This window comes from Salvia splendens, chromosome 1, assembly GCF_004379255.2.
Source record: "Salvia splendens isolate huo1 chromosome 1, SspV2, whole genome shotgun sequence".
Taxonomy (NCBI): Eukaryota; Viridiplantae; Streptophyta; class Magnoliopsida; order Lamiales; family Lamiaceae; genus Salvia; species Salvia splendens.
In genome coordinates this window covers 32,676,615-32,748,115 of record NC_056032.1, presented here as the reverse complement: position 1 = coordinate 32,748,115, position 71,501 = coordinate 32,676,615, and the positions used below count along the sequence as shown (strand labels likewise).

Below are 71,501 nucleotides of genomic sequence, written 5' to 3'. Positions count from 1 at the left end.
AACTTTGGTTTTTGTGATCATATGGGATGTCATTGGATTCCACCACCACTTGTGATAGAGAGTGACTTGTAATCTAGTCAAACTTTGGTTTTTGTGATCACATGGGATGTCATTGGATTCCACCACCTCTTGTGATAGAGGGTGAGTTATCATCTAGTCAAACTTTGATTTTCGTGATCACATGGGATGTCATTGGATTCCACCACCACTTGTGATAGAGTGTGAGTTGTCATCTAGTCAAACTTTAATTTTCGTGATCACATGAGATGTCATTGGATTCAACTACCACTAGTGATAGAGGGTGATTTGTCATCTAGTCAAACTTTGATTTTCGTGATAACATGATATGTCATTGGATTCCTCCATGACTTGTGAGCACATTTCATCTATTCATGCTTTGATTGAAGGGCTTGTCACATAAACTGAAAGTTACATAAGCAACAGAAATTAAATGTTACATACTAACCAACGAAAATTGAAGATTACATACTAAGCAACAGAAGTTGAAAGTTACATACTAAGAAACATACACTGAAAACAGATAAACTACGATCACTTCCCAAACAATTCTGCTATTAGATCGCGTTTCAGATCTTCTTCTTGTGGAGTTAAGTCCGTCCTAGCCATCAGCGGAGTAAGGATAGCTGCCTTGATGTTTCGTTCCTGAATATCTCTAGTTGCCTTGATCTTCCGTTCTTGAATATCACATTCCCTTTCACGTGTGACTCTCATTTCACGTAGTGCTGCAGTGAAATCATTAGGAACTGTATATGCTGGTGTTGCAACTTCTTTGCCTTTTCCTTTTAGCCTTAGTCTTACCTTTATCTTTTCCAATAGGACGTTGTAATGTTGAAGAAACACTCACAGGTGTGGAGTTGATTTGAGGTCCTCCCTGTTATAGTTTAGTATACTGAAAGCATCTTTCGAATGCTTGTATATGTAATAACTCTTTTATCCATTTGTTACCATTTTATGAGAAAGAATATTTTGTTACAATGTATTTTGCTTATGTATTGCTTATGTATTTATGAGATGTTGAAATGCGTTTTCCATTTAAATACACAGTTTAAGCAAAATGAGTCTAAGGCTTCTGCATAGTAGACGAGTTGTGAGCAGTGTTCCAGTAGGTAACTTGTCGGTTCTTGCAGACGGAAAATTGTTTTACAACCTAGATAGGCTTTGACTACCTATCGTGAAAGATTGCGACGTCAGTCCGAAAGTTTCCTTACCTAAGGAAATGAACGACGTCGGTGTGGTATATCACTAAAAGGATCAAACAGTGAGATAATATCCTCAAGAGGTGTTTAGAAAAATGTTTTATTATTCAGAAAACTGTCCAGTTGGAATTTATTCCATGAATAATAAATAATGTTTCTAAACTAGACCACTCTTGGAAAAAGAAATTAATTAATAATAGTCAGATAGCAGACTTGATATTAATTAATGGATATTTATATCTTTAACACGGGAAATGATTTAATTAAAGAGGAAGTCCCGGAATACTCGTAATTTCGGTTTGGACGGGCAGTCAATATTATATCTATAGTGGATGATAATAATATTTAAGTTTGGGCTTGAATTAAATTGCTTTTAATTTAATTAGTGAAAGCCTGAACTGTGGCCCAATCCAATCCTCCACAGATCCCTGGTCTGGCCCAAAATAATAAACTTAATATAAAAGGGAGAAGAAGAGAAGACAGATTAATTATTCTACGTAAAAATTCGATCTCTATAATCTGTAGAGAAAATTTATCATTTTTTAGGGTTCTTCTTCCGTAGAGATTTCTGTCTTCAATTCTTCTCCAGTTTTTGAGGATTTGACAAGCTTTGCCCACACAAAGGTCAAATTCGAGTTAAAAGGGAACAGATCAGAAGATCCGTGGTAGAGACGATTGAAGATGGAGTTCGAATTCAATTACTTGAATTCATACGGTAAATCGTTGTATTTAATTGCAAATATATTCAATATGATATGAGATTATATGTTTATAAACATGTTTCTAGTTTACAATTGGGTTAAAAGCATGTTTAGATGTAAATCGTACAATCAAACTAAATGATTTCCGCTGCAAAACCAACACTTCCTCCTCACTAGTCCTCGACCTTTTTGAGCTTCCACGACTTTCTTCAAGGCTGTCGTCATCTGGCTGGAGTTGCAATGAACCGGTGCTATTCAACTTCAATTTCCACTTGGGATTGTGTCGCATCACGCTCTCAAACACCTTATGGTGAGTAAACTTACTCTTACCATAGATTTGTTGAGCGGCTTTCTCAATGTCCTCATTAGATTGGCCGCTCGTAGCTCGATCCTGCGCATGCTTGTATGCACCAATCCACTAGTTCGTCTGTCGTCTGTCGTCTGTCGCTGTCTCAATGACTCCAAACTCCTTTGTTCGCCCATTGTTGGATTTTCTTTTCTTGTTTTTTCATATTGATCAAGAATATTTTCTCATAGATTCACACTAGTTCGGTTGGTGCCAACAACTGCATTTGTGCTGATGAAACACCAAACAGACATTAGTGTGATGTCTTCTTGCTCACTCCAACCAAGTGGAGCGTTTGAAGCATTCATGTTAGTTTGAAATTGGATAGAATTTGGAAAATCATCAAAGCTAGGGAAATAATCTTGGGAAGGATTGAAAGTTTGGGAAGGATTGAAATTTTGTGTTGAATAGAAATTTTGAGAATCAGATAATATGTTATTCTCGTCATCATCCATAATGAACAACAAAGAGGACTAAAAAAATAAGAAATTATACCAAAGAAAGGATTATAGGATGAGAAAAGATAAGATTTTTTGTGTGTGCAAAACTATAACAAATGTGGTCTCTATTTATAGAGGATGAAAAATTATAAATTTTGGTATAATTTTTTAATATAATATATAAAAGATATATCATTTTTTTTAAAAAATATCAACCAATGAAATTGTGCCTTGTGGCACAATATCATTGGTTGATTCATGAATTCATTTGGGAGACCATTCGGTCGCTGGTTGCCAACCAGCCGACCATGGTTGAGGAGAGAGACACACCATTATTTTAGTTCTTTTTTTTTTAAATTGTAAATGTGACATGGAGGTCGACCAAACTGACCGATAAACGTGGTCTGAGAGACTGAGAGGGCTGTGAGAGAAATGTGAGGTTTGCTGATGATGTGGCAGAAGGAATTTTTGGAATGACCGAGAGCTCTCTCTATTATGAATCCTCTTAAACAGCAATAAAGGATGTCCAAATGAAATAACATTTGTGAAAATAAATATTTATCTATTTTTACTATAATGTTTTGTGTAGGACTACTTGTATTTTAATCTATTTTACTAATTTAATCAATTATTTCTTTAATTCTTAATAAATATAGATTATCATTTTATTGCAGATTACTATCCATTAATGAAAAATTAAATAGGAATAGAGTTTAATCAAATACTCCATCCGTCCCACAAGAAAATGTATTTTTTTTCTTTTTTAATCCGTCCCACAAGAATATACACTTTTTAATTTGGAAACTCTTCTCTCTAATGAGGTGGGACCCACTCCACTAACAAGTACTTTATTTACTATTTGTCTCTACCTCTCCCTTACTTTAACAATTTTGCATTAAAACCCGTGCCGAACCCAAAATGCATATTCTTTGAGGACGGAGGGAGTATAAAAGTTAAATTAGGTTAATTTTTTTTTAACATTTTTTCTATATATAAAAAATATATATTTTTACAAAATTCAAATTTTATGTATCAGGTGGCTTGTCTTTTCTAAAATAAAACAAATAAGAATCATATTTATAACTATAATTTAATTATAATTTTAAAAATAATATGTGTATGTAATTTATGTATGACCACTTTATTTTTAATCGAGATCAAACATTGTTCTTCTAATCAACATGCATATTCGTATTACTTTGTTTTAAAAGTTATTTAATTTTATTTAATTAACAATTTATAACTAGAGCAAATAAAATAAAACATACCATACATCTGACAAGTGCGATACTAGTTTATCTGTAAAATTTGAGTTTGTCCTGCTATTAGTCCATGGACTTTGGAAATAAATAAACTATACTATCAAATAATAAAAATTAAACAAACTAATTTAAAATTAACATAACCATTAAACTATATCTTTCAATAAATTAATAATAATGCCTTACAATAAATTAATAAAAAGTGTGTGATAAGGCTCATTTCATGCATTCGTTATGAGGCGAATTTCTGTGATTTCAATGAGCTAACGCGTGTTTATAAATTAAGGTGCGTAGAAAATCTGTCGGACCCAGGAAACAAATACAAATCGACCAGGCAGATGCAACCAAAGGAATTTGAAGTGAAAAACTCCAATTCTCCAAACCGACCGATGGCAATAGCAGGTGTGAAGCAAAGAGCATCTTTTGAAGGATCTTTTTCGAAGGGCAAAAATGTCAGATCAGCAAAGAAAAGAGCCATAGGGATCCGAGCCTCAACTATAAATAGAGACAACTATCTTGAAGAGAGGCAGCTCCACTTTAGTCTTCGTTCTTAGCTCATTCCTCTCCATAGCTCACTTCACCTATAATTCTCTGCGCACTTGGAAAATGGGTTGATATTCTGGTGGCCGTGGTGGTTTCTGCCTTTGTTTAGCCGTGTAACACCGTCCCATGGGGGCGAAGATACAATCTATTTCCATTTCTGTCGTTTTTATGTTGTGAACTTTACTGTTTTTGAAGCTCGACACTAGTTACTTATGTTTTGAACTCGTTTCTACTATTATGGAAGTTTCAGTTTGTGTTTCCTTTGATTTTGATGCATTGATGTTGGTTTTTACTGATTTGGATGCGTTTAGCAATTGATCGGAGTTTGGGTTTTGAATCGGTGAATTCGAGTTGGATTTTTATGGATCTGAAGGAAGTAGGATGAGTCTGACGGTGGGGATGTACGATCTGGTTAAATTGTGTTGAATTGCGTTGAGATTGAGTTGAAGTTGGTGGATCGGAATGTCTCTGTTTTGTTTCTGCATGATTATGGCTTTCTACTGTGTGTTTTCGATTATGCTCGACCTAGTAGCTTAGAACTGGTAATTTTTTGCTTAATTGTCATGCTTAAGTTCAGAATCTGAGATTGCTCTGTTTTAATGTGTTTTGATGCTCTGTTTCGTTTAAGTTTTCGTTAGTTTTCTGAAGAAGATGAAGTCAGTTGGTAGTTAGGGATCAGATCTGCATTGTTGAGGTGTTTGCTTACTTTTTGCAGCTTTTTCTGTCACCGTTGTTAGTTAGGGAAAATGGTCCCCACTGATTTTTACATGCTTGTTTAGCCATTTTAGGAAATCCTCAACATGACCCAATAGTTGTAGTTGTTTAAATTTCTCTCGTTAACTTTAAGTTGTTTTAAGTCATGCATGCATCCTACGTTCGTTGTTTCGTAGGTCTAGTAGATAGGTTAGTTGCTTTTCATTCCGTTGAGTCTAGTAGTTAAAACTTAACCCATGAGTTGCGTGGCAGCAGCCAACCCTTGTCCGAATCCTCCGAATACTTTCTAAACTCCTCAATCTCTATGGGATCGATCCTTACTTCCATATACTAGCCAATAGTATAATGGGTTAAGGTTTTGAAATGGTTAGAGAGTGCACCCAACGACATTTCAGATAAGTTTATGATCTGCTAGACCCTGCGGTTTAGTAAATTCCCTAGATCTGTTTGATTGATATATGTTTAAACTTCAGTGGGTGTGAACTCGCGCTCAAGCAATACGAACACACTCATCTCTACTCAAACCTCGCTTCAGTGTGTATTAAGCATACATCGATAGTTAAAATATCGGGACACCCTTCGCAATATCAAACTGGCCAACAATTCTTTTCTTTGTTGCATGTATAGAATAAGGTGGTCACACTTACTGAAGTTGGCCGCTCAAATTAAAAACAAGTGTTTCACGATTTTTATATGTGGAATTATTATTGCGTGTTTATTTTAGCCACGACTTTGAATATCTGTAATTTTCATATGCATATACTTTTACGCTTGATTAAGCATTACACGACGTTCAATTTGCAAGATTATATTTTAGGATATTATATTTGGTTCATGAGATTCAATTTCATAATTTGAAGCATAGATGAGTTATCCACTCTACCTAACACACTATAAATAGATAATTTTTTGATAATTAGTTATAATCATCCCTTCAATTATAATAATTTCACAACTTAATTCCAGATAAATTATCATATAATAGTTAGTTATTATAATGAATGACACTTAAAGTACAATTGTTGGTCGACATCCTTTATTGTTTAGATTAAAATTTCACCGTTGTTGTGAATTTCTCTAAAAAGAAAAAATCAAGCACAAAATTTTATTAGTAGAAAATCGTGCATCATTCATAGCACTCCAAAATCGTGCACAATACATAAAAAATTTATTAAATACATTTAATTTAGTAAAATGTATAGCCAAACATATGAGAGAAATGTTTGGCAAGAACTCCAAAACAGTCCAAGTATTCAAAATAACAACTACTTTAATTTTTTTAACATTAAAAGTCTCACTCCACGTGACTCATATTTCGTAATGTATAAGCAAAGTTGATTTTTTATGGATGCTTTGATTCATTAATAATTTTGGACCATTTTCATGATACTGACTATCTGTCTTTTTTGTAATTACCGAGTACGTAGAGTTTGTTACGCTACTAATATTTAATTTATACGCCTTCGTCCCCAAACAATATGCATTTTGGAATGAGCACGGGTTTAATGTAAAATTGATAAAGTAAAATAGTTGTAGAAAAAGTAATTAAAATATTGTTAGTGGAGAATGAGTTTCACCTCATTAAAGAGAAAAGACTCTCCAAAATTAGAAAGTGCATATTCTTGTGGGTCAGACTAAAAAGAAAAGAATGCATATTCTTGTGAGTCAGACTAATAAGAAAAGAATGCATATTCTTGTGGGACGGATGGAGTACTAATAATTCTGATGTTACTAAGTACTACTACTATTTAGTACTTTCTTCATTCCATTTAAGATGTCCACCTTTTTGTTCAGTTTGTACTATTCAAGATGTTCAATTTCTATATTTGGAAATAAATCTCCCTCACTCCTCTCTACTCATTTAAATATTCAACTAGTATCTTTTTTTTCACTTTATTTATTTCACTTAACAACTTCTCCTAAAATCTCGTGTCGCACTAACACTCAAGAATGTGAACATCTTGAGTGGGACGAATGGAGTGCTAATATTATCATTCTAAACTTATCATACAACTAGGATTCAATTTTTCAATTAAGAGTTATACTCCCTCTGTCCCACAAGAATATGCATTATTTCCTTTTTAGTCCGTCTTATAAGAATATACACTTTCTAATTTTAGAAACTGTTTTTCTCTCCAATGAGGTGGGACCCATTCTCCACTAACAATACTTTAATTTCTTTTTCTCTTTACTTATCTCTTATCTTACCAATTTTGCATTAAAACGTATGCCGAACTCAAAGTGTATATTCTTTTAGGACGGAGGGAGTAATAATTAAAAATTACTACTACTATTTTAAATTGAAATATAGCAATATTGACTATAAAATAAAACTAATTATACTGTCACCGATCATTTTTACTATATACAACTAGCTATACATAATAACCGACCCTAAAATAACAAACCAATTAAACTAAATACACATTAAATTGCATTATAATTTACTCAATTATTACACCAGCTAGAAGGAAGAAGACAAGGCAATGTAAAGAAAAGGTTAGCAAAGAAAAGTAAAATGTCAATTCTTGGAAACAAGGTTGATTAATTCTTTAATTAAATCTGCGACGACCAACAATTTCACATCGCATTGAATCATTCGTCGAAAATACAACATTCATTCTGTCCACATCGTACTACTTCATTTCCACCATCTCTATAAATGCTGCTTCACATTAACAATTACTTCTAAATCAACAAAAATGGAAGATTCAGTGAGAAGGGGTTTCATGGCAGCTATTGCAGTTTCCGGAGGCGTAGTCTTCCTAGCAGTGCATGCTCACAATCGACTTCTTTCTGATTTCATCAACAAAATCGAATTTCAGACCAAAACCTCCACTGGTACGAATTCTTCCTCTTTCACACTTTTTTTTTCTTTTTTTTTTAATAAAAAATATTCCTTTCGCTCGTTGATATTAGGGAGGTCGAAGGATGGGGTGAGAAAGAAGGTGAGGTTCGCGGAGTCAAAAGACGAAAAGTATTATGTGAAGAAGGAGCGGCGGGAGGCAACTTGCCGGAATAATGGTGAAATTTTAGAGGGTATGCCTCAAAACCGGCAAGTTTTGTACAAAGGAATTATGCAAAATAGGAATCGTATGTTTTGATGATGAAAAGTGGCTAATCGCTTGTCAATTACTACTCTGATCAACGTTTAATTTCTATTCTAATTTCTACGTATGTAAGTATGTTGTTCGTGTTGTGCACGTATATATACATATGTGATGATACAAACCACAAATTGTCTGCAATTGATGATTTGGATTGGAAGTTCTATTGATAAAGAGTTCAATTTTAGATTAAAAAAAATATTCCAAATTCTTGAACTTGAAATTGTTTTATTAATGCTGGTGCTGTTCCTAAAGTCAAGCCACGCATGATCGGAGACTTGGAATGAGTTGACTGGGTAAAATTCCAATTAGCATGTGTAGGCATGTTAAACCGTACGTATAATTTCTATTCTAATTTCTACGTATGTAAGTATAATATTATAAAATTATGCATTTAAATATTTACTTTAGGTTCAGTTGCATCTTCGTATTGAATTGATAAAAGATTTTGGTTGCTCTAAAAATTATTAATCCACTTGACTGCCAAATTAATCAAATATAGACTAAAGTCTCATTTTGGTCCTTAACATATTGTAATTTTTTGATTTTGGTCTAAAATATTATCTTTTGAATTATTCGGTCCCTCACATTTGAAATCGGATCACATTTAGTCCGAAATGGACGGAACTGTTAAAATTTAACAGTCAACGTGGATTTATCGGATTTTGATCCGATTAATCATTTTTAATTAATTCAAAAAAAATTATTATTATTATAAATAAAAAAACTTTTATATTATAAATAAAAAATACCCCCCACCTCCTCCCCCTCCAGCATCTCCACCATCTCCGCCGCCCTCCCCGCCTCATCGCCCCCACCACCGTCTCATCCCTCAGCCTCAACCCCTCACATCATCACCCCCTCCGTTGAGAATGTACGTCACCAGTGTAAAACCTATATACTCTGAAACCATGCCTAAGGCCTTGCCGGTAATGCCCTCTATACCGGCTGCCCCGAGCCCACGTCTCAACGCCATAGCCATCATACTTGCCATCAACCCAATCACCTTCATACCTCCCACTCATGTAATAGTAATAAACCCCACTGCCACTACATTTCCCCTTATGAAACTCGCCCTCATAGACATCCCCATTGGTGTATGCTTGAACATAACACCCGGAAATGGCCTTCTTATCCGCCTTCTGCCACGAACCAACCGACCAAAGCATCGGAAAATGAGGCCGGCTCACCCGGCCCTTGGCATTTATCTTAATCGGCAAGGACTTGGTAAGGAACAACCTAATCGTGGGGAGCCTCGGGATTGCTATTGTGGCGGAGGTGGGGGCGGAAATGGCGGCGCAGGAGGCGAAGGTGGTGGTGGAAATAGGTTAAGAATTTCTGAGCAGGTGGGTCCACGCCGTATCTGTGGAGGGCGTTGGAGAGAGTCGGAGTCTTGGTGAGGGAACGGGAGAATTATTGCCGGAGATAGGGTCTCTTGAAGGGGGTGGGCTTGGGGGTAAAAGGGTCATTCTGCTCCAGCTGCTGCTGATTCTCATCGTTGATGAGGATTTGGAGGGCGGGAGTGGGCCCAAGCGAGGACGAAGGCGGCAGATTGGTTTGAGAGAAATGTGGGTGTTTCTGGGTGAGGGAGGAAGGGGGGAGGGGAGGGGAGGAGTGGGGTTGAAATCGGAAGAGATGCCGCTGCATTCTCAACGGGGGGGGGGTGATGATGTAAGGAGGGGGTGAGGCTGAGGAATGAGACGATGACGACGGTGACGACGGTGGTGGGGGCGATGAGGGGGAATCGGGAGACGGGGAGGGCGGCGAAGATGGTGGAGATGGTGGAGGGGGGAGAAGGTGGGGGGGGGGGGGTTATATTTTTTATTTATAATATAAAAGTTTTTTTTATTTATAATAATAATTATTATATTTGAATTAATTAAAAATGATTAATCGGGTCAAAATCCGATAAATCCACATTGACTGTTAAATTTTAACAGTCCCGTCCATTTCAGACTAAATGTGATCCGATTTCAAATGTGAGGGACCGAATACTTCAAAAGATAATGTTTTGGACCAAAATAAAAAATCGCAATATGTTAAGGACCAAAATGAGACTTTATTCTCAAATATATAATAGTATAGTAGTGTGTAGTAGTTAAACCTCCTTAACTCTGATGGCTCATTCGAGATTTCCATGTGGCTAAGTTTGAACATGACCAGCATCCCCATCCATGCTCTTGCCAAAGAGCATGTATGTGGGTCCGGACTCACTTTTATTAATTTTTTACTCCCTACTCTTTGGCAAGAGCACAACACCCACATCCATGCTCTTCCGCAAGAGCATGCTCAAGGGTCCCACCATTCTATTATTTAATTTAAATACTTCAATTACTAAAAATATTTTCACAATATTAAATGCATTAATAATACGCGAAATACTATTACAAATTACTAAAAAATTAAAAGTTACATAACTAAAATCCTAAAACTTAAAAATTACATAATTAAAATCCTAAAAATAAAAAAAATCCTAAAAATTGAGATTGAGAGAGTTGTTTGGTATAGTATCATTTTTGTGTGTTTGAAATGAGAGTATTTATAGATGAAAGTATGAATTTTGGTGTAAAAATAATGAAAAAATTAATTAAAAGTGTGGAAAAAATGGATATATTTTATTAGGAAGTGAGAAAATATTTTTTTATTAAATCTGAATTCTTCAGATTTTTTCAAATTTTTTAAAAAAAATAATAAAAAATGATAAACCAACGGCCAAGCCGAGCATGCCACGTCAGCTGCTCGTGCTCTTGCCGTTGGCACGAACGTGCTCTTTGCATCGAGCAGGGCCGTGCCGTTGGCAAGAGCACAGCGACGAGCAGGGGTCTGCTTTTGTCGACGGCACGGACGTCGTCCTTGCTGCGCATGCTCTTGGCCTAAATTTTGAATGAAACTCAAAAGAAACATTTTTATGTACATTCAAAATACATCATATTTTGTTTTCCAACTAATACTAATTGTTTATACACTTCTCTTTTGCATTAAAAAAAGGGATTTACCGAACACTATATAATTGTTGAGCAATGTACAAGTATTCACCGAGCACAAAAAACAAGTACTGTTGATATTAATATAACAAAATCAAATATGATAAGTATAATAAAAAAAACCCATGTTGTTTCGGATATATAGGAGTTTTTTAATTAACAAGCAAAATATAATGTTGTGGTTTCGTAAAACAACAATGCCATATTATAATTATAAAATTTACTATAAAATTGATCATAAGTCAATAAAATTGGGATCGTGTGTGTTTTTGAGGTAATCTAACTTTTAATAGAGAGAAAGTATTTATTTTGTTAATATGTACGTACTACATAGTTGCTAAGTTAGATTTAACCTGTTAGGAAACTTGGCCCAATATGAAAATAAAAAATGAAGGCCCAATATGGCAAATAAAAAATGAAGGCCCAATGCATTAATTGAGTGCCCTATACGAAGAATTAAACACTAGATTAATGTGAATCAACGAGGCATTTCAATCGTAAGAAAATAGAATACCACTTTCAAATGATCCATTACCATAACAATAAAACGTACACGGTCGTCTAGTGTATAAAACAGTGATAAAGTATTTGTTTCTTACACACACCTCTACGGTTTTGAACATGTGGCTTTGTTGCTTGCCGTTAACCATGAAACAAATATTTCAATCAGTGAACCAAAAATCAAGTATTGTGATTCCGAAAAGATTTAAGCCACATAAAAAATCTAATAAATTGTTTAGAGCGTCCACAATAGTGCTCTTGCCAGCGAGCACGGTTGTGGGCCCAGTGCCACTATTCATGCCTGCTCTCTGGCAAGAGCACAACACCCACAGCTGTGCTCTTCCGCAAGGACGAACACAATTCAATTTAAAATTCAATTAAACAAAAACATTTCCATAATATTAAAATTCATTAAAAAACCACAATAAATATTATAAATTACAAATAAAATAAAAAAGGCATAATTAAAATCCTAAAAATTAAAAATTACATAATTAAAATACTAAAAATTAAAAATTACATAATTAAACTCCTAAAAATTAAAAATTACATAATTAAAAATTACATAATTAAACATCCGGCGGTACTAACCCCAATTATTTTTGGAGACCCAATATCATGGTCTCGTGCGTTTGAAGTTGCGTGGGGGTCATAGTTTACCTATCGGCCATATTGAGTTGGCCTAAGAGCATCCACAACGAGTTGTTCGGGGGTGGAGGTGACGCATAGGGAGTGGGTTCGGGAGTGGGGGCAGATGGAGTCGCGGCGCGACGGCGGTCGGCCGCCGCCTTCTTCCTTCCTTGCGGTCGGCGTCGGGAACCACTTGGTCTGGCGTCGGCTCCGGCGTGTTGGCTAGTCACTTCTTCGGAGCCGGCGTCGGATAGGGATACCGACCTTGATCGTTTGGAGGAGCCGCTAGAGGAGGATGTTACGTCTCCCATATACTTCGGGTGCGTCCGCATGTCCTGCCAAACGTTGATGTACTTGAACGACTTGCCGTTCATGGATTGGTAGGTGCTCAACGCGGCAGTGATGATGTCGACCTCGCTCCGGCCGCTCTCGGAATTCCGCATCTCCTGGAGGAAATAGCCATTGAACTTGCCAATTTCTTAGTTGGCTCGGCCGATGGAGTTGCGCACCATACGCTCGTAGCGCTCGATCGTTCCCGGCGGCCGGTTTTCATTGGTTCGTGCCAACCACCGCATCTTCGGAGATTTCCAAATACGCATTGAACAATTTATCCATCTCCACCGGAGTGTACGGCGTGCAGACACCGCGAGTAGGAGGAGGCGGAGTTTGGGAGGGGGCGGTCGGCCTACGCTCCGGTGTCCACCCGTATCGCCCTTCGGAGGCACCTTGGTCGTCGATTGGGTATGGCCGGTAGCCACCCAGAACGCCCGAATCTTGGGTTTGAGGAGAGGCAGAATATTCCGTTTCCAGACTAGGAAACGGTTGTGAACCGAACCATTCGGGGTTCCAACCGTGAGAGGGCGGGTGGTCATCGCCTTGACCGGACATTGTTATATTGTAGGGTATGAGCGAATGAAGATGAAAATGGATATGGGAGAATGAAGATGAGAATGGATATGGGAGAATGAATATGAGAATTGTGTAGTTTGATGTGAATTTTTGGGTGTGAAAGTGGGGTATTTATAGATGAAAGAATGTATTTTTGGGGGAAAAAAATAAAAAAAAATAAAAAAGTGGTAAAAAACGGTAATAAACGGATATATTTTTTTTGGGAAGTGAATTTTTTTTAATTTTTAATCGGTTTTTTAAATTAAAAACCGATTTTTAATTAAAAAATAAAAAATTCAAAGGCAACGGCATATCTCCGCGCGCCACGTGTCCTGCTCGCTGGCACGGCGCATGCCGTTGCCCATTCTTTTTCGCTTATATTTTTCTCATGTTTTTATTTTTATTTTTATTTTTGACTTTCTTTTCTGTTGTAGCTGTTTTTTTACAATTAAGTACATTTGTTTTTTGTCATCAATATATTTTATTTTGTTATTTTACTTTAATTGATAAACACAAAAAAATAGTGATGAGGTGGAAAATAGGATGAGCCGATATTACATACTATATTTCAGCTGGAGGATAAAGTGTTGACGAGTCTAGGAGAAAAATCAAAATGACAAATTTATAGGGCGGAATTATGTTTTGGTATTGTGAAGGCTCCTAGTCAGCCGCCACATTACAAATAGATCATTAATTAATAAGATTAGCTACTAAGCCGTGTTTGCTGAGTAAAAATTCCATGGTCAATCCATACCAAATGGTATGATGATGTGGTATACCTCACCACTAATTTATTGACAAATGGAAGTAAAAATGTTCCCACATGCCACATAAATTTAACTTCAATACACTATACTAACGGCTCCATTAATTAATTTATGGAAGGTAGCATAAACCTAATATTAGATATGGAATGGCTATATCCTAGAATTCGATACTCCAATATCTCTCTTATAATATAAAAATTATAAATTTGATACTCCAATATTTCTCTTATAATATCCTAGCACTGGCGTGAAATATATGTATATTAACTTCATAATATAATAGTAATATTTTCCCACAAAAAAGTAATCATACTATTGCATAACTTTCACATTATAATTGTTTGATAGTATTACTATTTTAGGATTTGATGGGTAACAATATTTGTCTTTGTTTTATATTTATATATAAAAAAATTTATAGAAATAAAATTTAGGACTATAACTTATATTTTCTTATCAGTAATAAATTATAACTAGTTTTCAATTATTAACAAGTAAAAAATTAAGAAATTTTATAAACAAGAAAATAAAAAACTAAAAATAAAATATTCTTATATGATTTCAAATAGAATAGCTTGAAGATCACCAAAAAGTATAATCGTATGAAACTTACTCGATAATTAGTAACATGTCTCTTACTTTTATAAACAAAAGAAACAAAAATATTACTCCTAGTTCAAATGTAAAGCTATCACAAAAACCTCTTCAAAAGTATTTCTTCACATTCTAGCAACGATACCTAAAATAAATTTCTCCAATCCAAAATATTTTTCTCAACTTGAGATAAAATCAAGGAGGATAGTCACTCGAAAACATGATTTGAGGTACACTTAGAACACCTTGGTAACCCTACAAAGACAAATAATTAAAAACTTGCTAATAATTGAAAACTAGTACTGAAATTTATTACTGCTAACAAAATATAAGTTATAGTCATAAATTTTATTTCTATAAATTTTTTGTATATATAAATATAAAACAAAGACAAATATTCTTACCCATCAAATCCTAAAAATAGTACTACTACTGTAAAAAATTATGACGTGAAAGTTATGTAATAGTATGATTACTCTTTTGTGGACAAAATATTGACAAACTCATAGTTTAGGATGTTTAGATAGGTGATTAACACATGTTGTTGAATCTTTTGAGATATAAAGTCTAGGTTTCATCCACTTATTTGCTATTTTAGAGTTAACGAGTTTGTCGGAGTTTTGATGCAAAAACAGGTCTAAAACGGGCAAAACGGAGCGAACGGACTGATTCCAGAGAGTTCGCCGGGCCGGGCGTTTTCCATATACAAAACGCCCGGTCGGACGTTCAAAGAAGAGAAACAGAAAGTTCGCCCTGCCGGGCATTTTCCATCCGATGAAACTCTCGGCCGGGTGTTTGAAGGCTACATCGCGATTGTCCCATAAAGCCCGGCTAGGCATTTTCCCACTTACAAATCGCCCGGCCAGGCGATACCTACTGATGCCCACTTTTGCCCCTTTCTCACTCCGGATATAAAAGGGTTTTCACTCATTTTTGAACCCTAACCTCCCACACTGCAAAATCAAGAGAGAAATCGAGAGATTCTAGAGGATTGAAGGCAAGGAGGCTTCCATCTTCAAGAGATTGAAAAAGAAGACTCTCCCCAACATCAATTCTACCATAGAGAGTTCTAGTTTTCATTTTCCATCTATGTCTTTTTCCATTTGCATTGTTTTCCTTTTTGTTTCATCTTTGAACATGAGTAGCTAGATTTTCCTTAGGGATGTGGTGAAGTTTGTATGGAATCCATGGGTTGAACCTTGATTTATGTTTATCTATCTCTTTGTGTGGTTTTGTTGGTTATTGGACTCTTATTATCCAATTGCTTAGCTACCAATTTAATATATCATGTTCTAATTATTGTCATTGAGAAATGCTTGATTAGATTGTTAAATAGCCAACAACTCCGTGCGTTTTATGTGACCGAGAGATGCATAGCTAGAGAGAGGGCTTGGGTCCGTAGAATTAGGGAGTCAGACTTGAAGTGTTGGGAGGAGACTCCAACATTAGGGTCCGATCAACGTGTTAGATGCACCCGAGAGGGGGTCTATCCAATCGTCCCGACCCTCCTAACCATGCATGAGACCCAATAGATGAGCAACATCCCTAGGTGACACCCGTGATCCATACTAACGGATCCATATCTCTACCTTTCCAAATTTGTGTGAAAAGTCATCATTTGTTTGTCTTGCCTAGTTATTTATCTTTATTGCTTATTTGTTCTTTGATCTTAGTTAAGAAAACCAAAAACCCCTTTTATTAGTCTAGATAGTGTTCAAAGTTGCATCATAGTGCTCAAACCGACTTTTAGTCTTCGTGGATCGATAATTTTAGCTTGCCACGTGCTACTTACTCCGTACACTTGTGGGTGACGCTTTTATTTGCTAAATTAGCATGAGTCAAATATTACTACTATTATTTTATGAAGTTAATATACATATATTTCATGCCAATTCCAGGGTATTATAAGAAATATTGGAGTATCAAATTTGTGATTTTTATTATAAGAGAGATATTGGAGTATCGAATTCTACGATATAGTAATTCCATATCTAATACTAGGATCATGCTACCTTCCCTAAATTAATTAATGGAGCCGTTAGTATAGTATATTGAAGTTAAATTTATGTGGGATATGAGACCATTTTACTTCCATTTGTCAATAAATTACTGGTGAGGTATGTCAGATCATCGTGTATTTGGCATGTGTTTGCTTGCCTATGAGGCTACGCTGCCTTCGCTTCTGACACACATTCCAGAAGTTTAAAAATAAAAAATTAGCAGCCATAAATATTTATTTAATTTACGACAACTCTCTCTCTACCAATCTCACCTTACGTTAAAAATGGCATTCATTTCACCCAGAAAAACATTCCCTCCCTCCTCTCTTCACCTCTGATAATTATTGCTATTCCTGTAACGTAGGCAGATTATAAAATATCAATCAGTCCCCCATACATTTGGAATAATCATAAATTTTTCCTAGAAATAGGAATAGTAAACAATCGAAGGAATACACCTTCCTACGCCGAACCGCCGTGTTACGGAACCGCGTAACACGGCCGACTACCACCGCATTCTACCCGACAATGGCACATCTTTCTCTCACCATCAAATTTATATTACCATTTCAGGTCTATTTCCCCCTTTCACTATTCAAATTGAATCAATTTTGGTTGGAATTGGTATCATAATTAGGTCAAATTTCAATTTGAATGCGCAGTTATTTGGATTTGTTTGGTGAAGGAAAGAGGAGATCAAAAGGGGGAATTCAATTGAGAAATTCGAATACTGATTCCAACAAAATGACGAGACAATTCCAGCTGCCCCCGGCGTCGTCGCGGCAGCCACTGCTTGACAGCGACTTCTCATCGCGCGGCGGAATGAAGCGGGTGAGGGCGGCGGAGATGGCAGGGGGAGCAACGGCGGATTGCGCGGCGGTGGTGTGCTGCTGCCCGTGCGGGGTTCTGAACTTGGCTGTGCTGGCGGTGTACAAGGTGCCGGCAGGGCTGTGCAGGAAGGCTCTCCGGAAGCAGCGCCAGCGCCGGCTGCTGAAGAAGGGGATTCTGCAACCGCGCGGCGGCGACGACGATGACTACTTCTTCCAGCTCCAGTCGAACGGAAGCTCCGATAGCAGCGTCTCCACCGCCTTCGATTCGTCGCCGTACGACAACGCAGAGGTGATTGAGCTCGAGAAAGAGATGCTAAATAAATTCTACGGTGCCGGTTTCTGGCGAACTCCGTCGCAGAAAAGCGAAATCTCCGGCCTCACATCGGTCGTCTCCATCTAGTAAATATAAAAAATAATTTAAATTAAACGCTTCAAACATAGGTACCTTCCATCTTCCCCAAAAAAGATGAAGAAAGTGTTTAGATGTTAGTTATTAAGATACGTGGCTTTTGCTTTTGATTGGAAGTTATTGAATCAATCTTGTAAATACTGATTTAGTATTAAGATATGTTTGTATAGTAGGTGAAGAAACTCTTTTTGTGCTTTATTAATTCTTGGTTAAGAACGTCCACAATGGCGCTCGTCCCGGCAGACACCCGGCCAGCTTATCGGAGTTCCGCGCGGGACGTCCGCCATTGTGCAGCGGTGATGCGGATACGGACGTCCGCTGCGGACACCGGAGTTCCGCAGCGTTCCCGGGACGTCCGTCGCGACGTCCTTGCGGACGCCTGCCATTGCGTTGACTCCACGGACGTCCGCGCAGACGTCACGATTATTATTTTTTTGTTTTTTAATAATTATGTATATTTTTTTTATTATTAAATTATTTAATTCCGTAAAGTGTTTAATTTAGTGAATTTGTGAATTTTTATTATTGTGGGAAGTCCGTCGGGATGTCATTGGGGATGTCCGTCACAGTGCAGTGGGATGTCCTTATGACGTGGCAGTGCAGTGGGAAGTCCTTATGACGTGACATGAGGTGATTTTGGGATGTCCGCGGGGATGTCCACCGAGACATCCGCACCACTGTGGATGCTCTAAGGGCATCCACAATATGGATCCAAATTTTAAGTCACAATCTATTTTTCTCTAACCTGTCTGCATTTTTAATCTAACACATAATACTGAAGTCCATTCATCTTCATCCTTAATTATCATATGCATGATGATACATGCACACATAACATCAGAAATACATGATTGTTACCATATATACGTCATGTCATTCACTATTGACCAATGTGATTGTAGCACACCAAATACCCTCAACGTCCTTCCGTGCAGCCTCTTGAATTGAACAAATATTACCCTCTTCTCATCAATCTGACAAGTAATCAATTTGACAAAATGCGCCACTTAGCGTAGATTCCCCTATGTTATTGTCGTCCATTGATTGTGAATACGATGCTCGGGGGCTATGCCGACACATAAATCAATGAAAATAAGTGTCCAGCTCAAGACATGGATATAATTGTAAGACCGACCACACCAAAGAAAGCATGCTATATTCAAAATCGTTGGTCATCAATAGCTTTGAGGATCGAGGTCGGGTGCTTGCCCTTGTCGCCGTTCACGTATGTGCCTATCTGCGTAGTAGGATAATTTTTCCAAGCCTAGTGATTACAATCAATTTATTCCTAAGATAACATGAAAGCCATGAGCTCTGTCGTGCATATTCATAAGCAATTAGGGATCAATAGTGGTAGGCCTTCACAAATATGTGCAGGGGAATACTTCTGCAACAAATTTTCTTCACACATTCGCGCCGAGTCATATCTGCAACATGGGGATATTCATCAAATTAATTTGTTGTATCTCCATAAGCCAACTGCCTAATTGTAGTCTTGCACTTTCAACATCAATGATAATAGAATGAAATGACGTAAGCAAATTCACCGATATTATGGCCAACACCCAAAAGATGTGGCCGCTATGTTTGCCGGCATTCTCCGAAAATCAAAGAAGCTTATCTTCAAGTGTCGTATCTAAGAGAACCAAACTCTCCATATCTAGTCAATACTCCACAAGTGGGGGAGGTGAGTCCACAATTGGATTACCACGACTGAAGATGCGGATGATGATTGCTGCTGCTATGTAAAAGTAAACTCTTAGGTTCAGAGGATTCGCTAGAGCACATGGTCTAGGAGATCATGAACTCTCAGAATTCAGTCGTTGTCACAACAATCCCGCTTCAAAACCACAACCCTCTATACTATTGGCTAGTATAGGGAAGTCGGGATCAAATCCACGAGGACGGAAGGGTTTGGAATGCATTAAGAGAATTTTGGAGGGTTTGGCTGCTGCCACGCAACAAGAGGGTTGAGTTTTTCTACTAGACCTGAGAAATTAAAACTAATCTATGATATCTACTGGACCCAGAGACCTGAAAGTGCTTCAAACATAGTCACATGCATGATTCGAAACTGAAAATTAACTTTGGAATAGTTATCAAACTACTGGGTCAGGTAAAGTAAAGTTTCTTAAAACAACGAGACAACAGAACATAAGAAAAAGTAACAGAACAGATTTCCTTAAATAGCTACTGACAAGAAAGCTGCAACTAACAAACTAAAGTGGATATGATTCTAACTACCGATTATCTTCATCTTCTTCAGTAAACAAACATGAACTGGAACAGAACAGAGCATAGAAACAGAGCAAACTTCAAATCGGACGTTAAACATGATGATTAAGTAGAAAATTAACAGATCTAGTCTACTAGGTCAAGTAAATCAATAGTAACAGAAAATTCCATGCAGATCCAAAAGTACGTACTCAAATATAAACATTAAAAAAGAAATCTACACTAGATCCATCAAATTCACACCAACAAAACTCAGATCCATAACCTCCAACTCCGATTCAAACCAACAACCAACAAATCCACTTTGATCTCTCCGGTCTCAACTTCAAATATCCAACATTTGCGAAAAGCATCCAGATCAGTAAATAAACAGTAAAGCATCAGAATCAGAGCGGAAACAGAAAATAGAAACTAGATTAAGCATCAAACTACAAATGTAGCCTCAAAACATTAGCCGAACTTCCGGCAAGGAAGTCGGCGAAAGTAAGTACGTGCAGAAAATTAAAATTGTTTCTTCGCCCGTATCAGGAAGGTGTTACACTTCCAAAGACACCGAAACTACACCACTACCCAGAAATAGATGCATGAAACGAGCCTTATCAAACTGCTCACATTTAAACCATACTTGTCCTCAAGTATGAAAGACAAGAAAAAGAAATAAGGCAAGTTTCAATGCATGTTTCCCCTTTTAACCGACCTAATAAATGTAAACTCATAGACCTAGACACAAAAAGACAACCAAGAAACAAACAGAAAACACAAGACAAAGAAAAGAAACATATAAGCGCATAAACTAGTACTTTTCCCAGCAGCTATCCCCACAAGTTTAAGGTCAATCCAAGCGTTTACAGCCTCAGATTCTTCCCCCTCCCTTATTCTATCTAGTCAAGCTGTCAGTTCTTCAAGATAGCCTCAAATTTTTACTTTCCGTTGGATTTACTCGATCGCTCATTCCTCAGCAGGGATGTTAGGATCATTCACTCTTCATTTTGCCATGCCATTGATACCTTAAGATTGATGTCACAGAATAGTTCCTTAAGGTCTTTCATTGGGTTATAATGGGGCTAGAGGATTATAGTGTATATCGGTGAGAATCCTAAGGGGCCTAAGTTCAAGAAGTACAAGTGAAAACATGATGCAGACATGTGAACTTAGGGATAAAACTTGGTAACAACCTCCCGTGTATGATTTTATCTTTCCGAACATTTTGGAGATGTTCCCTGGCTAATTAGCCTTATTTTCTCTACTATTTTTTCACTGGGCCAGATATATATATATATATATATATATATATTTTCTTGGGTCAGGTCACAACTGTTCCTGCCCATTTTCTTTTCTAATTTCTTTTCTTTTTTCTAGGCCTGATGAGATGTATATCCATTTTTTCTGCCCATATTCTAACCACTTTTTCTCGGGTCAAGTTACAACTTTCCTTGCCCGTTTATTATTTCTAATTTTTTTCTCATTTTTCCCTTGTTTCTCAATCTATCTTCTACCCCTATCATCGAGCTACTCCATCCCTGCTCCCTCGTTCATATGGCATGAAGGCTAAAGGTTCCAATAAATGGATACAGTTTAGTATAGGCCCAAAGAGTTCACTAAGGGGTGCCTTTCCAATGAGGCAGGTTCAGCAAGTTCGAAAGAATTAGGCTCCAAATGGTTATCCCTATTGCCTTTAGTCCTTACTACCTGCATTACTTTTCTCTTAACATCAATGGTAGCCACTCTATTATTTCCAATGTATTTAGTAGAAAGTGTTCTACTCTAGGCTTATAACTCACTTTTAAGAGGGCTTCATAGTTAGTCTCAAATTAAGGCATTTTCTATCGTTCTGACTTCATCCAACTGACTTTGATTTATTAAGGGAAAATGATTCACAAATTGGCATGCATTCTCTCTTCAATTACTCTCCCTAAGGGGCTTTTGCTATTTATTATACCAGTTATGCATAAACAAAGATAAAAAAAAAACTTCTACTAACTCTTAGACCTAACAGAATATTTACATGCTTGACACTGATTGCTCTCCCCCTCCCACATCATTCATGCTTGTCCCCAAGCAATCCCAATGAGGTGAAAAACAAGGCAGTTAGTGGCGACAACAAAACAGAGAAAACAAACATACAAAAAAAACTTCTCACACTTAGACCAAGAATTGGGCTAAGTGTAAGAAGGTAGAACACAAACAAAACATATATACATAACATCCTCCTCACTTTTAGGCCAAGCCATGGACTAAGTGAGCGGAGAGACACAAGAAACACAGAAAACAAAACATGCCAGGCACACAAACTTCTCACACTTAGGCCAAGCCATGGCCTAAGTGGGAAACAACAACAAGAAACAGCATAGCATGCATACTACTACACAAAACAAAAACTAAAAACTAAAAACGAAATTAAAGTTTACTTGGTTTACTAGGGGGTGGGTGGATCAATTCTGTCCCTGGTCCCCACGGGGACCAGGCCTCCGGGCTTTCTTGGGGTGTGGTGGCGGTGGTACATCATCCTTCCTTCTCTTACTCGATGTGCCGACAGAGTGAACTGGTGGATCTTGAACAGTGTTAGCAATGTGCGGCTGGGCAGAGAGGATCCGTTGTTCAACCACAGATACCATCTTTAACATGACGTCGATGGCTTGGATCATTTTCTCCGTCTGAGCTTCTATCATCCTCTGTTGCGATTCAGCAACCTCGCCTAGCTTGACCATCATTGCTTCCATCCGATTGCAGAAATGCGTTCCTTGGTCTGAAATGACCGCCCTTGGCACTCCATATCTACTGAAAATATTTGCCTTGAGGAACCTTGTGACCTCATTCGCCTTGCATGTGGCAGTCGCCTTAGCCTCTATCCACTTTGATACGTAATCCACTGCTACCAGTATGTAAGAATTACCGTAGGAAGATGGGAATGACCCCATGAAGTCCATCCCCCAAACATAGAACACCTCACAGACAATCACTGGAATCTGGGGCATCTCATCACGAGTGGAAATACCCCCGGTCTGCTGGCATCGGTTACAACTCTGGCAGTACTCATAAGCATCTTTGTTCAATGTCGGCCAATAGAATCCGCGATCTAAAACCTTCCGAGCGGTTTTCCTTGGACCAAAATGTCCTCCGCACGCTAATGCATGGCAGTGGTCCAGTACGTATCTCCTGATTACTTGGTCAGATCCCATCTTCCATAGATACGGATCATCTCAGAAATAGTACTTGGCCTCGCTTCTGATTTTCATCCTTTGGGCCCGGGAAATCTCTGGGGTACTGGGTAGCTCCCATGTCACCAAATAGTTTGCTAAGTCCGCAAACCATGGCTCTACATTCAGCTGATATTTCCCTCTGTCTGAAACTCCTGGCCCGATAATTACCATTACTTTATCCCATTGGATAGGATGCGAGGTTTCCCCTGTATAGCACAGATGCTCCTCCGGGAACGCATCTGGTATAGCTTCTTCAGTATCTCATTGGAAAATTCTGCTTAGATGATCTGCTACCTTGTTCTCAGTACCCTTCTTGTCTTTTACTTCCTAGTCAAACTCTTGAAGTAACAGTACCCATCGGATCAATCTTGGTTTGGACTCCTTCTTTGCCAGTAGATACTTTATCGCCGCGTGATCAGTGAACACTATCACCTTCGACCCAAGTAAGTATGGTCGGAACTTCTCAAAGGAGTACACGACAGCTAGCATCTCTTTCTCCGTGGTGTTGTATTTCTTTTGGGCTTGATTTAAAGTCTTCGATTCACATAGTTCTTCCATTCAATTCTTTGACCTAGGACTGCTCCGACTGCATAATCACTGGCATCACACATTACCTCGAAGGGATAATTCCAGTCCGGAGCTTTGATAATAGGGGCTGATACAAGCCTTTCTTTCAGAAGTTGGAATGCCCCTTGACATGCCTCATCAAAGTTGAAGTCTACGTCATTCTGCAGGAGGTGGGTAAGTGGTTGCGCGATTTTTGCAAATTCCTTGATAAATATAAGGTAGAATCTGTTAGGGTTTTGTATACTAGAAATCACCTTTCGAGTGATTGGATACTGTAAAACTCTCATTGTTATTTTCCAATAAATGCAACAGATTATTTTTTGTCATAATGTTGTTATGTTTTACATTTAATGGTTGTTTATTGCATATTTAAATGTATAAGCAAACGTAACAAAGTCTAAGTCTTTGTTTTAGTAGACCGGTTGTGGGCGTCGTCCAATTTAAGGTAACACGGTCAGTTCTAAACAAAGAAAAATAAGAATTTCACAACCTAGATAGCAGTAGACTACCTATCGCGAAAGGTTGCAATGTCAGTCCGATTATTTCTAAGCCTTATTGAAATAAGATGACGATGGTGTGGTATAGCACTGAATGGATCTAACAACAAGACAAGCCTTTATGCTATCTACTGAAAGACGAGGTCTTGATAATTAATTTCTTAATCAATGTACGTTAGCATTGAGCATACGATATTGAGTATCTACTACTTTGACTTACCAAAGGTGCGGGTTTTTCATCACCCAACGATCCAGGTATATTGGGTAGTGGTGATCATTATCTAGGGGTGCTAGGATTGCTATTACGTTGAATCGTGCGCGAGGAGAGTCTCGTTTGATAACATCCACAAGAGGAGCTCGAAATAAGGTTTTATTATTCGGAACCTAGCTAGTTGGAGTTTAATTACTCTATGAATAATAAATAAGAGTTTCTTGCTAAGTCCACTCTTGGAAATAAAATTAAATGCAATTTAATTAGTAAAAAGCTAATTGGGTGAGGCCTGATCTAAATTCTTCCTTAGATCCCTGATCCAAATTTTACATAGCAGACAATAATTAATTAATGGATGTTTCTATTTTAAGCGCGGGAAATAAAATTAAATGCAATTAAAGGAAACTCGGAATTAACAGATCGGACGTTAAACATGATGATTAAGTAGAAAATTAACAGATCTAATCAAATAGGTCAAGTAAATCAATAGTAACAGAAAATTCCATGCAGATCCAAAAGTACGTACTCAAATTTAAACATTAAAAATGAAATCTACACTAGATCCATCAAATTCACACCAACACAACTCAGATCCATAACCTCCAACTCCGATTCAAACCAATAACCAGCAAATCCACTCAGATCTCTCCGGTCTCAACTCCAAATATCCAACAGTTGCGAAAAGCATCCAGATCAGTAATTAAACAGTAAAGCATCAGAATCAGAGCGTAAACAGAAAATAGAAACTAGATTAAGCATCAAACTGCAAATGTAGCCTCAAAACATTAGCCGAACTTCCGACAAGGATGTCGGCGAAAGTAAGTACGTGCAGAAAATTAAAATTATTTCTTCGCCCTTATCAGGACAGTGTTACACTTCCAAGACACCAAAACTACACCACTACCCAGAATTTCCCATATGAAACCAAACGCGTGAGCTAAGTGAGTGAAGATGAAGAATGAGCTGAAACTAACTAAGGATTTTCCTATCTCCCCAAAAAACCTTTTTTCTTTGATATTTTTTCTCGTATTTATAGGCACGGCTCCAATCCCTAGGGCAATCGGTCTTTGTGGTTTGACGTTTATGCCCTCGAGGATTCTGCTCCTTTTCTTCACTTTTTGCTCCTATTTCCTCTGCCATGGTAAATAGAACACGTTCCTGGGTCCGACAGAATATTCACGCACCTGGACTTATAATTACACGTTAGCACCATGGAAAACACATAATTTAGACCCAAAATAGATGCATGAAACGAGCCTTATCAACGACCTAGCTCCACTTTGGCACGCTCCAAATCTAAGGCGATGAAGTGAAAAATGAAGGAAAAGTGTCTTAGTATTGAAATTCCACCCGCCGATTCTTTATATCATTAAGCTTATGCTAATTGCGACCTTAACCGAACTCTCAAGGTCAAGAAGCTCGATGCTCACCCGAGATACGACATTGATGTCCGATAATGTTTGATATGTGCATGAAAATGTGGTAGCTAGAAGAACTAAAGAATAGGTAATTTCAGATTTCTTAATTTTAATTATTAGAAATTTGAAGTGATGAATTTTTGAAGTTTTTAATGGAATAATTTTACTATTTACATTGTTATTTATTTTTACAAAATTAATGATGCTTAAAAAATTAAAATTAAAATGTTTAAAGTTGAAATATAGGGACATGTACGTAGTTGTAGAAATTATAATCTACACAAAAATTAAGTTAAAAAAGAGCATCCTTAACGCCGCGGGCCGGACCGCACCTGGGTCCCGGCCCGCGGCCTGGCGCGATGGAGGGGAGCGAGGAGAGGCCTAGGCCTAGCCTGGTGCCACAGTTGAGTCCCCGGGAGGGAGATGGGCTACATCATTAATATTATATTCCATTTGTCTATTAATATATATCACATTATTTAGTATGAATTTTAAAATACGAATGTAAATAAATAATAAAATACTAGTAGTACTCCGTATGATTTAAGTTTTTTTTTATAGTAGTAATAAAATAATAAGAAATGTAAATAAATAATATAATATGATTTAAGTTTTCATATTATAGTAATAATAAAATACTAATAAAATAAAATAGGTTGGAGTTGTGAATAGTGCAATTTAATAGTTGAGGCCTGGATGGGGATTGCAGGGTTATAGGAGTTGTGGCATGTGCCTGAAATTTAGGGGAATGATGACGTAGAGGGGATTTAGAGCCTGAGTTCGGGCCGTGGTTAAGGATGCTCTAATAATGTGACAAATGAAGGATACTAATTGAATTACGAAAAGCGATATAGGTTATCGATACTTACAGTGATGTGGTTGGGGTGTAACATATATACCTTATGCTAGTTTTAGTTAGGTGTGGCTCGGTACGATATACCTTACCGAAAACACTATATTGTAAGAGTATACCTTTACATTATCAAGATTTTTGGTATTTTCGATATTACGAACTTCAATACCGATACTGTACCTCAATTTCGATATGTTGTAGTGAAACTTGGTATACCATACCTTTGGTTATATCGAACATCAATGAAAATAGAAAATTTAAAATTATTAATTAGTATATTTTATGATTATAATTATACTTTATAGTATATACGAAAATTTTAGTATATACCATGTATGTGTTATATACCTTATTATCAACACATATGGTAATTACGGTAGAGATGTGATCCGTGGCTAACTTTTTTAAGTTGATCCATCTGTTAACTCATCAATATAGTGTATTAAAAATATCAACACGATGCCATTGAAATGTCAACATAAACCTAGTTGATATTTTAATACAATGTGTTGACATTGATATTTAAAATGCCAACACAATATATTAAAATGTCAACACAAATTTATGTTGACATTTTAATTTGTCGTGTTAACAATTTTAATACACTGCGTTGATTAATTAACAAGTTAGTAATTTAATAAAGTTAACATTATAACGCACACCAATTACAATATGTACCAAATTTTGTTATGCTACGATATACTACAGTATACAAAAATTCATGTCCTTATTTTGTCGAAATATTTCGATAAAATGTTACTCCTATATTGTATCAAAAATCACGTAATATATTTTTATTTAGTACTCCCTTCGTTCCCTCATAGCTGAGTCATTTTTCCATCTCGGGAAGTTCCCTCATAGTTGAGTCATTTTCATATATAGTAAATTTTTTCTCTTTCTTACTTTATTCTCTCCAACTTTATTCATTTTTTATTTTATTCTCTCTACCCTTTTTTCTTTCTTACTTTTTTATCTATTTATTTAACATACTCAATATTCCTTTCTTAAACTTCGTGCCCAAAAATTTCACCTCATACTTGAGGGAATGGAGGGAGTACAATAAGACCGATATTTCAATAATTTTTTTCCCCTTTGTTTTAGTAGTATTAGGGCATCCACTGCGCGGAGCGCCACCGTCCCGCATTCCGTCGCGGAGGGACGGAACGCTCGCGCGACGCATTGCGACACGCCGTCCCGTCCCACGCCCGTCCCGCGGCCCGTGCCACGCGCCGTGGCGACGTGGCGCGCCCCTGCGCCATGCGTGACGCCCACTCGCCGGCCAGCGTGTGGGCGTCGTCACGCTGACGCAATAAATCAATTTTTTTTAAAAAAATCGAATTTAAAAAAAATACTTTTTATTTATAAAAATTGTTTTTATATTTAAAAACAAGTTTTACAAATAAATAAATACAATAAATTCGTAATAGCCCACATATATTTGATGGACTGGCGAATTTATGAAACTCATTCTTGGTTGCTTCTCTTTTATAGAGACAACCTTGAATGTTTTATGTTCCACTTTCGATGTGGGACAAAGTCATTCTTGGTTGGTTCTCTTTTATAGAGACAACTTTGAATGTTTTATGTTCCACTTTCGATGTGGGATAAAGTCATTCTTGGTTGTTTATCTTTTATAGAGACAACCTTGAATATTTTATGTTCCACTTTCGATGTGGGACAATGTCATTCTTGGTTTCTTCTCTTTTATAGAGACAACCTTGAATGTTTTACGTTTCACTTTCGATGTGGGACAAAGTCATTCTTGGTTGGTTCTCTTTTATAGAGACAACCTTGAATATTTTATGTTTCACTTTCGATGTGAGACAAAGTCATTCTTGGTTGCTTCTCTTTTATAGAGACAACCTTGAATGTTTTATGTTTCACTTTCGATGTGAGATAAAATCATTCTTGGTTGTTCTTCGTTTATAGAGACATCCTTGAATGTTTTATGTTTCACTTTCGATGTGGGACAAAGTCATTATTGGTTGCTTCTCTTTTATTGAGACAACCTTGAATGTTTTATATTCCACTTTCGACGTGGGACAAAGTCATTCTTGGTTGCTTCTCTTTTATAGAGACAACCTTGAATGTTTTATGTTTCACTTTCGATGTGAGATAAAATCATTCTTGGTTGTTCTTCTTTTACAGAGACATCCTTGAATGTTTTATGTTTCACTTTCGATGTGGGACAAAATCATTCTTGGTTATTTCTCTTTTATAGAGACATCCAAGAATGATTTTGTCTCACATCGAAAGTGAAACATAAAACATTCAAGGATGTCCATATAAAATTATATTTTAAATTATGTCATTTTTTAAAAGATTTTAATTATGTTTTTTTTAAATTTTAAGTTTATTTTTATTTTATAATGTAATGTTATTTTAATTTTAATGAAGTGTGTTTGTTTTAATTGAATTGTGTTGGAAAAAAAAATAAAAAATGAAATTGAAAGAATAGTAATTTAAGGAACGAAATAAGAGACGGTTAAGGGACGGAGCGTTGCAGGTTCCGTCCCTTAGTTAAGGGATGAAGGAATAAAGTACAGTGGGTCTAAATAGTAATTTAAGGGACGGTTAAGGAACGGTGGGAAGACGGCGCAGTGATGCTCTTAGAAATTTAGTATCGAGGACTATGGTAGAGTTTAATATTTCCACCAAACTACCAAATGCACATCCCATTCCCCACAATCCAAAGCTAAGCAAGTCCACATTTTCAACATTTTTCCAGTAGAGAAACAAATCCCCCACCTAAATAAAGCCCTTTCTAGAGAGAGAAACAACACATAGCCCAAAATTCATCAAACGCCATGGATTGCCAGATCTATGGCGTCCTCTTCCTTCTCACCCTCGCCTCCGCATTACAGGAAAATCCCACCGCCAAGCCCTCAAACTCCACCGCCCAGATCAATTCCAACTCCGTCCTCGTCGCTCTCTTAGACTCTCACTACACTGAGCTCTCGGAGCTGGTCGAGAAGGCCCTCCTCCTTCAGACTCTCGAAGAAGCCGTCGCCAAACACAATATCACCATTTTCGCGCCCAGAAATGAGGCGCTGGAGCGGGAATTGGACCCCGAGTTCAAGCGCTTCCTTCTCGAGCCCGGAAACCTAAAATCCCTCCAAAATCTCCTGCTTTTCCACATGATCCCCGCCCGCATTGAGTCCAATCACTGGCCCGACAAGCCCCTCCACCACACCACCCTCTGCCGTGAGAAGATTCCCCTCAACGGCGACAAAACCGTGAGCACCGCTAAACTTATCAAATCCGACGACATCATCCGCCCCGACGGAGTAATCCACGGCATTGAGCGGTTACTGATCCCGAAATCCGTCCAGCAGGACTTCAATGCCCGGCGGAGCCTCCGCACCACCTCCGCCGTGCTCCCGGAGGGCGCGCCGGAGGTCGACCCGAGGACGCACCGCCTAAAAAAGCCCGCGCCGCCTGTCCCCGCCGGCGGGGCGCCTGCCCTCCCCATTTTCGACGCCATGGCCCCCGGCCCCTCCCTGGCTCCCGCCCCCGCCCCTGGCCCCGGCGGACCCCACCACCACTTCGACGGCGAGAGCCAAGTGAAGGACTTCATCCAAACCCTCCTGCATTACGGCGGTTACAACGAGTTAGCCGATATTCTGGTCAATCTCACCTCATTAGCTACTGAGATGGGCAGACTTGTTTCCGAGGGATACGTTTTGACGGTTTTAGCCCCCAACGACGAGGCTATGGCCAAGCTGACCACCGACCAGCTCAGCGAGCCTGGGGCGCCGGAGCAGATCATGTATTATCATCTGATCCCCGAATACCAAACGGAGGAAAGTATGTACAATTCAGTGAGGAGATTCGGGAAGGTTAATTACGATACGCTGAGATTGCCGCATAAAGTGGCGGCGGAGGAGGCCGACGGCTCCGTTAAATTCGGGCGGGGTGAAGGATCCGCTTATCTATTCGACCCCGATATTTACACCGACGGTAGGATTTCTGTTCAGGGAATTGACGGAGTTCTGTTTCCGGCGGAGGAAAGCACTGCCGCGCCGAAAGCTGCTCCCGCCGCTAAGATTGTGTCTAGACCGAGAAGAGGTATCTTTTGAATTTGTGTTTTTGTCTTTTTACGCCGGCGGTGGTTTAGTTTGTTAATTCGTAATTAGGGATTAATTACATGTCGAGATTAATTAAATTTGGGTTGATTATGGAATTTTGGGATTTAGGGACAATGTTTTATTAAATTTTTCTTCACGCAGACGTTGATCAGCTTTTAAAACAAGCAGAGACCCATTCTAGATTGGCTTGCAAGGTTAAGTTGTTTTATGGATTAGGTGAAGTTAATTAGTTACTTTTGTTTTAAGTTTTGATCAGTGGACGTCTCAAGGTGTTAGTTATGGCTTCACTTTCACTAATTTCTTTTACATCTGAATTAATTAATGAAATGAAAATTGCTGTTTGAGTTATGAAACTAGAATCTGTCGGTGGATGGTTAGTATCCAGTGGTATCGAGAACACGGATTGACCTCATGGGTTTTGTCAATAATAGGATTTGGTAATCAACTAATCATGATAACTGGATTTTGGGCGAGGGTGTATGATAATGTGTAGTGAGTGTCGGCCACCAGATTTTAGCCCCAATTAGTCGTCCAGCCTAGCCCAGCTGTGGGCTTAATTTTTTCATAATAATTCTTGATTGTTTGACTTGGTACTTGCAAGTATTTCATTTAGTAGACAATAAATCTTGAAATATGTTTTTTATAATGTAGAAGGATTATTAATTTGTATAATTAACAATAATATGGTGTGCAGGGAAGCTATTGGAAGTGACATGCAAAATGCTTGGAGCTGTTGGACAGGATGCTCATTTCTCTAGTTGTCATTAACTCTCACACTTGGAAAAAATGAAAAAAAGGGAAGGCGAGGAGATGGTGCAAAAAGGTAAGTGAGTGGGACTTTTTGTTTACGTGTTTTACTGTATATTCTTTAAATTATGCCAAATTAACTTAAAGTTTTTACTTTGTTTAAATAATGACAGATTATTAGACAAAAACATAAAGGGGTGAAAGACAGGACATAGTTGTGTTAATTGTTTGTTCTTCCGAGCCCCCACAGGAGCATTTTTTATTTTTATTTTTTCTTTGTCTTTTTGTCTTATTTGGGCATAAATACTGTATTTAGACTATCCAATTTCTTTTTTTTCTTTAATTGTATGCAAGTTTGCTCCACCGACATTGTATTTCAATAAATATACAGTCCTTTTGAAGAATATATATTGCTGCTGTTGTCACTTTTTTTGGGGGTTTTAGTATGATTAACCTCCAATTCAAGTCCTGTGACCTTTTATTTATCATTTTTTAATATTTTTTTCAGCCCATGCGTTTTGTCTAATCTAATTTTCGAATGAAGCTTGGTTTAACCTAACCTTAATAATTTAGTTATGAAATTTAAACTGTATTTGTCACGCCGCGGGGGCGTCAGATGGTGGCTGAAAATGAAGTTTCTTTTGAAGAGATGGAAATTCTTTTGCATTATTATTGGCACCATTATGGCTGTTTCTACATTTCATAAGTAAAAACTTATTTTGTCAATTTTGTGATTTCAAAGAGAGAGATTAATGAATAAAATTCAATTACAAAATGCAAAAATATGTCAATTCATTTGAAAAGTTGAATTGTGGCGGAAAGTTGTGTCTCTTTTTCATTACTAGTAGATTAGAATGCCTTTGAGAATAATTTTGCTAAAAAAAATTCCAAAAGGTGAAAAACAATTCAAAATATATTAAATCAAAGTTAAAGGACTTTGGATGATATTTTTAAATGTTATGGACCAAAATTGATACTAATCTATAATTTGGGGACTGAAAAAATGTTTCCTCTATTTTAAATGAAGAAAGAGAGTAAACTAATTGAATGCCCTTTAAGAGCACCCACAATGGCGTCCGTCCCGGCGGACGTCCGGCCGGCGTCCAGGAGTTTCGCGCGGGACGTCCGCCATTGTGCAGCGACGCAGATACGGACGTCCGCTGCGGACACCGGAGTTCCGCGGCGTTCCCGGGACGTCCGTCGCGACTTCCTTGCGAACGTCCGCCATTGCGTTGACTCCACGGACGTCCGCGCGGACGTCCCGATTATTTTATTATTTTTTTCAAAAATTCTATAAATACGACTCGTTGAACTTCATTTCATTCGCACCACTTATATTAACGAGTATCTCTCTCTCTCTCTAAATATTTTTCTTGCGAAGATAAATGGAGCACAACGATAGTGATTCCTCCGCCATGAGCGAGTCACAGGGACCGATCTTTCCCGTTGGCGGAAGTACCCCAATGTCCGCCACGATGTCCGGAATGGTGGGGATGATGCCCGGGTACTACAACATGTACCTGCCTTGGTATGGGATGATGCCCCAAATGCCCGGGGTGAGTGCCGGAATGACCCCAATGCCGGGGATGATGATGCCGAGGATGATGCATGGCTCGCCTGTCGCTGCAGGGGGAGTAGGCAGGGGGTCCCCCAATCACCGGTGGACAATGTCTATCGCCCCTATATGTATTTACTGTCGACGGATAACCCCCCGAGTACACCTCTCGAGACTCAGTTCACTGGCATCGAGACGTTCTCGTTTGAGGAGTTGGGGCTATCTCCTATCCGGGATTCTCCCACAGACGCACCAATGGCGATATGGAGAAAGGGGAGGACAAGGAAAGGGAGGGGCAGGGGACGGGGCTCTACCTCACCTGCGGCGGGGTACGATGGTGAGGCGGTGACCGCTGAGGTGGGGGAGGAATCCAGCGGGAAAAAGAGGACCGTTTGGAGCACAGAGGAGTGCATCACGCTTGCGAAGGCGTGGATCGGCATAGTGGAGGATCTATATATCAGGGCTAACCAGCATATCGACAGGATGTGGTGGCGCATTAGCCAAAGCTACCTCCAATTCAAACCGCCAGGGGGGAAGCCTCACAACGGAGAGCAATGCCGAAAACAGTGGGAGCGGCTGAAGAGGCAGCTCAGCCGATTCGCCGGCATTTACACAAACAATCTCCGCTCGGCAACCAGCGGCATGTCTGCCGAGGATGTGAAGCTTCTGTCTCACCATCAGTTCAAAGACGCTGCGGCGGGCTTTGGGGAATTCAAATATTGGGAGGTGTATCTTGTGGTGCAGACTTCGGCCAAGTTTACTGCGGGTGTTGAATCTGGTTGGCCGAAGCGGAAAAAGATCAATGCCTCCGGGGAGTACAATAGCAGTGCTGGTTCCCACGAACTCCTCCCGCCGAGGCAGAGTTCCCGACACCTTCATCGTCGACCAGCCGGCGTCGACCGGTGGGGCAAAAGTCAGCGGTGCGGATGGCGAGTGGAAGCGCCAGCGGGTCCGCCGAGGCCCAATCGGCAGCTCCTATCCAAAATGATCCCAAGCTCCCCTCACTCGCCCTCGTCGCGCAACATGAAACCCTGTTACGTGCAATGGTTGAATGAGGGACATTGACCGATCGCTATTACAGGTCGTCGCTGAAGGATATCATCAACAGTATGTGGCGCGATTTGAGGTTCGGAGACATGGCGGAGAGTGGCGACGAGGGGACTACCGGCGGGGACGACGAAGGTACTGGCGATGGGGAATTCGAGGAGTGAGACGAGAGTTTTATTTTTTAACTATGTAATTTTTTTAATAATTATGTATGTTTTTTTTGTACTATGTATATTTTTTTAAAATAAAGTGATTGCAATTTCTTCGTATTTGTGTCGAAATTTTAATTCCGTAAATTGTTTAATTCCGTAAATTGTTTAATTTGGTGAATTTGTGAATTTTTTTTATTGTGGGAAGTCCGTCGGGATGTCCTTGGGGATGTCTGCCAATGTACAGTGAGATGTCCTTATGACGTGGCAGTACAGTGGGAAGTCCTTATGACGTGACATGAGGTGTTTTGGGGATGTCCGCGTGGATGTCCTCCGGGATATCCGCACCACTGTGGATGCTCTAAGGACTTTAGAGTTTTTCGCCCAAAAAAAGTTCCAAACAATGAAAAAGTAGTTCAAACAATTTTAAATCGAAGTTAAAGGACCTCGATGATATTATTAAACATTACTAACCAAAATTGATACCAATCTAATGTTGAGAAACTAAAAAAAAAGTTCATAGTAAATAACCGAATTCATCTATTGTGGGACTCCTATTATGGGACGGAGGAAGTGAGTATTATATTATATAACCAAAATCATCTATTCCACCCGTTCCACAAGAATGTGCACTATTTCCTTTTTAGTCTGTCCTATAAGAATAGACATTTTCTAATTTTAGAAACCCTTTTCACTCTAATGAGAGAGACATTATTCTCCACTAAGAGCATCCGCAATAGCGGACTAAAGGTAGGACTAGCGGTTAGTCCATGGGGGTGTCCGTCACAATAGCGGACTAAAGGTAGGACGATAGGTAGGACGTCCCGAAGTAGGACGAGCTCTCGTCCACGCCCGAAACCGGATGTCCTACCTTTAGTCCGTGCTCTTGTCCGCTATTGCACGAACAAGAGCACAGACATCCCGATTTTTTTAATTTTTTTTTACTTTTTTATTTATACTCAATATTTACAACTCATTTACACTTCATTTGTAGTATATTTGATAAACACCAACAACTCAAACGAAGCAGGTCGCTCATTCCGAAGGCAAACTCGCCTAATCTGGCCCTCAAGCTAGATATGGCAAAGGCCTATGATCGAGTGCAGTGGCCTTTCCTCCTCGTGGTGTTTGAGAGGATGGGATTCCCACCGGGGTGGGTGAGTATTGTCAGCCGATGCATCTCTTCTTGTTGGCTTTCTGTGCTTGTGAATGGAGCTACGGCAGGTTTCTTCCACTCCACTAGGGGACTCCGCCGGGGAGACCCGTTATCGCCCTCGTTGTTAGTGCTGGCAGCGGACTATCTTTCGAGGAGCTTGGACAGGCTCGTGGACACGCACCCTGACATGGCCTAGAGATGTGCTAGGCGCGCCCCAGTCATATCTCATCTGTCTTATGCCGATGACATTGTCATTTTCGTCAGGGCACACAGACAGTCCGTAGAGAAGCTGGTGCAGTGTCTGGAGCACTATTCCGCCGTCTCGGGTCAGATGGTGAACAGGGGAAAGAGTCACTTCTATCTCTTTGAGAAGTTCGACGCTTGGGCGGTAGAGGTGGCACATGCGAGTGGTTTCCAGCAGGGTTTTCTCCCCTTTACCTACCTAGGAGTGCCTATTTATAAGGGGGGGCTGAAGGCCGAGTACCTGTTAGATATCCGACAGAAGATGGTGGACCGGATTCACAGCTGGTCGCATAAACATCTTTCTCTTGGAAGTCGCCTTGCTCTGATCAAGAGCACCCTTGTCACTATCCCTCTTCACATCTTCCAATCCTGAAGCCGTATGAGTATTGGATGAAGGATTTGGAGCAGATTTTGGCCAGGTTTTTTTGAGGCACGGTGGGGGAGCAGAGAAAGATTCACTGGGTTAGCTGGAGGAAGAAGATTTGCTTGCCGTTGGATGAGGGAGGCCTTGGCATCCGTCGTTTTCGTGAGCTCGTCAAGGCTTTCAGCATCAAGCTCTGGTGGAGATTCCTCGCGCAGGATTCTTTGTGGGCGCAGTTCACGATGCACAAGTACTGTTTCCATGCTGGGCATGCTTTTATTTCCCCTTACTCTGTGCATGATAGTTCTATTTGGCGTAGGCTCACTCATATTAGGGGTCAGGTGCATGGTCTTATTAGATGGTCCCTAGGCGAAGGGCGGATTAGTTTCTGGGACGACGTGTGGGTCGGGGATCACCCCCTTAGGACCTATTGTCTGCCCGGGACTGACCTTCCTGCCGCTGAGGTTTTTAGGTTCTGGCATGATCATACTTGGCATTCTGAAAAACTGCATGATTATTTGGCTTTGTATGGTGTGCCTTTGTATGTGTTGGATCTTATCAGGACTGTTCCGATTGAGGTGGGCAGGCGGGATGTGATGCGATGGAGCCTCACTGGCGATGGCGAGTTCTCGACGGCCTCAGCTTGGGAGCTCATCCGGACACGGTCCCCTAGACATTTCGGACTTCGCATGGTTTGGAATGCTGGGCTGACCCCGACTATCTCTGTCTTCATCTGGCGCCTCCTCGTCCAGAGGGTCCCCGTTGAGTGTTATGTTCAGACTCGTGGTATCTCTCTCACATCCAAGTGTCTGTGTTGTGTCTCTTCTTTTTCAGTCGAGTCTTTCCAGCATTTTTTTGTGTCGAGTCCTCTGGCGAGATCGGTTTGGGATTTCTTCGATGGCTAGTTCCCGTACATCAGCACACACATTCACACGTGCACTAACATTGCACTTAGACTAGGATTTTGGTGGAGGTCCTCTCACAGGGCTCCCACCTTGCACATCAGTTTCATTATCCCTTGCCTTGTATATTGGTTCATTTGGACGGAGAGGAATAGCTGCAAGCACCGCGACATTTCTTTTCGTTCTTCACATGTTATTTGGCAGGTTATTCGATATCTGCGGATCTTGGTGGCGGCGGGTGTGCTCCTACCCCTTCACTGGCGCGGTTGCACCCCGACTGTCGACTTCATGCCTTCGGTTCCTCCTCGCCGACGAGTTCTGAGGTCCCTGAGTGTGCTTTGGCATCCACCTGACGATCCTTGGGTGAAGCTGAACACCGATGGGGCCTTTTTCACCTCGACGAGACAAGATGGCGGTGGGGGAGTGGTTCGTGGTTCAGACGGTTCTCTCCTGGGGGCCTTTTGCACGTCACTCGTAGCTGGGCCGGCCTTCGAGGCGGAGCTCTTAGCTTTTCTTCACGGGTTGACATTGGCTATGCAGTTCTCTTCGCAGGTTTGGGTCGAGATGAATGCAGCAGCAGTGGTCGCGGTGTTCACTTCAGGACGCGGAGGAGCAGTAGATGTGAGACATCACATGGCTCGCATTCGCACTTTGCTCTCACAGTTGCAGGTTATGTTCTCTCACATCTTTAGAGAGGGCAACCGACTAGCCGATTTTCTGGCAGGTAGGGGGTACAGACCCCTGCCATCACTTTCTTTGATGCGGATTCAACGCCTCGGTATTTGAAGTCGCTCGTGAGGATGGACCAGTTGGGCTATTCGAACTTCAGATTCAGATATCGAGATGGATGACTACTACACTTGGCTCGTGGTTTTGATTTATGGTTTTTATTTTTTCCTTTGGAGATGGCCAACCCTTGGTCACCATCCTTGTATTTATTTTCTTGTTATGTTAGTTTTATCGTTTGTTAGATGGTTAGTACCCGGTCTGTGGAGATACCATTGTAGCTTTGTTAGCTCTTGTGATTTGTATCTCCTGTGCGGACCGAGTCACTTTTGGACTTGGTTGATTTATGTTTCTTTCATAATTTTTGATATTGACAGGTTGGGGGTCTGCCTTAACCCTCCACCGTGATGGTGTTTGAGGAAAAAAAAGCGAATTAATCGTATTTTTCAATTTGTTTTATTGGTTAGGGCGTCGGCTAGTCCTAGTGCTAGGCTATTATTGTGCAGTGGGATGTCCTAGTGATGTGGAAGTGTAATGGAATGTCCTAGTGACGTGGCATGAGGTATTTTTGGGATGTCCTAGTGCTAGACTATTGGGATGTCCGTCCTACCGTGGATGCTCTAAGAGCATCTGTAATGGTGGACTTCCGCGCGGATGTCAGACCGGAGTGCGCGACGTCCGCGCGGGACGTCCTCCATTGTGCAACTGTTCAACGGATACGGACGTCCGATACGGACACCGCATGTCCGCGCCTTTTTGCTGTCGTCCGTCGGGACGTCTGCCATTGCGTTGACTTCCACGGACGTCGGCGCGGAATTCCTGATTTTTGCATTAATTTTTTTAAAAAAATTCTATAAATACGTCTCGTTGCACTTCATGTCAATCGCACCACTTGTTTTAACAAGTTTCTCTCTCTCTAAACACACTTTTCTTTCGAAGAACAATGGAGCACCACGATAGCGATTCTCCCGCTTCGAGCGACTCACCGTCACCTTTTTTTCCCGTCGGCGGAACGGCGCCGATGTCTGCCGCGATGCCCCAACTGCCGGGAATGATGCCCCAACCTCAAATGCCGGCGGGGATGATGCCGGGTACTACAACATGTACCCGCAGTGGTATGGGATGATGAGCCAATGTTCTCATTTTCTCCTTATTTGAGTCGAAATTTTACTTCCGTAAATTGTTAAATTGGTTAATTTGTGAATTTTTTTTAATATGGGAAGTCCGTCGGGATGTCCGTCACTGTGCAGTGGGATGTCCGTATGACGTGGCATCCGCAGTGGGAAGTCCGTATGACGTGACAGGAAGTGTTTTTAGGATGTCCGCAGGGATGTCCGCGGGGAGATCCAATAATTTAAATTGTATGAACTTGTGTTGAAATATCAAACTACCATTTACAATGAAGAAAAAATGAAAAATACAGTCTGAATAATGACAGCCATTAGATCGCCAGATATGATGGTACTGTTTCAAGTCCGTATCTTTTCATGAGTGCCTTTCCAAGTTTAAAGTCAAAGAAATAAATATCACTATAATGGCCTCGACCCTCGACCAATAATCCTATGCGGCTATGCCACTAAATAAAGAAAGAAATCGCATGTAACAAATAAAATGAAGATATATATGTTGAAAAAGTGTATACAAATTTCCAGTATATTGAGAACAGGCCATGAACAACACATGATTATAAGCCTATTAAATATATAGAGAGAGAAGAAAAGAAGTTACAGATGGTAGATGTATATCCCTACATCTACTGTAGTCGTACAACGTATTACTTCCTTGTTCCACTATGATACATAATACACAAATTAAATAGCAACCACATCGAACAAATACACTTGACTCAAACTTACAACATACACCAACTGTATTCACAGCAAAATGGAGTTTGAAACACCTTGAAATTTAGCATGCAAAGGTGATTGATCACCTAATTCAAGCTTCGACGCTAACATCAGCAGCAGCAGCCGCCTCAGAAAATCCGTTGCACTGCAAAGAATCCCCAATTTTATCAGGTGTCTGTGCATTGCTTTGGACCCCTGTCTCCACATTTTTCGCTTTTGTACCTGTGGGAGAATTTTGAGTTTTAGGCTTGAGCAGGGAGCTTCTCGTTGGCTTCTTCGAAGCAACAGTGCCTTTATCACCATTGATCTTGGGAGACCTAGGAGAATTGCCATCATTTTCAAGGGAGTTGGCAGCCGCAGGAACAGTAGCACCTTTGTTCCTTCCAAGCTTCGGAGATATTGGACGTGTGGTCGGTATCTATGTATAGGAATGCAAGGATTTGAGTAAACTAATGATGCATGAGCAAGGCTTATCCTGATAGTGGAACTTTATTGAGGTAGAAATGTGTTATGTAATAAAACACATCTTTAAAGAAGTTATGTATCTTGAAGAAATAAGGTTCATATCCTAAATTAAAGCATGTGCATAATATCTCAGTGAATATTCATCCCACAATAAGCCTCTAAAGTTCATTCACTCTTACCTTCTTGAGTTCGTTTTTTGGAGGAGGTTCCTTGTAGAAACTTGGCATAGGCGTAGCTTTGAAGGTCAAGCTCTTTCTCAGTTGTTTTATCTCCGCCTCTCGGCTTTCCTGATATCATATAAAAGACGAGAAAAGCGAGTGACCAAACCGAAACAACCAAATTCTCAGGTTATAATATTTGACAAACAGAGAGTAGTAGTACCGTCGATTTTGCTTGCAGAGTAGTCTTTTCAACTTCCTTGGCATGTATTTTCTCTTCTATCTTCGAGTAGAACTGACGATGGCATAGATGACATCACACCAAGACATTAATGTTTTTAGTAAACTAACAAAACTAAACAACATATGATGATGCACTCGAAGCTTCTAGTTTCTACCTCTTTCCGCTTCTCAGCACGCTCTTCTAACCTGAAAGAGAAGGCCAAGACATTCATCCTCTGCTGTGTCCGAGGAGTTAGTGTTCTGTTCAAAGGTAAAAAGAAGTCGCGAACATTCAATTTAAACACAAACCAGAACAAAACATAGGACAAGACGAAGTTAGAAGAAACATTATAAAAAGTCTAAGATATATGATTAGTACGATGATGTAGTGGAACGAGCATCCTCCTCCTCCCTGTAAGGCAACATATCGTTGCTAGGCTCCGAACTCTTCTCAACCAATCTGCATCACCAACTAAACCACACTCAATGAGGCAGAAACATAGGTAAGACATTGAGCAATCAATGTGCTAAAACCGTAGGCAGCAAGAATAAGCAACAAACAACATACGAGTCACTTTCAGTCTTCATTTCATTTCCATCACCAGGAAACTGCTTCCCTGACTGAAATCAAACCATCATCAATCAAAACTAAGCACAAAACACCAAACACACATCAATGTAAGACTGAAAGAGCAAAAACCTCACCACAGATTGAGAAGCACTAGGCATCGAAGCTAAAGTTGCACGTCTACCACCAGCAACCTTTCCTGCCCTCACCACACCTTTAACACTCAATCCACCAGAAACCTTGGCATCATCATTATATTTCACACCATTTCTCCGAGGCTCTGGCTTTGCCGGATGCACCTCGGTGCTTCTCTTCATCGGATCAGAGTGACGGCCTCTGGACGGAAAGGACAGAGACTGTGACAGGCTTGGCTTCCTACTCCGGCCAAAGGCTACTGATCCTTTGGAATCAGATTGATTCTTGACCAATTCACTGTATTTTTTGGATCTCCCATTAGGATTCTTAGCGTTGGAGGTTTTAGTAGTCTTTGATACAGTTGAAGATGCTTCGAATTGGGGCGGAGATGAACTAATGCCTTCCTTGCCTTTTACCACTTCATTTTCACCACTGATCACATTCTCCTTGTTCACATCCACACTTGAGCCTTCGCTATTAGAGTTTTCAAGAACTAATCTTTTTTCATCTTCAACACAAATCCCATTTTCGGACTCCATTCCACAAAAAACGAATATTCCTAAAACAAATCAAAATAAAAAATAAATTATGAGAACGAGATAATCCCCTTTTCACTTTTTACTCAGAGTAGATCCAGTAACATACTCCTAAATTACAGAAAGAAGAGTGATGGATTGGATGATCATCGTGGATTGTTAAGATAGAAGAATGAAAGGCAGAAAAATGAGATAAGTAGGATTGATTACCTTGGAACTGGATTGCGGGAAGTGAGGAGATGAGGAATCTTCTTGTATTGTGCAATTAAAAAGGTGGAAAGGAATGTATGTTTGGAAAGGGGGAGAGATGAGTGAGTTTTGATTGGAGAATTTATGAAGAGGGGCAAAAATGGATAACTGTAGCAGAACGTGGGAGGCTGATGATTTAGGGGGGGTAACCGACGTGGCTCGACGTGATTGGCCCCACAGTGACCTGTTACCACCAACCGTCGATCGTGAGTTGTCAAAACCTGTTGGTTGGCGGAGGCGATCGAACGGCAGAGAAGGCTCCTCGGAAATGAAGGCTAGCCGTTGATGGGAGAGTCAAACCGTATAATTGTAGTTGGAGGCGCTGGCTACGGGATTTTGCGGTTGGTACGTTGTATTCAAGCCTGGCCTGGCCAGGCCTTGTGAGTACAAGTGGAATTATCATTATTTCATGATCATCATTAATTTTCTTGTCATCCTCATTGTACTTAAATACCTACTACATTTAATTCTGTGGCATTGAACTTAACTTTTAATTTAGTGATAGGATGAGATTTTAGAATGTTCGATTCGAATGAGATGGTTTTGAGGTTTGCTCGTATAAATTGGTAGGATGATAAAACACTTGTTAATTGATCAACTGTTTTCTCCAATCATTTACATCATAAACGTACATAATTGTACGTACATAATCGAACTTTTTTTTTAACATTTTAAATTCAAAATCGTTTTATAAACATTAATTGATTTAAAATAAATTTCATACTAATCATTTTGCAACACTTCGAAAAAAAAATTAAATTTTTCTTAAATATTTGTATATTTAAACAAAAAAAATATTTTCTTACTAAATATTGTATAATTAATTCAAATCAAGCTCAAAATCATGTTACGATTCGACATAAAATGTCTACATCACTTCTTTCTTATTGCTACGTCAAGGTTCCATAATTATTTTCTGATGAGCGTGTGGTTAGTTTTCTAATAAGGCCCACCTGATGGCTAATTCTATATGGTTGAACCTTGAGTATTAATTTGTTTTTTTTGGACAGATGTATTAATTAGTTTATTAGCTGTAACTAGATTATGATTTATGAATGTAATGATATATCTCCGAAACCTTATAACTTTTGTCAAAATTTCAAAACATATATAAAAGGATTCCCATCTCATACTATTAAAAAAATAAAGTCTATATATAGAAGTAAGAAATGGGTATATATTAAAATTTGTAAATTTAATCACACATTTTTATAATAGTAAGTAGATAGAATAGCATAGATGTTAGAAATCGTCGGCGGGATCCGGCGAAATATAGTAGCATACATAAAAAAAAAGTTTAGTTATCATCTATACAATACAAAAATTTTAAGATTTTTTAGGTCTTGCAAAAATAATACTTAAAATTGAAAACCCTCTGACAAAAAGAAACACTTTTAGAAATTAATGTAATAACATTATGTGTGTCTGTTATACACTCCACACAGTTTGATTAAAAATAGCAAATTCTTAATTGGAACAGTGATATTCAAGTTGTCTTAATTAGTTGTTAGGTCTCTACTTTTGGATTAATTGTCTTAATTATGCCCCACAAGTCATTTTCATAATTGAAGTAACGCTTAACCTAACTTAACTTGGTACAAATTAGTAGGTAGTAATGATTAATGTTCTCAAGGTGCTAACTCGAGTAATTAACAATTAATTTAGACGAACTCATGTGGATTATGTCTCCTGAGCTGGAGCTACATGTGCCAATTATATATAGTAATGCTTGTTATTTTTTGAAACAGTAATATACTCGTTATTAAACATAAAATTGTAGATACTCAGTTAATTACATCTAAATCGTGTAGGGTTTTAACCCGCTTTCCTTATCAGGAGTAAATAAGGGTACATTTTGAATAGAAATCTAGTACTAATATTTTTGGATTATAGAAGAATCCTAATTCACCGACGGCGAACTGGACACTCGCAATAGCGCATATTTTCCCCCCTATGCGATCGGCATAAAAATCGGCGCTATTGCAAGAACAACACCGATTACAATGCCGAGGGAAATGCACGATGCATAGGGCGTGCTGATCGCCGCCCTGTCGGCGTTAATGTAGGCGCCAATCACCAATTTTTCTGTTGATCTTGGCGATTTTTTCCCCACTTTTTTCACTCTATAAATACACTATTTTTCACCCCATTTATTCACCCATTCACTCCAATCTATTCTCATCTCATTTCTCTCTCTCTCAAAAATGAATCTCGGTCGTTTCTCAAACTCGAATGCTCCCGACGGAACTCCGAAGTTCCTCGGTGGCCCTAGTGGTCCCCACTCCGGTGGTCCCCCGATGTTGCCTACTGGCAGACCGATGACTCCCTCTCTCACCGCCGCCTTCTACAAATTTTGTCAAGACTAGGGTCTTGACCCCAATTATGGCGACGAAGTGTATCGGCCAGGTATGGAAATTCCATATTGATATGAACTTCAACACCAGCGAGTACGAGCTCTCGGACATGGAGCCTTCAAACTTCCCTCTAGAGAAGGCTCCCGCTTCCAATGCGCGCAAAAAAAGGGAAGGCAAATGGAAAGCGCAAAGCGCCATAGACGACATACACCGCAAAAGCCAGAACTACATCTCTGAGGAGTCGATGGCTCTGGCTAAGTGTTCGGTCAACATCTCTGATCGAGGATCCGATCTTCACAAACTACCAGAGGGTGAACAGATTTTGGGCCCTTATCGAGGAGATGTACAATGTCTTATAGCCGACATTGGCAAAGTGGCACTCCGCCGGCCACCTCCGCAAGTACTGGACTCAAGTGAAGACGGATATTGCCAAATTTTCCTGTGTCCACCACAACATCCAAAGGCAGTGGCCTGAGTTCGGAAGACACCCGCGACAAGGCCATGAAGACGTACTCCCAACACAATATATTTCCTGAGTAAATTCTACGACGCCTAGCTCCTTGTCATGAATTTAACCAAATTCCAAGCGCGGTACGAGACTAGCTGTAGGAAGAATATGAAGATCGACGCCCAAGGCAGGTACAAGAGCAGCGGTAGGTGCGATGCGGTGGACTTGAACTCTCATATGAAGAAGAGTTTTGACACACAAATGCCTATAGAAATTCATCTCAATGGCGTTAAAGCGGCAAGTGGAATGGGAAGACAACGACAACCAAGCCACAAGCCTCAACACTGCTGCCTTGAGACCCGACCCTCAATGGCTTGGTCCAGGCATCGTTGTAGAGGACATTTTTTGGACATTGTTGGACATTGTTGGACATTGTCAGGTCACTCTTTGTGACCTAGGATGTTGTGGACACCATTAGGTCACTATCCGTGACCCAAGATGTTGTTCGACACCATTAGGTCACTCTCCGTGACCCAGGACGAGGAAGAGAGTAAAGTCCTCTAGCAACTCATCAACAACCTTACTAGAAATTGAGATTCAATTGATCTGATTTATTTCTTTATTCTACTAGTTTTTTTTGTTTGGTAACTTTTGAAAATAAGTATGTTTTGGTATTTCCTTTAAGTTGTTTTGCTATTTTATAATTTTTGTTAACACAAAATTTTAAAAAATAAATATATGTAGTGGTGAAAATAGGGAATGATGGATTTTAAGGGCATAATTTTTTATAGCACTATTGGTGCTGGGGATGAAAGATAAAATATTGACATGGCAGGTGAAAACTCCTTTTCTCTTCAAGAATTCCTGAATTGTTCTCCTGTCGTTATGGACTACTCAAGTTAGATTGACAAACTAATCCAGCTGGACATTGTATGCCCTTTTACCTGCGAATGTCGGTGAATGAATCCATTGGAAATTTAAACTGCTTAACTTGACTTAATCCAACCTTAAGTGCGCAAATGGAGGAACTCAGGGTTTTCAAAACCCTAACCCATAATACTATAGATTAGTAAAGGGAAGTAAGGATCGATCCCACAGAGACGATGTGTTCTACATTTGTTGAGGACAAAATGGGAATGACTGCGGCCACACTCTACGGGGTTAAACTACTAGATTGAACGAACTGTGAGACCAAACTAACTAAACTAATCCACTTGTAAAACTGAGTTTAAATCAACTTGATCAACTCATATTAACATTTCCTGAAATGGCCAAATAGAATAAAAGTAAACTAGTGTCAGAGTTCTGCAAAATGTACGATAAAACGAAACTTTACTAACAAACTCATCTTCCTCACTCATCCAAATCAAATAATAGAGTAAAACAGATCTGTAGGGAATTCCATCATAACAAACCTAGCAGGAAGAAACAAACTTACTAACGCATAACTTCGAATTAAAGCAGAAAGAGACTACTGTAAACACGTAGACAAACTGATCGAGTCACGCTCATGTAGAAATCAAAACTTAACCATCAGATCTACGACTATTGAAACTAAATCAGACACGATCTCACCATTAATCAACGTAAACTTAATCAGATCTATTCTATAATTCCGTAAACACCCATATCTAAACATTATAACACATTTCATCTATGATTTCTTCGCGATCAAGCAGAATTCGTAAGTTAAAGCTCATATCTAACAGATTAAACAGTAGCAGAAACACTCAGCTAAAGCATGTAACATAAATTGGAAATCAAAAGTAAATCAGAGAATTCATGCATGGTAAACAAAACATTTCAACGTGAACCAAATTCATAACACCAAATCTACTGCATTAGGAACATCCAGAGTATGCTACGGTATAAACATAAACCCAAATGAGACAAAATAAAACTAAAAACAGAGATTGTTTCATCGTCCCTTCTCGGAACGGAATTACAGAAGTAAATTGTTAAAAGTGCAAGAACCGACACCCAACCACTGCTAAAATAAAACTGAACTAAAACCAAGTGTGTGTGTGTGACAGAAATCAAGAGTTTTGAGTGTTGGGAGTTCCCATTTCAACCCTAGGAGAGAGCGGAAGCCAAAATGAGTGTTGCCTCCTTTCTCCTTCTCTATTTTCATTTATAGGAAGGCGTGAGGTCTTGATCCCTAGGGCAACTACCCTTCGAAAAGTCTCTCTTGCCCTTGGCTTTTTGGGGATCTTTCTTGTGTTGTGCTCTATCTCCTAATCGGTGCTCCTGCCGCATGCCATATAGTCTGACTTAAACCGTTTGCGCAACAAATTAACTCCCCCTCCTTGGTCCGTTCGTCCGCCCAATTATTCCTTTCATTCTCTACATATGGCGGACTTCACACACACCTGGCTCACCATTAGAAGTTAGATTTCAAAATTGAGTGTAGTTTTATCACAGAACACATGCATGAAACGAGCCTCATCAGCAGGGGAAAAATGAAAATAGCATATACAACTATTTTTATTAGACAAAAAAGTATAGGACTGATAATTTCAATAGTTAATACTCCCTATGTTCGCCATTAGGGGTCCCGGTCACTTTTGTGCGCTCTTTTTATAAAAATGATAATAAATAGTTAAAGTGGAGAAATTGTAAAGTAAGAGAGAGAATAATGTTGAAAAGAGTCTTCTAAACATTATTCTCTCTCTTACTTTACCATTTCGCCACTTTAACTATTTATTACTCCCTCCGTCCACAAAAAATAGGGCATTTGTGAATGGCATGGATTTTAATGTAAAATTGGTAAAGTAAGAGAGAAGGGAAAAAAGTAAGAGAGAAGTAATATCAGATTTAGTACTTCACTAAAATAATATCAGATTTAAAAGGTTAAAAGTGTAAAAAGACCAAATTGCCCAAAAATGTTCATAAAGGTACATTCATATAAAAAAATGGCAAAATGACCAAATTTAAGATAAACCTTTAGTGCAGGGATGTCTGACGATATTTTTAATGTCCAGAGACTATAAGCGAAATAAACACATAGTCCAGAGACCATTTTTATAATTCACTCTATATTTAAACCATTTTTATAATTCACTCTATATTTAAAGATAAGTCGGCAACAATTACTTTACTTTACTTTACCGAAACACTAAAATTTTAACGTCGTGTGAATAAGTTTAGTAAATATTTCTCACTCATAGATAGTACTCCCTCCGTCCCGGACTACTTGCACTTATTTCCTTTCTGGGCGTCCCAAGTTATTTGCACTCTTTCCATTTTTAGTAAAAATTATCACCTACAGCCGTAATATTTGACTTTGTCTATTACTCATTCCTTAATCTCCGTGCCGAAAAAGGAAACGTTCGAGTAGTCCGGGACGGAGGGAGTAGTATACGAGGGATTCCCAATAAGTTTTGTAAATATTTCTCACTCATAGATAGAAGTATATGTGGGATTCCCAACAAATCTATTATCACAAGATTAAGAATATAATTGGATGATGTTAGAGGTTCAGCAACCAAAAATAGTAAATATGTACAAGCATAGGATTCATATTCCTCCTAATCAATTACCAATTTACCACAATTACTACATTTCACCATCATTATACACATCAGCGATGTCCTAAATTCAAATGGGAGTGGACCCATTTTCGACCATCATACAATGGGATGAAATTATTGTTGATTACGGAAATCACACTGGTATAATACTCCCTCACTCCTAGAAAAAATCACACTAATATAATACTCCCTCACTCCAAAAAAAAATATGTACAATTTCCATTTTCATTCGTCCCACAAAAATATATACACTTTCCATTTTCGCTCGTCCCATAAAAATATGTGCATTTCATTTTTAGAAAGTTATCTCAATTTATTAACTATATATATCAATTTATTTACAATTTATGCCACAATTGAACACTACTAATAATGTGGGTTCCACTATTCACTAATACTACTTTAACTACTCTTCTCTCTCTTACTTTACCAAAATTTTTTAAATTCCCGTGTCATATCAATTGCTCATATTTTTATGGGACGAAGTGAAAATTACTAAGGCGATTTGGACAAACCCCGCTGAGATTATGCATTAATTGCACATATTTGACAACTTTGTGCTGTTATAATTATCCGCATTCTTTGGTTGTATGTGATGATGGATGACTGTAATAATTTCCAATCAAGATAAGTACATGAACAAAGTAAGTACCTAACAACAATTATTGCTTTCATCATAAATTTTTGGTGTTTAGTAAATATTTATCCCCATAATCTGTGATGCCTTTTTCTTACCGCAGACAGTGGGAAGTATAGTGACGAACCTCACGGCCCATGGGTAAGGTTCTGGGCTCAGTTTCACGTCTTCGATTTCATTCGAGCTCCGTTTTTATCATTCTCAGCCTATGTGCAGAGTTTACAGAATTGTGGGTTTGAAAAAAAAAATATAATATCCACGACATCCATGGAAAAATAAAGGCTTATTAATTTGATTCACATCAGGTATGGTTTGCACTTTTTTTTTCTGAGATATTTCCCTCTGTTCACAAAAAAGCTCATTATTGATTGTCACTAGTCTAAATTAGTAAGAAAGAGAAAAGTGAATAAAGTTAAAGATTGAAAAAACAATAAAGTGCTGATAAAGATTCCCTAAAAAATGATGTACTTACTAATTTTAGTCGATGAACAAAATGAAAATTTGACTATTTTACAGGACGGATGAAATATTATTGACGGATGAATATTATTATTGATTGAAATTGGAATTTTCTCATTTATATTAGAGTTTGGGTAATCGAGTGTCAAATTGGGTATGACCGTATGAGATTTCCTAGTTTTTGAATTTTCTATAAATGAAGATGTATAATAGATTAACCGAGATATTGATCATGCCTTATTTCCTATTATTCTTGATTTTGATAATAAACAAAATGGTAGGAGTTTTATTAATAATTGCCGATAATTTCGATGATCCGGTTTTTACTTACTATTGTTATCGACGTTTATTTTTCTTATTATTGTGAAGCGACATGCATTTGGGAGCTCTAAATAATGCAAGAGCAAAAATGCATTTGGGAGCTCTAAATAATGCAAGAGCAAAAATATAGTATGTGTATAATGTTTGTAGCCTTTAATTAGGTACTACTATATCCGTCTCATAATAAGAGTCATTTTTATTGTGGGCACGGATTTTAAAAATGTAAAGAATAATGGTTGTAAAAGTTAGTAGAATATGAGACCCACTTTTTTACATTGGTTTTATAATAAAATGTGAGTGAAGTGAGTGGAATGAATGTAAGACCTACTTACTACTTATGATAAAAAATGAAGTGCGACTCTTATTATGGGACGGACTAAAATGACAAAATATGACTCTTATTTGTGGGACTGAGGGAGTATTATCTATTACTCCTATTATAATTTCCTAACGATTAATCAAAAAGAAAAAGACGCATTTCGAGGTCCATTTGCGCTTTCAAAAAATGTACTATGTGCCTAATCGCATTAGCCCAATTAAGCTATTCTTAAATTCCAACAAAGTTTACTTGAAAAGTATATGTACTAGAATTAGAAGGGCTACAGTTGCATTACAAAATTTAACAGACAAAAACAATGCTAATTTTGTAAACTGAAAGAATATGGTGTTGGACCTGTTGGGCCATCTGTATAACTTACACAAAGTAATTTTAAATTTGAAAAAAAAAAGAGAAAAAAAGGAAAATATTTCCTATCAACAAACTGGCATTGCCTCCTTGAATCCAACACCAAAATTATTCTTGAATTTTTTGTTACTGAAATCTGTGTTACCTCTATGCATCATAGCCACGAACTCATTGTAATCTATTCGGCCATCCTGCACCAAATCATCACAACATGTTACTGTCGAATTCCATATCTAACTAACTCAATAACCCAACAAATATTTGTAACAAAATGTAGCACTCACATTATCCTGGTCTGCTTCTTGAATAATTTCATCAAGCTTGAAATCTTGAATCCCAAAGTCCTCACAAGCTCGTTGAAGCTCGTCTTGCGTTATGTATCCACTCCCGTCTTTGTCAAAGTAAGAAAATGCACGAATGAGATGATCATCCTTGTCGATTTTGTTCATGTGCAACGTTGCTGCGATGAACTCTCCATAGTCTATGGCACCATTGTTATCAATATCTGCCTACAGAGTTTAAGACGTGTTAGTGTTTCGAGCTTTGAGAATCCAACTTTCCATGTGTTGTCTCATTACTTACAGCTCTCAACAGACGATGTATCTCCGATTCCTCAAGATTAGCTCCGTATCTTGTTAGGCCTACCTTGAGCTCCTCGAACGTTATGTAGCCGCTGTTGTCTGAATCTATTGTCTCGAACATTTCTCTTAGCCCTGCAATCTCTTCCTCAGAGAGATTCTCTGCAATTACCTGCATCGATACAAACACAAGCGTTACTACTGAAACAAAAGACATTAGTAGAGTAGTACTATCATTTATCTTGATAGTATGTCACATACTCTTATAGCCATTTTCTTGAGCTTGTTCATGGCGGAGAAGTGCATCATCCGGCTCAGCACCGCAGAGTGAATAGGCTCGTCTGGAGCTACCCCGCCAACCTGCACCCATGGATGTGCTGCAACAAATTCAAAACTCAATCAACATTACACTTCACATTTCTAACCAAACATGTGTACTTACATAAAACTTGATGAGCAGTTATCCTTTTTGTGGGATCCCTTACTAGCATTCTTTTCACAAGATCCTTTGCACTCTCTGAGATGTTAGGCCACGGATGTGATGAGAAGTCAATCTCACCATACAAAACCTCTTTGAATATCTCTTGTTCTGTTTCTGCACCATTTCAAACTTCAAAGCATCAGAAATCAACCAAAACTCATGAGCAAATCAAACCAAAACTCATGAGCAAATCAAAATCTCACCACCCCAAAATGGAGGCACTCCACAGAGAAGGATATAAACTATAACTCCAGCGCTCCACACGTCGGCCTCAGCACCATATCGCTTGCACAGAACTTCCGGTGCAACGTAGTAAGGGCTCCCCACCACATCACTCAACACTTGCCCTAAATTCAATCAATCAACTAACTAACCAATCCAAAACTCTACCTCCTCAAAACCAATTGAAAATCTGAGCATACCTGGCTTGAAGAAAACAGACAAACCAAAATCTATGATCTTCATAGCCGAATCCTCAGCCCCATTAACAAACAGGAAATTCTCCGGCTTCACATCTCTATGCATAACTCCCAACGAATGGCAAGCTTCCAACACACCTACGATTGTTCTAGTAAGTTCCGCAGCCTTCTTCTCCGAATAATGCCCCCTCTGGACGATCCTATCGAAAAGCTCCCCGCCTCCGCAGAGCTCCATCACGACATGGACCGCGACAGCGTCCTCATACGCTCCTTGGATGGAGACGACGTTGTCGTGGCCGGACAAGTGGTGCAGGATTTCGACCTCTCTCCTCACATCTTCTAAATCCTCTTTCTGCACCAATTTCCGCTTAGCGATGGATTTGCAGGCGAATTTGTTGCCAGTCTTCCTCTCGGTGCAGAGGAACGTGGTGCCGAACTGGCCGTGCCCGAGCTTTTCGCCTAAATCGAACCGCTGTTTGAGGTGCCCTGTTTTGGTTTTGAGAACAGAGTCCACCTCGAGGCCTATGCTCATCTTCCTCTTCACGGCGTTAGCCTTTTTATGCGGCGGCTTCGGCTTCTCCGTCACGATCATGAACACTTTTTCCTCCGTTTGTTTTACATCGATCGTCACTTTCTTCGGAGATGGAGGTGTTGTTGTTGTTGTTACAGCTTCGTCTTCGATTTTGATCGGTTTTTGACTAACGGTGGGGTTGTCTTCTCGTGATTTAGACGGCCAGAATAGGCCGTAGAGAGCGCCGTGATCGTCAATTTTTCCGTGAACGCAATTGTTTCCCATTGTGATGGAAATTGTTAAATTCAACTGATTGGATTTGATCTCACAAGCCTCATATGTAACGCTTCTTCAACTGAACAGGAACACAGGAAATGCAGCGTATATATGGAATTCGAGAATTCTAATTAAATAATAATAAAAAAAATTTGATAGTGAAAGAGTGAATGTTTCAAAGGGGGAAAAGTGGAAATTTGAGAAGGTGGCAAGATTATGAAATGAGGAGGAAAGAAAGTGTGGAATAGAGGAAAAATGGCAAGTGCTGAATTATATTTAAGTCGTCATATGTTGTAACGTAGAAAGTGTGTGAAAACCGTGGGTTTTGAATGTGTCGAAACACACACTTTTCTTGAAATAAACGCGAATGTTAAATAGAGATCTTACGGTTAGAAACAATGTTTCAACTTTCCAAATTGCACGTACGCGTTGGATTTAATTTGTGTAATTATCTACTACTATAAATTATCTGAAAATTTGTGTAATTATCTAAAATTACCAAACCACAAGACGTTACATAATTCAGACCGGATTGTCTGTGCTATTTTTCGTAATTTGGAGTTTATTTTCCTAAACTTCTACGCCTTCATTAAATATCATTTAATGTTCACTTTTGGATAAACACAAGTGATCTGATTCGCTATTATACTTTGAATTAGATATCATATGTATCAAAACAGACCTAGTTCTGTATTGAATATTTAATTAAAGCGTAAATATTACTATAATTAAGACTATTTCTAAGAAAGAATGGGCTTGACTCTGAAATAGTACACCGGTAGCTATTAGCTAAAGGATATATCTTTATACTATGATTTGTAAATATATAAAGAGAGCGCCGGCGCAGGCGCAGGCGTCAGCATTGCATGCATAATGATATCAAGGATGAGCGGCAGCCGGCTGCGGCAGTGATTCCATCGGAGTATGTTTCCACCCAGCTGTATTCTTCACAAATATTTTTTGTTTTGTTTTTTCATGTAAGTACATATGTTTTGTTCGTGTTATTTATTGCGAATAGTTAGACTCTTGGCGAATCTATATTACTCCATAATTCCTTTCGTTCGATTTAAAGATCTATTTTACCAATTTAAAACATTCATGGTTTACTTTTTTTTTCAATATGCAGACTCCACTTTTTACTATTTTTTTTTGCACTCACAAATCACTATAAAATTAATATTAAAAATTAGACCCCATATTGTACTATTTTTTTACTCATAATTCATTATAAAATTAACTAAAAAATGAGACTTATATTCTATTAACTTTTTCCTTTTACTTTTTTCATAAAAACAAAAACTTCAAATTCATACCAAGTCAAAATTGTGGCTCTTTAAATTATGGACAGAGAGAGAACGAGTACATGCCAATATTTTCTCATGATAGGAAGGTCAATGTACGTATTGGAAAATAGGATGTATAAATTTTTCTTTCTTCAAGAATTCACGTGCCTTTCTTGATTGAACACTCTAAATTGCCGTCTATTGGAGTTTTGACTAGACAAAATGTCACAATGAAATTTAGGTGATGCGTTCATGAAAGTTTGAACTTTCCATTATTTCAGATAATACATCATGCAATTAATGTAAAACATTAATAATTGCATTTATTTTATTGTGAGACGTACATAAGGGTAAACGCATAAATAGTTGTGAACTTGTGATATGCAAGTAGTACCACACTCGACCTTCCAAATAAAATTGAAAACAAACTAACGCGTAAACGCAGAAGATATGATTCCACGGCACAAGCAAAAGTGCAACTACATCATTCTTTTTCACACGTTTCTTCATTTTTGTACTCCTATTTATTAGTACTAGTGATATGTTGTTACAAATTATTATTGAGTTTATATAATATTATTGTAAATAAATAATAAATAAAAACAAAAATAAAAACAAAAACAAAAATATGAATGAATGATTTAGAAACCATAAAAAACGAATAAAAGTAAAATCTAAAAAATTGCCACTAGTTACCAACCATATCTCGTAATTAGGGATGTCAGTGCAGTCCGAAACCTATAGGCTCGCCAAAATAGCTTGTTAAATTTAGAAGGTTATGGTTGAAATTTTTTTGCCCGATAACATTATAACTTGATTAGCCCGCAACCTGAATAAGGCTATTCCGGAACCATATGAGCTTGCTCAATGGGTTGGACCTAGGTGCACTATTGTTTATTCTTTTATCTTGTATAACAATTAATTTGGCAATTCAATAATTATTTTTATAATATAAATAATTATTAAAAATAATATTCTATTTTTATTTAATACTCCCTCCGTCCCATAAAAATATGTGCATTTTCTATTTTCGTCCGTCCCACAAAAATATGTGCATTCCATTTTTGGAAAGTTATATCAATTTAATAATGTATGTCTCACTATCCACTAAAAGCATCAGCAATGGGGCGCCCTAAGGCGCGCCCTAAGCATTTTAACTATTTGAATATTTAAATAACTAAAAAAATTGGGAAAAACCTTCATTTCATTTATAAAATTAATACATTACAATACGGATTTTAAAAAAATATTCAAACTCAGTGACGGCAGTTACGGGCCCACACTTCTTCAATCATGTCGTTCATGAGCTGCGCATGGTCGTGTTGGTTGCGCATTGAGGCCTGTCTAGATAGAACCTCATTGAAGCCCGTCGGTAATCCTTGATCGGGGGGCGGGGTCGCCGTGCCGGAGGAGCTAGATGCACCTTCGTCATCGGTCCAATCGGTGATGCTCATACCTTCATGTTCGACCATCATGTTGTGCAAGATTATGCACGCATACATGACATCGACGAGGACTTCCTTGAACCAGAGACGCGCCGACTCTTTCACTATTGCCCACCGTGCTTGGAGCACACCAAATGCCCGCTCCACGTCCTTCCGCGCCGCCTCCTGCCTTTGCGCAAATAAAACTCTCTTCTCACCCATTGGGCAGCTGGTCGTCTTCAGAAAAACAGGCCACTTTGGGTATATGCCATCGGCCAAGTAGTACCCTATGTGGTATTGGCGCCTGTTGGTAGTGAACTCGATTGTCGGGCCGTTGCCGTTGCATTGCTCGACGAAGAGGGTGGATGAGTTGAGGACGTTGATGTCGTTGTTCGACCCGGCTACACCGAAGTAAGAATGTCAGATCCAGAGCCGATAGTCAGCGACGGCTTCGAGGATTATCGTCGGGTGGCTGCCCTTGTATCCACTAGTAAATTGGTCTCTCCACGCCGACGGACAATTCTTCCACTCCCAGTGCATACAGTCGACGCTCCCTAGCATCCCAGGAAAACCGTGCACCGTCTCGTGCATGCTCATTAGGGCCTGGCAATCTACAGCCGTCGGCTTTCGCAAATATGTGGCGCTGTATGTCTCCACAATTCCCCTACAAAATCTCTTCAGGCACTTGCGGCCTATTGTATCCCCGACGTGGAGGTACTCGTCGAACATGTCAGCGCTGGTGCCGTAGGCCGGCTAGCGGATTGCAATTGTGCACTTTTGCAACGACGTAAGCCCGGGTCTGCCGATGCCATCTTCTCGATACTGGAAGTATTCATCACGGGACTCCAACGTTTGGACAATGCTGAGAAAAAGGTAACGAGGCATCCTAAACCGACGGCGGAAAATAGCCGGGCCCCACCGTGGTTGGTCGGCAAAATAGTCTGCAACTAGACGTTCGTGAGCTGCGGCGTGATCGCGTCGGACAGACTTCTGACGTCGAATAGGCCTGGGGATCTGCTCCGCCGCCGCCTCCGCCTCCTCGCGTTGCATTATGGCTAAGCATTCCGCCATTGCGTTGTGCACGACTGCATTTAAGGCTCGAGTCAAGGTCGAACTACCGTCCTCCGAGGAACTCCGGTCGTCGTCGTGGTTCATTTTGGCTTGTGAGATTTGGAGGGATGTGTGAGAGATGAGAGAACTGATGCGAGAAATGTTCGTATGAAAATGGAATGACAATCGAAGTTTAAATAGACAAATTTTAAATTTAAAAAATTAAAAAAGAAAAACAAAACAACATTGCATCGTCCGCGTCTCCCACAGTGGGCGGACGATGACGCGGACGATGCCTTATCTTCCGCGCTTCGTCCGCGGACTAAGCGTCGGCCGCGGACGACGCATCGTCCGTCGTCCGCGGAGCCACAATGGCGGACGATAGCGTCAGGCGATCTATCTTCGTCCGCCCCATTGTTGATGCTCTAACACTACTTTAACTACCATTCTCCTCTTCTTTCTTACTTTATCATACCATTTCTCTTCTCTCTTACTTACCAATTTTATCTTAATTCTCGTGCCATATCTATTGCCCATATTTTTATGGGATAGATGGAGTATACGTATATACTAAAATTTTGTTAATATAAGATAATAATAGGTAAATGAATTAGAAATTCAAATACTATAAGAAACCGTTTGAATTCTAAAACACTCCATGTTTTAAAATGTTTTGAAATATTTTAAAAATCTTAAATTAGATGGTCAATGTCATGACCCATCATACACTATCCTTATATATGTTAAATCATTCAACCAGTTGGACTCAATTTATTTTGCTACTTAAGCAACTTGAAATGTATGAGACTAATGCAACAATGACAAGCAAGAATATTGTATCCTACGGAGACTAATGTGCCTGCCTAATAACCATGAACCAATCTTAACTACTATCAAGAATATTCAAAATAGGTTTTTATTCAAAATCAACTACTTAAACAAAATTAAATTAACACAAGTGAAACTTGAGCATTTACATATGATATGAAAAGGATGACATAGATGATACTAGAATTCTAGTATCCAATGCACAAATTCAAACTATAATCTAATCAATTCCCCTTATCTTTTTGGATGTCCCTAGAGTTGTAGGTTGGTAATTTAATTAGATTAAACACTCTCATGAGGTATGATTTCCGTTAATTAGATGTTGGGATCAAAGTCCCCTCCAATGCCTAACATCTAACTCCCAAATTCACTAGAAACAAAGACCACGCACAAAACCTCAACTCTCCGGAGTTCTATTGATCAATACGTGAATTAACCTATTTCTAGGTTAATTATCCCATCTCCCGATTAATTTAACTAACTCTAACACATTCAATAGGTAGCTAATTAATTGAATGAAAAAGATACAAGTTTCCGTTCAAACAACCACGAGCAAAGTAAGAAAAAATTAATGAGATAAATAATAATAAAGTCAATGCATCTTCACCAAGAATAATACAAAGATGATTTAGCTTCTTATGTTCTTAGCTAAATTAAAGTTTAAAACAATTAATTTGAGCAAAAATATAGTAAGAAATAGCAAACTAGATACTAGAAGGGATGAATAATCAGAGTGGAAACTTCAATCTTCGATTCAAAGTCTTCACTCATCAATTTCGTGTCCGAGAGCGTTCTTGAGGTGTGCAGGAGTGTGCGCTAGCAGCTCGGAGTGGAATGGAATGAACCCTATGCGTGTCTTTTCTTTATGTGTTCACAGCTGAGATTCCGCCAAAATGGGTCAATCTCTCTAAAATCTCCAAAGCTTGCGAGATCGGCCCGTTCGGGTCAATATTGGCCAAAGTGACCCGTCCGGGTGGAAGTTTGTAGACAACGTAGTGTTTCGTAAAACGACCATAACTTTCTCTACCACACTCTGATTGAAGCGTGCCAAGTACCCACTCAAAGATCTTTAGAAGATGAAGAGAATGGTTGTCAGAAAATAGCATTTGGAGATCATCTTGGTAGGCTGATTATTGTTTACATTTTGACTTTATTCATTTGTTCACTTTTCCTTGAGTAAAAATCATCATTCTAGCTCGTTTTCACATGTTATCTTGCACATTCTAAAAACATCACATAATTGTTCATAAGTACAAAATTCAAGCTATAAACTCGCAATAACCATATCAACAAGTCAATCAAAATGAAGAAATACAAGTTTATCACAACTCAAGATTCATCAAACGTCATTATTATTCGATGGCATATTTTTTACTCTATTAGCATTTAATCATGTTTGATTTTAAACATAATCCTAAAATTCTCATGATTAATTAAATATTGACATCCTATAGATATGACTAATTTTCTTGATTATACATTATAGCGATCACATATTAATTTTACTGTATACAACCCAATTAGTCTTGATTATACATATCATTTTCAGATATCATGCCACTTACCAAAATTTTATAAACTTTTTTTGTGATTTTAGTATAATTATTCCTAAGATTATATTCTATACGTTGACAATTAGAATTTCCATTTTTTCGATATTAATTTTAAGAAAGAAATATAAACTGAAAAGGTTTACGAAATGTAAATATTATTTTTATATAATTAATTTTATAATAAAGTACTATAAATAAAAAAATTTCATAAAAAGAAAGATAAACATTAAAGCATAGGAGTACCCGCTTCTCATTTTTCCTTTGCCTAGCCTTGAAAATAACGGCTCTCTTTCTCTCTCATCTCGCCGTGAATAGAGTTCTTGAATCTTGTCCTAGAAACTGGAGTACAATTCTTTCTCATCCACATTGTCAGGAAACCTCGACATCCAACGTTGTACTACTCCATTAACAATCAACAGATCTTGGTCGTTCCTCTCTCTTCCCTAGCTCAAAATTTTGATGGTTTCTTCAAAAAAGAGGAATCTTTTTCGGAAATCCCCACTTTGTTTCAACTCATCTAGTCGATGGTGGTGAAGATGATGAAATGGAGGCCATGGCCCCCTCCAATGGCGGATCCAGAAAGCCATTATCGTGGGGTCGAACTTATTACTAATAAATACTACTTTCATCTATCATCCTTTATTACGTGTTTCAATTTTCCATTTTAGAACGTTCCATATTAATTACTAATAAACCCCATATTTTTTTATTAGACCAAGGATATCCATTAGTGGACATGATGATTATTTTTCATGCTGATTCGTAGCCACTTTAAAGGGTGGAACAATTGGCTATAAATTATACTTATACTGACTAACTCCACTCGTATTTTATTTTAAAACTAATATATAATGGAAGGACTCAACATTCCACTAACATTTTCTACTCACTTTCTTCTATATTTCTTATAATTTGTGCAGGTCAAAGTGAAATATATACTTCATCCGTCCGTGAAATATTGTTCATATTTGACTCGTCCCGGGTTTAAAGAAATGTAAAGAAAAGTGAATGGAAAAAACTAATGGAATGTGGGTTCCACATAATTTTATAATAAAATGTGATTGTAATGAGTTAGTGGAAAGTATATTTCATTTACCTAAAAGGAAAAAAAACAAAGTGGACAATAATTCGCGGACGGATGTAAATGACAAAAATAGACAATATTTTACATATGGATGGAATATTAAAGGACAGTGAAAGTATAATATTAAAATATATTTATGGTAATTATTCATCTCGACTGAATATTATTAGGATTTGAAAACGAAATTTTAGATATAACCGTGGTTGACAAATTGCTAGTGTCATTTACTTTTACATTTTCTATTGGCTCATGTTAAAAATTTGGGCTCATTAGAGAATAAAGTAATGGACTAACTGTATATCCATTTATTACCAATATGGCAATACCTATAATCCCAATTCCCAATTCGCATCGTCTTCTTCAATCTTCCCAGCCTTCATTCTGCAACTCAGGTCATCATCTTCCTCCAATCTTCCTGCTCAATCGTCTTCTGAAAATGGTCGTTGGGTCAGAGCGTCTGAACCTTGGGGTAGGAGAGACCTAGAAAGACCAAATCTACCAGTTTACCTAGCCGGTGGTGGGGTCGGCCGACCCCGCTCGACCCCACCTAGATCCGCCAGTGGCCCCCTCTGATCTGCAGGAAATTTGAGGTGAGGCTCACTGTGCACAAGCTGGAGGGCTGTGATTGGGTGTGCGAGGGTGCAGGCAAGTACTGTTGGAATAATGAAATTAATTAATTGGAGAACAAGAAGGCAATAGATGAAGATATGACAAGAATAAAGAAGGAAATCAATAAAGATTATGGAAAATCAAATAAAAAGGATATTAGTATAATTAGAATATATTTTCCATGTTTAGCTAGAATTAGAGTCTATATATAGTTGTGTAACCATGGAGAGAAGAGAATTCAAGTCATTGACAATGTAGTCTTTGAAGTTCTCCCCGTCTTTTACTTTTTGCAATAGTCTTTTATTTTCATCATTGTATTTTCTAACATGGTATCAGAGCAGCTAACGATCCTTCGTTAGTTTGTTCAAAACCAAAAAAAAAAGAGAGGGTTCCTTTTAATCGGAGTTCTTAAACCCAAATATCACAAACAGTTGCACCAAATATTCTGCTTGTGGAGGAATCACCACTGTTATATTCCCACAATTTACAAAGTTCTCCACCCCATTTTTTTGTTCAAGAAATCAAGACAGAAGAAACAATTCCAAGTTCCTATCAAGTTTTGGAAGAAACGGGACTGCCAAGACGAAGAACGGCGGGCAGCAGCTGCCCGAACTAATCCGGACAGCAGCAACGGGGTGACCTCGGCGAGCTCCAGCAGCCGATGGCGGACAGCGGCGAGAAGTAAGGCTGGCGGGCGCTGGCAGAAGCGGCGAATCGATTACCCGTCGTAGAGATCGAGAGCCCAAAGATGGGCGCCTTGAAGGCTGCCGAGAAGATGGCCACAGAGAATGAAGTATCCCATTGAGAAGAGCTCACGGTGGTGGGACGGTGGACTGGAGAGGTTGCTGCCTGCTTCCTGGTGACCGGTTGAAGGAGAAAGAGCAATTAAAGATTGCAAATTGGATGGATACTACTGGTTACTGCAAAGTGATAACAGAAGTTTGGTGTCTGCTTGTACCGATACCACTCAGGGATTGGAGTTGAATAATAAGGAAGTTGTATCCAAGCTGACATGAATTGGTAAACCTAGATGGAAGAATCCCCACGGATTCGGAAACAGATAATGGTGATGAAGAGATAACACTTGCTACTGCCATGTAAAGACGGCTCGGAAGCTAATACTTGCTGCAAGACGAAATCAAGATATTGGTATGGTGTTTCAGAAATTGTCCGGTAGAGGGGGAGAGGAAGTACCCTCCGAACAATTCCTCTCTGCCTCTTCGAACATAGGAAAGAACCAGTGGGAAGAGGTTGCCGTGAAGGTAGCAGCCCGAGTCTCCAATCGAAGAAAACAGAGGAGTCATCGGTTTGTTCGGCCGAGAAGCTTGTGTCGGCTTCAAGTGGAATCCGTTACAGTGGGAGAAAATGTCACCGGAAAGCTGATACTATGGAAGTAGTCACCGAAAAGAGATCAGTTGGCTGGAGAAAAGAACATTCGTGAGAGGCTGCGGACTCATGTTATAATGGATGAAGAGTTTGGCCGAGGGGGAGATATCAGCCACTGCCAAACGATTCAATCTCCGAATCAAGGAGATAATTGCCGAGGACGAAGTCGGAGCAGCCAACGTCTGTGCAGCGAGGGGGAGAGAGCTAATGCCGCCGCCACACAGCCGTTGTGAAGAGTTGGTGGGAATGGGATGTCGTCGAGAGGACGTTGAGAACCCATTGCCATAAGATGATGTTAAAGGAACAACCGCGGGAAAAGCCAAAGCCAATAAGAGAAGATGATGCCTTCTTAAACTAAATGGGAGAAGATAGTGTCGCCACACAGAGATGGGGGACGCACAATGGCCGCGAAGCGTCGGCTGTTGAGAATTAGAAACTGGGTTGAAGGAGTGATTGGAGAATTCTCACCGTCAAGAAATGAGCAGACTTCGGATGGACGATTAAAAGTATTGTCAGAAAAGAATGACATACGGAGCAGAGACTCCATATAGTTCGGCGATTACTCGTCGGAGGTAGCATGTTTGGAGTGTATGTCACCGAGAAAAGACCCATGAATAAACATAAATGAGACTGATGGTTTCACGTCTTCATTGTTAGGGTCTCCAAAAAGGAGAAATAAATTTGGGCCTAATGGTTATTAGGCTCAAGAAATAAAAGAAATGAATGGGCTCAGAGTTTGAGCTCAAGAAATAAAAGAAATGAATGGGCTCATAGTTTGAGCTGGAATGGACCGAGAATGGTCTGAATTGGCTCTTAGACAAGAGCAAAAACTGTCTAGATTAGCTCCTCGACAAGAGTCAAACTGTCTGATTTAGCTCCTCGACATGAGTCAAAACTGTCTGAATTAGCTCCTCGACAAGAGTCAAAACTGTATGAATTAGCTCCTCGACATGAGTCAAAATTGTCAGTCATAGATAAAAAAACTCCTCGACACGAGTAAAAACTGTCAGTCAGGAAAAAACTCCTCGACACGAGTAAAAACTGCCAATCAGAAAAAAATGATTTGGCTCCTAGATACGAGCTAAAACTATCTAAGATGACTCATTGATATGAGTTAAAACTATCTACGATGGCTCCTAGATACGAGCAAAAACTATCTAAGATAGCTCCTAAATATGAGTAAAAACTGTTTAGACAAGCTCCTTGACACGAGTTAAAACTGCCAACAAAAAATTGAAGAGCTCCTTGACACGAGTTAAAACTGTCAACAGAAAATTGAAGAGCTCCTTGACACGAGTTAAAACCGTCACCAGAAAATTGAAGAACTCCTTGAAACGAGTCTAAACTTTCAGTGATGAATGAAGAGCTCCTTGATATTCTAATTAACCACAATCATACAAATTCTCCTCTTCATCCGGCATTAATCAATATTTGAAGACCGAAAATTGCAATTTCATTTACATTGTGATAACACACAATAGCATCCCAAGAAACTTAACAAGTACACTAATCCTTAAAAAAATACATTATCATTATAAAAAAGAAAGTGGTGAAAGAAGAAACTGACCTCAGTGACTTGCAAAACAGCAAAATTGATCTCCCAAGGATGGAAAGTAGCATTATATCACTATTAACTATGGAAATTACCAAATAGAATAGGCGTGCAATATTACTAGACATATATATGTATATTGACCTCTTAATATAATAGGAGTAATATTTACACATAAAAAAGTAATCATATTATACTATTTTTTTATGTAAAGAAAGAAATTACTCCTTGATAGTACTAGTTTGAGATTTTATTAGTGAGGCCTTTTTTTATTATTTTATATTTAAATATATATTCGAAAATTTTATACAAATAACAACTATGACTATAATATTATATTTTCTTATCATAATCCAAGTCTTAAGCAACTAATTAAGTATAATTTTTTATATTTTCAATAACTTTCAATATATTTCTTGATATTTTTTTCATGGTAATAAGAAAATATTGAAAATCATAACTGATTACTTAATATGCTAACAAAATACTATATTAGTTATAGTCATAAATTTTATTTGTGTAAAATTTTTGAATATACATAAATATAAAATAAGAAAAAAAGGTCTCATTAATAAAATTTTAAAATAGTACTATCAAAGAGTTGTAATGTGATTTTTATTTTTCTTGACATGTAATATGATTACTTTTTTACGTGAAATATTATTACATTAAGAAGTCAATATACATACATAATTACATATTGTAGGACCTACTATATGAATGTCTCAATATTTAATAGTAGTAAATGTTACTTTCCATAATTACGTTTATTTTGTGCAGTTAAGTTTTATTGAATTGGTGTGTAATTGATATGGCATGAAAGGCTTTTTTTATTTTTATTTGTCAATAAATTATTGGTGAGGTATACCAAATCACCATGCCAACTTGATATGGAAGGATCATGGAATTTTTACTCCTTGAAGAAACCTTTCTGAAAAATGTATGGTCCTTGCCAACTGTAATTTTTTATTCCTTCCCCCAATTAGTAGCTAAGCATGCTTGGTCAATGAAACAGTGATAATGGACTGGATCACCATGCTCAATTCATCATTCCTTTACCTCTTATCTTAATAAGACTGGTTTGCTGTTATTTTATTTTCTTGTAGTACATGTGCAAGAGGTTCTGTTTTTCTTTTCACATATCCACAGTTTATGTGGTTACAATTGAAAAATGAGTCTTGTAGTCTTGAACCATGATGCAGAAGATCTTGATAGTAATAGTCTCAAACACTATAGTAAAACCACTGCAATAGTTTTGCCATAAGGCATCACTTTGGCGAGTGATTTTGTACCAACAATTTCTGCTCTCTCTTCTTTCAAGCTGTTATCTAGTTTGTGAGCATTAAAGCCTTATCTTTTCTATCAGGGGTTGAATCAAGGTGCAAAGAACAAGATTTCAGTTGTAGGTTTGGGGACATTAAATATTGATGAATATGCTTCAAAGACTAAGGAGGAACTTTGCGTAGTCAAAATTCCTTTAATTGTGCCCAACATCGCGGTCGATCACCATCCCTCTCTCTTCGTAAGTAACTTCTTAATGATTAACACTATATTGTTATCATAGCTTCCTAAGTTGTCCCTTATGATGCAAAAAGAAAGGCGGGTGGACCGTATATTCTTGATAATATGTTGCCATAAGTAGCGTAACGCATTGCTACCATGATAGCTTGGCTGAAACAAGTATGATGGAAATAAGAAAGTATCCTTTCAACGGAAATCCCTCATCCCTACTAGGAAACCCTCAGTTCTAATTGTCGTTCAATGCTGTATTCAACGATGTCTCCCTTCTCCCACCTCTACACAACATTATATAGGACTCCACTAAGTGACTCTAAAATGAAAGATAATCAAATCATAATGCTTAATAATGATTGTTGTCATCCACTTTCTCCAATACCCAGTAAGAGCTTGACCTTGAATATTCTTCACTAACTCCATCATTAAGCTGAAAATGGTTGTTGCACTAATGCCTCCCTGCATCACCTTCCCTGCCCACCATATAGATGATGCAATCTTTATATAAATCTGCAGGTATCTCTCGACTTGCTAGAACTTCAAGGTGCACAGCAATCAGCCGAGTTGGTCCCCGAATTGCATGTTCCGCCCGTTTCAGCACCCGGAGAAGCTTCTTCTATGGATAAAGACGAGGAGGTATCTGCACTTAAAGCTGCTCTCAGGAAGGTCAAATTCATTACTGAATATGTGTCAACTCGGAGGCCTAGAAAGACCGGCCATGAAGAGGAGGGTAGCGAAGGCAGGTACTTCTCTAAGAGTGAGGACGACGAATATGCTTACCCTTGTGAATTGGACTCAACTGATGAATTTGAGGAAGGGGAATGTGATGAAGGCAAAAAGGACTGCTGTTAGGAAGTCATTTAGCTACGGAACACTGGCTTATGCTAATCATGCCGGTGTGTCATGTTATTCTGGTGCTACCAGCTATGATGCTGAAGATTGGGTTTACTACAGTCACCGCCAGAGATCAGATGTTGGCTGCCCTCCTGTAGAGGACTCGATTTCTTCAGCTCTGGAGCTATCACTGATACAAAACTCCAAACGTAGTATTTTGCCTTGGAAGAAGAGGAAGCTGAGTTTCCGATCTCCTAAAGCCAAAGGCGAACCATTACTTAAAAAGGCTAACGGTGAAGAAGGTGGAGATGATATAGATTTTGACCGCAGGAAGCTTAGTTCGGATGAATCTCTCTCTCCAAAGGTAATGAATCTTGTGCACCTTTCTTCCTTTGAGTTGATATTTTGTTTGTGGTAAACCACAAGATGATTCGAATGCAAATCAATGTTCACTCTGATTCATATATCAAAATAAAAATCTGAGTATTGCTGTGCATCTTGGTTGTAGTGGCAAAGAATAGACGAGGATCCAAATGCAAATCGATCATCATTGTCTGAGTTTGGCGATGATAATTTTGCTGTTGGAGTCTGGGAGCAGAGAGAAGTAACAAGCCGGGATGGACGCATGAAGATTCAGACGCAAGTCTTTTTTTGCTTCGATTGATCAGCGTGCTGCAGGAGAAAGTGCTTGTACGGTTCTTGTTGCTGTTATTGCTGATTGGTTGCAGAACAACCGCAGCCTCATGCCCATCAAGTCGCAGTTTGATAGTTTGATCAGATATGGATCCTTGGAATGGAGAAATCTTTGTGAGAATGAAATTTACAAGGAGCGTTTTCCCGACAAACACTTCGACTTAGAGACAGTCCTCCATACGAAAATCCTTGATCTTTGCATCGTTCCCAGGAGTTCCTTTGTTGGTTTTTTCAGTCCTGATTGTGTAGAAGGGGAAAATTTTGATTTTCTGCGTGGTGCCATGTCCTTCGATGATATTTGGGACGAGATAAGCAGGCCAGAGAGTTCCACCAGTGGTGAAGCTCCGATTTTCATAGTCAGCTGGAACGATCACTTTTTCGTCCTCAAGGTCGAGACAGATGCTTACTACATCATCGACACTTTAGGGGAGCGTCTGCACGAAGGATGCAATCAAGCTTACATCCTGAAATTCGACAGGAACACGACTATCAATAACCTGAAAAAATGGTGATGAATCACGTGAAGAAAAATCTGCTGGCGAGCTATGTGCTACTGCTGCGTCAGTTGAACCCGTTGACTCAAACGTGCAGGCAGCTAAGTTGAAGGAAGGGTCGGAGGAGAAGGATGAAGAGGTTCTCTTTCACGGTAAAGAGTCGTGCAAAGAGTATATAAAGAACTTTTTGGCTGCAATCCCAATCAGAGAGCTGGAAGCAGATGTGAAGAAAGGTCTGTCAATGTCGACTCCTCTTCATCACCGGCTGCAGATAGAGTTTCACTACACGCGATTGGAGCAGCAGCCAGCGTTCGTTTCTCAAGCAACGGAGGTTGATGTATCTATACCTGAAGTTGCAGCCTGAATCTGGTAAATGTATATCTGACTACGGTGTATAGCTAACTTCAAAAATCCTTCGAAGAGGGGCGTGTGCTGACTACGTTGTATCATAGGATTAGGAATCTACACTGAAGTTCATCTTGGTGTACGCATATTGTGTTCAATTTGTCTCTAGTAATGTATAAGGTGATAGCATTTTTTGTATCCCACTTTGAATGTGTCTTTCATTCACTAGCTATTAGCTTTCTTTTAGATTTGAATGACATAACAATGTTGTTACTGATTTCCATTATTTATTTAGTCGTTTTTGTTTATCTATTTGATGAGTTCCCCAGCCACCAATTTTGGTGATGCCTACTGCAAATTATGGTATTTTGGGTGGTCACACCACCGATTACCAGTATAAAATCATTGCCAAGCGAGGAAGAGAGATTATTGTCACTGTCGGAATACATGCATTAGATACTCAAAGGTGAAAGGGTTCGGACGTGATACATAAAAACAAGTCTTATATACATTAGGCAAAGGCTGGGAAAGATAGGAGTACTGAGAACATTCTCGAGCTTACATAACAGCCAAGGTCTCTTCTGCAATGAAACCAATGCTGAAGTCAACAGTAATGCACGTCAACTGATTGTTGTTCCCATCCACCATTTTCATTGTAAGAGTGTATGAACCCTGCAAACATAATAAAACGTGTAAATTAGATGTATTCATGACAAACGTGTTCTAGAACTTGATGCTGCTACTGGATTGAGGATCATTCAACATATACATGCCACCTCTTAAAGGAGGTCAATGTGTTGTCTAATAAGAAACTCAGGAGGAATAGAGAGTAAATGTCTCACAGGTGGGGTGATTCCAGGTAATTCCTGGGAGTGAGAGACCAGAAAATCACCGACATCGATCGGACATGAAGTATCTTTACAGAGATCACGATCCTCACTATGGACGTGAAACCAAAAGTACGAGACATCAATAACGAGTTTCCCGCCAGTTATTGGTTGACCTGCATTAAATAATCATTTCTCAAACTTTGAACTCAATAGAACTAACTGTGTGACGTCGACATTTGAAGACTAGTAAAAGGTATGTAGATTTCAGCTTACGGAGATGTGGACAGCTCTTACAGAGGAGCATGGGGAAGAAGGATGTTAGTTAATCCAAGTTATTTCACACAAGTTTAAAAAATGAAGGACAACCGACAACCAACATTTGGTTTATATATGCGCAAACATCATTAAAAGATATAGAACCATCCATGAATATCCTCGCAGTAACACATCCAATATTCTTGATCCCTAGACAATTAAACACAACAAGATGGCCAAACTAATTCTAAAATAAAGAGATGGTCAAAATTGCAGTCCCATCTACCTTCCCCTATACCCTGAATCAGTGGCGATATAATCAGCTTGACAACTAACTGTGTCAAGATCTGAATCACAGTTGGCATGAAACAAAATTTGGAGTTAATTAAGCTACTAGCATCCTTTAATTAGGGATCAGTTCCATTTAAGGAAGAACTTGGAGGGTATGCAGGAGCAACTTTCGAATAAACAAATTAATAGAATAAGTCGGCACAAGAAATTATGTTTATCAAAGTACATCATCATAAACAGTGAAGGAATGTAGAATAAGCAATCACCAGTAGTTGCAGAAATTGCAAAGGTGGTATTCGAGCCTCTGGAAATTGGATACGGATCTATGTCGAGTCCATTCACCTTGACAATATAATTAGCCTTCTTATCTGAAACACATTACCCAGAAAGAAAGAAAAAATTAAAAGAATGCGAGAGAATATCCAATTAGGAGTATATCAGTTAAATGAAACCTTGCTCTGATTTGTGAATTCTAAATACGTAATCAATAAGCACACGCAAGCACCAATATATGACAGATCAAGGAGCAAATTAAGGCCGACATTTCAAACCATAAAATAGGCAAATTAAGGCTACAGATATACACTACCACAGAAACATGCAATGAGTGATCAATTCTACATCTAACTTCTTTTTCTAGCCTTCTCCCTCTCTCTTGGTCAACGAATCGACCATACAGTCCAATCCAAATTAAGTAAGTCTAATTTCACAAAAAATAATTACTCAGGCATGATCATAACCTCCACATCACCGATTGAATACTGTTCAGGTACAATCGGCACAAATAAAATCAGATCAACCATCCAAAAACCCTAGGCGAAAAAACCAAAGCGCACAAAACACGACGAACAAAAGGAATAAATCAGGAATTCAGAATCAATGAGCAGATCAAATTGTAAGCACAGAAACTGAAGTGAACGAAAGAAGTCAACTAATCGAAGTTCTGGAGTGAGCGATTATTCAAATCGGCGGGAGAAGAAAAGAAAACAGACCGCAATATTTAACATCGGCTGCCTTGGCGGAAATCAACGGTACAAGTAGACACAGAGCAACGAGAAAACAACCGAAGACCTTCATCGGCACACCAGCCATTGTTCGAACTCAAGTGTTTTTGGAGAGAGAATCAGACGTTTTTTTGATGAAGAAAAAAAATCACGTGTCCTCACTCAATGATCGGCGACAATTTATACGGATTAGGTAGGACCATTAAATAGTTTAAGAAAGTGATATTCTTTTCTTGACGAAGACGCCGCGATCCGCGGGAGGATCCGACCCGTTAAGATAGTTAAAATACCCCGCCCGCTCACAAAAGGCCAAATGCCCCGAACTAGCGTTGGGTTCTTAGAGCATCTCCAGTAGGCGGATGTCCCACTCGGACATTCACTAGGACATCCCAAAAACAGCTTCTGCCACGTCACTAGGACTTCTCATCCCACTGTCACGTCACTAGGACATCCCCTGCACAATCCGCCCTTCCCATCGCCCTTCCCACTAGGACGTCCGACCCACTCCACAATGGCGGACGTCCGCCAGCCCGTCGCCCGCACGTCCGAGGACACCCGACGTCCTCACGGGACGTCCGTATCCGACCTTCGACGCCACAATAGCGGACGTCCCGGTCGCCCGTCGCGGACGTCCGACCGGACGTCCGCCATTGGAGATGCTCTTATTTCTGAATTATGCCCCCAAAAGCTATTCATCATTTTGAAGAAACTATAAATAATTTTTTGTTATACCTCATCCATCTCGTCCCTGAAAAATATGAACCATTTCCTAACTAAATCATTCCTGAAAAATATGAACCATTTCCTAACTAAATCATTCTTAAAAATTACGGAATAGTTAAACTATAGAGCTGCTCTCCTTTATGAGTAAAAAATTAAATCAACGTGACTTCAAACATAGCGGCTCAACCATCATCGATACCGAAGAGTCCCTAAAGTCCACAACGGCAGCATAAATTTGCCTATAAATAGGCATACTCTTCATTGTGATAATTGACCCACAAATGCACATCTCCTTCATTTCTCTTCATTTTCTCCATATTCTCTCCTTGTTTTAGATTTTTAGATTAGGGATGAGCATTCGGGTTTCAATTCGGTTTTTCCCAAACCGAACCAAAATCAAAAAATCGAATTTAGTTCAAAATCCAAACCGAACCGAACTCGAAAAACTAAAAAAACCAAACATAAAACCCGAAAAACCCAAAAAACCGAAAAAAAACATATATATATATATACCCTATATATAGGATTATATATATATATATATATATATATATATATATATATATATATAAAAGAGAGTGATCAATAACTAACTCATCATTTAATTGCTAACTACAACTAATTTAAGACCATGGGATTTTAGAAATCCAGTGGTCTAAAATTTGCCATGTGTAATTTTTTATTTTTATTAATTAAATCGAAAAAGATAAAAAAAACTATCAAATTAGGGTTTTGGATGAAAATGTCAACATAGTGTTTTGAAAATATTTACACAATGCTTTGAGAATGTCAACACATTGATTTAAGAATGAATAAATCAATGACATTCTACATGTATTATATTGACATATTTTATATACTATATTGACATTTGCTGCTCTACGAAAAAATTGAAAATTTTTGATATTTTTTCAAATTTTTACATCGGAACATATGCAAGTGAGATCTCGTTAGAATCCTTATGAAATTATCTTTAATTTG

General features: G+C 38.8%; 5 protein-coding genes, 1 long non-coding RNA gene and 1 pseudogene across 9 annotated transcripts; 4 read left to right on the top strand and 3 right to left on the bottom strand.

Moving 5' to 3' along the window:
• Nucleotides 1-7,757: 7,757 nt before the first annotated feature.
• On the top strand, nt 7,758-8,496 carry LOC121803663. The gene is made up of 2 exons (XR_006051094.1): nt 7,758-8,064; nt 8,143-8,496. It is a non-coding gene; the product is annotated as an uncharacterized LOC121803663 (long non-coding RNA).
• Nucleotides 8,497-16,948: 8,452 nt separating this feature from the next.
• Nucleotides 16,949-18,131, top strand: LOC121798502. 2 transcript variants are annotated; one of them, XM_042197551.1, is made up of 2 exons: nt 16,949-17,267; nt 17,380-18,131. In XM_042197551.1, the coding sequence occupies exon 2, from the start codon at nt 17,439-17,441 to the stop codon at nt 17,922-17,924; it is 486 nt and encodes a 161-aa protein (XP_042053485.1). In that variant the 5' UTR covers nt 16,949-17,267; nt 17,380-17,438; the 3' UTR covers nt 17,925-18,131. The 2 variants fall into 2 exon arrangements, with proteins under 2 accessions (XP_042053485.1, XP_042053476.1); XM_042197542.1 differs by having other exon boundaries at nt 17,357-18,131.
• Nucleotides 18,132-29,564: 11,433 nt separating this feature from the next.
• On the top strand, nt 29,565-32,155 carry LOC121747421 (fasciclin-like arabinogalactan protein 17). Of its 2 annotated transcripts, XR_006039199.1 has the most exons (3): nt 29,565-30,982; nt 31,697-31,825; nt 31,923-32,155. XR_006039199.1 is itself a non-coding variant. In XM_042141462.1 (2 exons), the coding sequence occupies exons 1-2, from the start codon at nt 29,722-29,724 to the stop codon at nt 31,768-31,770; spliced, it is 1,335 nt and encodes a 444-aa protein (XP_041997396.1). In that variant the 5' UTR covers nt 29,565-29,721; the 3' UTR covers nt 31,771-31,830. The 2 variants fall into 2 exon arrangements, 1 of the variants encoding a protein (XP_041997396.1); XM_042141462.1 differs by lacking the exon at nt 31,923-32,155 and having other exon boundaries at nt 31,697-31,830.
• Nucleotides 32,156-39,488: 7,333 nt separating this feature from the next.
• Nucleotides 39,489-42,187, bottom strand: LOC121798486 (protein WVD2-like 4). The gene is made up of 8 exons (XM_042197522.1): nt 42,030-42,187; nt 41,286-41,842; nt 41,149-41,201; nt 40,960-41,040; nt 40,757-40,841; nt 40,582-40,653; nt 40,380-40,487; nt 39,489-40,153 (listed from the first exon to the last, which is right to left on the bottom strand). The coding sequence occupies exons 2-8, from the start codon at nt 41,820-41,822 to the stop codon at nt 39,827-39,829; spliced, it is 1,263 nt and encodes a 420-aa protein (XP_042053456.1). The 5' UTR covers nt 41,823-41,842; nt 42,030-42,187; the 3' UTR covers nt 39,489-39,826.
• An 8,193-nt stretch (nt 42,188-50,380) lies between these two features.
• On the bottom strand, nt 50,381-53,011 carry LOC121747404 (calcium-dependent protein kinase 26-like). 2 transcript variants are annotated; one of them, XM_042141441.1, is made up of 7 exons: nt 51,984-53,011; nt 51,765-51,908; nt 51,523-51,675; nt 51,342-51,457; nt 51,085-51,252; nt 50,787-51,011; nt 50,381-50,693 (listed from the first exon to the last, which is right to left on the bottom strand). In XM_042141441.1, exons 1-7 carry the CDS (start codon nt 52,774-52,776, stop codon nt 50,571-50,573), a joined length of 1,722 nt encoding a protein of 573 aa, XP_041997375.1. In that variant the 5' UTR covers nt 52,777-53,011; the 3' UTR covers nt 50,381-50,570. The 2 variants fall into 2 exon arrangements, with proteins under 2 accessions (XP_041997375.1, XP_041997383.1); XM_042141449.1 differs by lacking the exon at nt 50,381-50,693 and having other exon boundaries at nt 50,837-51,007.
• Nucleotides 53,012-61,749: 8,738 nt separating this feature from the next.
• LOC121774195 lies at nt 61,750-67,754 on the top strand (annotated as a pseudogene).
• An 89-nt stretch (nt 67,755-67,843) lies between these two features.
• LOC121747394 (putative phosphatidylglycerol/phosphatidylinositol transfer protein DDB_G0282179) lies at nt 67,844-69,974 on the bottom strand. The gene is made up of 4 exons (XM_042141430.1): nt 69,786-69,974; nt 69,060-69,161; nt 68,260-68,420; nt 67,844-68,089 (listed from the first exon to the last, which is right to left on the bottom strand). The coding sequence occupies exons 1-4, from the start codon at nt 69,883-69,885 to the stop codon at nt 67,976-67,978; spliced, it is 477 nt and encodes a 158-aa protein (XP_041997364.1). The 5' UTR covers nt 69,886-69,974; the 3' UTR covers nt 67,844-67,975.
• Between the last annotated feature and the right edge of the window lie 1,527 nt (nt 69,975-71,501).

Excerpts from the sequence above, each read along its gene's own strand:
- LOC121747421 (XM_042141462.1), top strand. The coding sequence starts at position 29,722 with ATGGATTGCCAGATCTATGGCGTCCTCTTCCTTCTCACCCTCGCCTCC. Across the intron at positions 30,983-31,696 it reads TGTGTCTAGACCGAGAAGAG|GGAAGCTATTGGAAGTGACA; the intron begins GTATCTTTTGAA and ends TATGGTGTGCAG.
- LOC121747394 (XM_042141430.1), bottom strand. The coding sequence starts at position 69,885 with ATGGCTGGTGTGCCGATGAAGGTCTTCGGTTGTTTTCTCGTTGCTCTG. Across the intron at positions 69,162-69,785 it reads AGCCGATGTTAAATATTGCG|ATAAGAAGGCTAATTATATT; the intron begins GTCTGTTTTCTT and ends AATGTGTTTCAG. Across the intron at positions 68,421-69,059 it reads TGCAATTTCTGCAACTACTG|GTCAACCAATAACTGGCGGG; the intron begins GTGATTGCTTAT and ends TATTTAATGCAG.
- LOC121798502 (XM_042197551.1), top strand. The coding sequence starts at position 17,439 with ATGACGAGACAATTCCAGCTGCCCCCGGCGTCGTCGCGGCAGCCACTG.
- LOC121798486 (XM_042197522.1), bottom strand. The coding sequence starts at position 41,822 with ATGGAGTCCGAAAATGGGATTTGTGTTGAAGATGAAAAAAGATTAGTT. Across the intron at positions 41,041-41,148 it reads ATGAAGACTGAAAGTGACTC|ATTGGTTGAGAAGAGTTCGG; the intron begins GTATGTTGTTTG and ends TTGGTGATGCAG. Across the intron at positions 40,488-40,581 it reads CTCTGCAAGCAAAATCGACG|GAAAGCCGAGAGGCGGAGAT; the intron begins GTACTACTACTC and ends ATATGATATCAG.
- LOC121747404 (XM_042141441.1), bottom strand. The coding sequence starts at position 52,776 with ATGGGAAACAATTGCGTTCACGGAAAAATTGACGATCACGGCGCTCTC. Across the intron at positions 51,253-51,341 it reads TCAAGAAAATGGCTATAAGA|GTAATTGCAGAGAATCTCTC; the intron begins GTATGTGACATA and ends GTATCGATGCAG. Across the intron at positions 51,012-51,084 it reads TACATCGTCTGTTGAGAGCT|GCAGATATTGATAACAATGG; the intron begins GTAAGTAATGAG and ends TAAACTCTGTAG.